This window comes from Pelodiscus sinensis, chromosome 26, assembly GCF_052426305.1.
Source record: "Pelodiscus sinensis isolate ZL-2025 chromosome 26, ASM5242630v1, whole genome shotgun sequence".
Lineage (NCBI taxonomy): Eukaryota > Metazoa > Chordata > Testudines > Trionychidae > Pelodiscus > Pelodiscus sinensis.
This window is the reverse complement of record NC_143077.1, coordinates 10,770,121-10,829,877: the sequence shown is the minus strand read 5'-3', so window position 1 is coordinate 10,829,877 and position 59,757 is coordinate 10,770,121. Positions and strand designations below refer to the sequence as shown.

The 59,757-nt window shown below is 43.9% G+C and overlaps 3 protein-coding genes and 1 long non-coding RNA gene across 4 annotated transcripts; 2 read left to right on the top strand and 2 right to left on the bottom strand.

The window, feature by feature from the left end:
• Nucleotides 1–1,187: 1,187 nt before the first annotated feature.
• LOC142819934 (uncharacterized) lies at nt 1,188–13,415 on the bottom strand. Its single transcript, XR_012897619.2, has 3 exons — nt 12,725–13,415; nt 2,790–2,852; nt 1,188–1,323 (listed from the first exon to the last, which is right to left on the bottom strand). It is a non-coding gene; the product is annotated as an uncharacterized LOC142819934 (long non-coding RNA).
• A 103-nt stretch (nt 13,416–13,518) lies between these two features.
• Nucleotides 13,519–35,478, top strand: GNL2 (G protein nucleolar 2). The gene is made up of 16 exons (XM_075908891.2): nt 13,519–13,734; nt 14,442–14,526; nt 15,459–15,553; nt 15,851–15,990; nt 18,968–19,152; nt 19,670–19,736; nt 22,936–23,094; nt 23,641–23,754; nt 24,685–24,813; nt 25,022–25,126; nt 25,675–25,833; nt 26,019–26,126; nt 28,917–29,332; nt 31,724–31,803; nt 32,501–32,595; nt 33,479–35,478. Exons 1-16 carry the CDS (start codon nt 13,671–13,673, stop codon nt 33,626–33,628), a joined length of 2,151 nt encoding a protein of 716 aa, XP_075765006.2. The 5' UTR covers nt 13,519–13,670; the 3' UTR covers nt 33,629–35,478.
• A 3,677-nt stretch (nt 35,479–39,155) lies between these two features.
• On the bottom strand, nt 39,156–46,887 carry DNALI1 (dynein axonemal light intermediate chain 1). Its single transcript, XM_075908896.2, has 6 exons — nt 46,393–46,887; nt 45,760–45,899; nt 44,538–44,707; nt 42,985–43,163; nt 42,426–42,590; nt 39,156–39,515 (listed from the first exon to the last, which is right to left on the bottom strand). Exons 1-6 carry the CDS (start codon nt 46,471–46,473, stop codon nt 39,480–39,482), a joined length of 771 nt encoding a protein of 256 aa, XP_075765011.1. The 5' UTR covers nt 46,474–46,887; the 3' UTR covers nt 39,156–39,479.
• A 36-nt stretch (nt 46,888–46,923) lies between these two features.
• SNIP1 (Smad nuclear interacting protein 1) lies at nt 46,924–55,696 on the top strand. The gene is made up of 4 exons (XM_075908892.2): nt 46,924–47,215; nt 47,821–47,923; nt 50,252–50,841; nt 52,037–55,696. The coding sequence occupies exons 1-4, from the start codon at nt 47,040–47,042 to the stop codon at nt 52,296–52,298; spliced, it is 1,131 nt and encodes a 376-aa protein (XP_075765007.1). The 5' UTR covers nt 46,924–47,039; the 3' UTR covers nt 52,299–55,696.
• Nucleotides 55,697–59,757: the final 4,061 nt, after the last annotated feature.

The window sequence follows — 59,757 nt, the reverse complement described above, 5'->3', positions numbered from 1 at the left end:
AGGTGTGTCTAAGCAGCTTCAACACTAAAGTTTTGTTTGGATCCACTTAAAGCTAGTCCAGACTTTTCAATTGCCTTTTTTTTCTCCGAAAACTTTGCAAAAGTATTTCATTTTGTGAAATTGTCTGGGTTTTTGTTTCTTCTTTCTCCTTATTTCCCTTTTTCAACAGCAAAATGAGAGAACCAATGGAAAAACACAAAACAAAAGCTTTGGATTTTGTAATTTTTCAATGAAAATGTGATTATTTAAAATCCATTCTTTTAGAAAATTTTGACTGGAGATTTTTTCAAAATTTTTAAAAACATGTTCATGACTTTTTTCTGATTTGTGGGTGTTTATTTCCACCTCCAGCTGATTGTGTTTGGGGATTTAAAAGCACATTGCTTTTAACCAACATGTTTCCAAGAAGAGGAGTAATGATTGAGCGGTGAGACTGGTCCCAATTTTGGAATTTATTAGAAGGGCTTCATTCTTCTCAGTTCAGTTGCATGTTGCACGCTTTCTTTCCTTTTACAACAAAACATCTAGGCCGTGTCCAGACTCAGGGGTTTTTTCGGGAAAAGTAGCCTTTTCCCGAAAAAACTTCCCCTGCGTCCAGACTCAAGCCGCGTTCTTTCGAAATTATTTCGAAAGAATGCGGCTTTTCTTTCGATGGCGGTAAACCTCGTTTCACGAGGAAGAACGCCTTCTTTCGAAAGTTCCTCTTTCGAAAGAAGGCGTTCTACAATGTAAAGAGGCCGTCTTCGAAAGAGAGCATCCAGACTCGCTGGGTGCTCTCTTTCGAAAAAGCGGATTTCCTCTATCGAAAGATCCGCCTGCTGTCTAGACGCGATCTTTCGAAAGAGCCTCTTTCGAAAGAAGCCTGCAGTCTAGACATAGCCCTACTGTGGTGTTCTCTATCTGCCATCCCCTAAAAACATGTTTTTAGCAAGTTTGGGTGCTGAGAATTTTTGTTCACTGTATTGTTCACAAAAATCAGTGTCTTAAACTAGTGGTTCAAAAATATATACAGAATGAAGAACAATGTCTCTTATATGCAGCAGTTTTTTCTCCACGATTCCAGATAGATTCAGGAATGGCTAGCTGGAGGAGTGTTTTGTGCAATTCAGATAGATTAGATTAGATTAGATTAGATTAGATTAGATAGAATCATGGACATTCTTGGACGCTCCCGTGGACAGAGATATGTTTGTTTATATTAGTGAAACAAAAACATTTTAAATCACATTTCAATTCAGTGGACAGATTACTTTTCAAAATCTGCATACAGCTTCCAGATTTTTCCGCTTTGCATTTGGGTAATTTTTCCCAGTTCTGCTACAACTGAAACAAAGGAAAAGGAACAGAATATCATCACTCTACAACCCTCAGTTTTGAAATTGTTTAATTTTTATCTCATTTGCTGAGATTTAGGTGCCGAAACAGACTTATCTCACTGAACACAGACTGGCTGTAAGTATTATGCTTTCACCCTTTGTGTTTAATGTAATTCTACATTTTCACCTGCCACAGCTAGGTTTAAAATGTGCATATACCAATTCTTCAAATAATAATTTACTAGCCTTTTACTCCCATAGAAATGGAGAGAATGTATACATGTTTTAGTGCATGTTTACATTAAAATGATGTTTCACTCTGAAGTCCTGGCTTTGATTAAAGGAAGGCTATTCGCATGGTGCACTGGGTGCTCTTGGATGCTGTTATCTGGGTTATATTTTCAAAGGAGATCTGAAGGAAGATTGGGTATATATTGACAGATTCTATTAAATCAATGGACCCCACAGAATGGGGCAGTAAACTGAACACTTTATTTCTTAAAAAATCTCCATTTAAATGACAAAAATCCCAACTTTATACAACCAGTCACACCAAATAAATCATTCTGATGGTATTTATATACAGGATAATATAGTGTGCCCAGTTAAATACTGCACTACCACCTTGCCAAGACCCCAGTCATATCTGAAGAGCAGCAGAGCTCTGTTGAGAACAAATAGTGGAGTGTGGGGATTGTAGGTAGATTATATAGAATTATTTACAACTAGTGCAAAGCAGATTGGCTAGATTCTTGGGTGTCATCCATCACACATGAAAAAATTGTATGCAAAATCATGGGATGTGGACTGCTAGAAGGTAAAATGCAGCATGTGATATGCATAGCTTTCTGGAGAATAAATCACATTTTATGCCTAATAAATTTAGGTCACAGAAGCTTGCTGTCTTACTTTATTTTTCAGAAGGAATATTTATGTGTAAACACTTTATATTCCAAATTCCTAACCATAGCCGGCCCACAACATTTTGGCACCTGAGGCGGGGAGCCCCCATGCCCCTTCACTTGGGCCAAAACTTTGAAAGGTCTCTTGTGCCCTCCTTCCTTCAGCACAGCTACTCCACCATCTCTGTGCATCTAGAGCAGAGAGAATAAATCTGCACCAGCAGCAGACACAATTTTCTACACCCTGGGTCCTAGTGGTGCCCCCTCCTCCCTGTCTGGCACCTGAGGCGGCCGCTTCAATTTGCCTCAGGATAGGTCTGGCCCTGTTCCTAATGAATACTTTATACATAAGACAGACATCACGGGCCTGATTCACAATGCTGCTGTAACTCCACAGTCTTCAATGGAATGATACAGAGGTAGTCAGGCCTTATAAATCTAAGTGACCTGCAGGGGGTTGAGTCTGACATAAGCCCTGCTTTCATAGGATTCAATCCTGCAAGGTATTGAGCAGCCCCAGGTGCCATTAAAGTCAGTCTGCTCATGCTCTTCATTCTCCCTATCTTCTTACCATCATCTCCTTTTTTCCCTCTTCTTCCTCCTGCTCTCTTTTCTTTGCTGTTTTCAGTTGCAGCTGAGGGAAGGGAAAATCAAAGGCAGTGAGATCTAGGGTCTTTCTTATTTCTCACTTAAGAAGTCACCAAACCTCCCTGTTGATCAGAACTAAGTTTAAAATAATTTCCCCTTGGTTTCTGAAACAAAAACTTGCTCCAATACATTCCAAGAACCTGTTGGAAATTCTGTTATTTGCCATATTACTTTTCCAACAGATGCCTGGGTAGTTAAAAGTCCCCCATACCTGCCAAGTCTTGTATTTTGAATACCCCCCTATCTAGATATCACTCATATTTGTTACCTCTATTAGCTTTATTCAGGGACTAGTCTGCCTCTCACCTCCTTCTGGACCTCAGAACAAGTGTTCATACTCTTAGGCTGTGTCTAGACTGGCATGATTTTCCGGAAATGCTTTTAACAGAAAAGTTTTCCGTTAAAAGCATTTGTGGAACAGAGAGTCTAGATTGGCATGGACGCTTTTCCGCAAAAGCACTTTTTGCAGAAAAGCGTCCGTGCAATCTAGACGTGCTTTTCCACAAAAAGGCGCCGATTGCCATTTTCGCGATCTGGGCTTTTTTGCGGAAAACAAATCTCAGCTGTCTACACTGGCCCTTTTGCGCAAAATCTTTGCGCAAAAGGGACTTTTGCCTGAACGGGAGCAGCATAGTATTTCCGCAAGAAGCACTGATTTCTTACAGTAGGAAGTCAGTGCTTTTGCAGAAATGCACTTACATGAGATCGTCAGTGCTATTCCGGAAATTCAAGCGGCCAGTGTAGACAGCTGGCAAGTTTTTCCGGAAAAGCGGCTGATTTTCCGGAAATACTGGCCAGTCTAGACAGTTAGGCTGTGTCTAGACTGGCAAGTTGAACTTTTCACTAGTTTGTCAAACTTGGGGTTACTCCCCCGACCTGCCAGTACTTTTCCTATGGGCTGTGACTAGACTGGCAAGGTTTTCCACAAAATCACCTGCTTTTGCGGAAAAACTTGCCAGCTGTCTACACTGGCCGCTTGAATTTCCGGAAAAGCACTGACGATCTCATGTAAGATTGTCAGTGCTTTCCCGGAAATACTATGCTGCTCCTGTTTGGGCAAAAGTCTTTTTCCGAAAGACTTTTGCCCAAAAGGGCCAGTGTAAACAGCACAGTAGTGTTTTCCGCAAAAAAGCCCCGATCGCAAAAATGGCGATCGGGGCTTTTTTGCGGAAAACCGCCTCTAGATTGGCCATGGACGCTTTTCCGCAAAAAGTGCTTTTGTGGAAAAGCATCCTGCCAATCTAGATGTGCTTTTCCGAAAATGCTTTTAATGGAAACTTTTCCATTAAAAGCATTTTCGGAAAATCATGCCAGTGTAGACATAGCCTTAATGTATAATATCAACACTTCTTCCCTTTTCATCCTGCTTTTCCTTCCTGAACAAGCAATTCTCATCTGCACCTGTATTCCAATCATACGACTTAACCCAACATATCTTTGTGGTGCCAATTCAATCATAATTTAGGTTATGTGCTAATACTTCCAGTTCTTCCTGTTTATTCCCCCTATTCCTTACATATGTAATTATGGGAATGAATCATTCTGCTAAAATCATATGGCCGTATTCATTGTGTGTGGTGGGGGTTAAAGCAATCAAACCATAACACAAAGAACTGAGCAAAATTCAAAATTACTAAACATCAGCAAAGGTCAGACCAATCTTGTCAATTAAATGAAAGGCTTTTGGCAGCTCTAACAGTCTGGCATGAAGGCTTGGCCTGCCTCTCCTGTTCTGGGAACGATGGTGGGCAACACACCACTCTAATTATTTGAAAAACAAGAGAGTGGGTTAGAAAAACAAAGTCAGTATGTATCAGTATTGAAATGAACAAGCTTGTGTTCTGCAGGGAAACAAGTATAAATGTCTGAATCACATATAATTAGATACATCAGCTCAGTAACCTTAGATGCTGGAATTCTTCCTGCCAGACTAAATTTGAGAATGAGTCTTTTCATAGCTGAAGAAATATGGCAGGCTACATACAGGTTGAACCTCTCTAGTCCAGCACTCTTGGTACCTTCTTGCCGAACCAGAGAATTTGCAAAACCACAGGAAGTCAATGTCATCTAGCAGCATCACCACCACTTCTACTGCTTACTGGGCTCTTAGAAAACATCGAGGGGTAAATTAGAGCTCAATAACAGCACAGATCACTGAGAGACAGGACTGGTGGCTGTAAACAAACTTTATGGGACTGTGGAAAAAACTTGGCCACACCCACGATAAGTAGACATCTGGCTCACTAAAATCATGCCAGATCACGGATGGTACCAGGCCAAAGAGTGCAAGTCTAGCAAGGTTCAATCTGTAGTCCCCTATGTGATATTTAGTCAATTTAGGGGAAATGCACAAGTACTCAGTTCAGAATGCTAAGGGTTCTGAAAAATCTTGGAATCCTTACAAATAACTTATGTCACTTTCTTTGAAAGAACAGAAAAAGGTAGTTTCAGAAATATATTTAATGTCATGAAAAACTAGAATAGATAAGATTAGATTGAATTAGATTATATTAGATACCAAAGTCAGTCTGACCTACTGCATAACATGGGCCAGAGAACTTCCCCAAACTTATTCCTAGACAAGTGTTGGATTTATGCACAAACTAAGTAAACTTCATTTTAGGGCCTCAGATTATGAAGGGCCTTTACATAAAAAAAAATTAGTTGAATCTTCACCAATGTACCAGTATATTATTATTATTTCTATTTTCATTGTTCTTTCTGTTAGAATAATACATAATTTTGGTAATGCTAGGAGGCCTTTAAACTTGCCCTATCTTAGTGCCTCAGCATGTCTCAATACGGCACAGTCCTAGGCCATATTCTATAGAAAAACATCCAATCTTAATCTAAAAATGTTCAGACATGAAGAATCTACCATAATCCTCGGTAAATTATTCCAATGTTTAATGACTCTCATCATCAAAACTTCACATCTAATTTCCAATCTGAATATGTCTGACTTCAACTTCCAGCCATTGGCCCATGCTAGATTGAAGTACCCATTGTTAAATACTCCTGTAAATACTTACTTAAGCCTTAAATTTCTCTTTGTTCAGATAAATAGATTGAGCTCCATGTGCATGTCTATACTTTCAAGAAGATCAATACTCCGGAAGTTGATCTTCTAGCATTAAATTTAGCGGTTCTAGTATAGACTCCTAAATCAGATGCTGAGGGCAGCCCCTGCCGGTGGCTGGTACTTCTCCTTCTGCAAGGAGTAAGGGAAGCTGATGGGACCGTTTGCTCCCATCGGCTTTCTGCTATGAGGACACCACCACGGCTCGGCTTAAGATAAGCTGACTCCAGCTACACATTTTGTATAGATGGAGTTGCGTACCTGAAGATGACCTGCCTGTTCTAATATACCAGGCCCCTGAGTCTATCATTAATAAGGCAGGTTTTCTTATCCTTTAATCATTCTCATGGCTCTTCTCTGAACCCTCTCCAGTTTATCAACTTTCTTCTTGAATTGTGTCTACCAGAACTAGACCCAGTGTTCTTGCGGTAGTTGCACCAATTCCAAATACAGAGATAAAATAACCTTTCTATTCATATCTGAGATTCCCTTGTTTATGCAGTCTAAGATTACATTAGTTGTTTTGGCTCGTGTTCATCTGGTTATCTACTGAGAGACTCCCAAATCTTTTTCAGTCATCCTGCAAGTATGGCCAACATTCTTTTTCCCAAAGGTATGCATTTATATTCAGCCTCATTAAAATGTGTGTTGTTTGCTTCCACCCAATTTACCAAGCAGTCCTGATCACTATCAATCAGTGACCTGGCCTTTTCATTATTTACCACCTGTCCCTCAAGTTTTATGTCATCTGCAAATTTTATGAATTATTACTTTATGATTTCTTCCAGGTCATTTGCTAAAAATATGAAATAGTGTAGGGCCAAGAACCAATCCCTACAGGGGATCCCATTGGAAATAGATTGGTAATTCTCCCTTACAGATACATTTTGAAAGCTATCAACGAGTTTTTAATCCAGGTGCGTGACATGTTAATTTTACATCATTCTAGTTTTTTAATAAAAAATGTTGTGCGGCACCATATCAAACAATTTACAGAAGTCTAAGTTTAAGACACCAACAATTTTGCCTTTTTCAGCCAAACTTGTAATCTCATCAAATAAAGATATTATATTGGCTTGACGGGATCTGTTTTCCAAAACCCATGCTGATTTGCATTAATGATATTAACTTCTTTTAATTCTTTAGTAATCAAGTCTCATATCAACCGCTCCATTATGTTGCCCAGTGGAGAGGCCTATAATTAGTAGAGGCCTATAATCAAGTGGAGAGGCCTAGAATTAACTGGTCATTCTGTTCACCCTTTTTAAAAATTGGCACAACACTAGCCTTCTTCCTCCCCAAAGCTCCATGATTTATCAAAAATCAATGTAACTGGTCCAATGCTCACTCCCTGGCCAGCTTTTTAAAAAATCTTGGATGCAAGTTAGCTGGATCTGCTGATTTAAAAATGTCTAAAGATGTTCAAAGATGTTGCATTTTGACAATGAAAGGAATGCACATTAATGTCAATAAACTCCCTGTATTTCACCCTTTGCTGCCCAGTGGAAGGATAAATGTGTGCAGTCCACTCAGAGCATATTTACACTGCAGGGCAAAAGTCCAATTAAGATACGTAATTTCAGATACCTCAATTGCGTAGCTGACCTCGAAATAGCTTAATTTGGCTTTTGGCGCTGTCTACACAGCAAGAAGTCAATGGAAGAACACTCTTCCTTTGACCTCCCTTAGTCCTCATGAAATGAGGGTTACAGTAGTCAGAGTAAGAAGTGCGCCATCTTGACATTATTTGGACATAACAGCTTGCTGTGTAGTCATACTCTTTAATATTTTGAAACAACATCAGTTATTCTGAAATAATTAGGGTTGCCAGGTGTCTGGTATTGGCCAGTTTGGGACATTCTTCCCCTGCCATGTTGGGTAGAGGCGGCGAGTGGGGGATTTAAAGATGCTGTGATTTTTATTTTATTTTTTTTTGGTGCAGGTTTTTTTTTTCAACAACTTTGGTCCCCGTCTTTTTTTTGCTCAAACAATTTTTTTCCCTGCCATGTTTGGTATTTTTTATGAAACTATCTCGCAATGCTAGAAATACAGGCAGTCCCCGGGTTACGTACAAGATAGGGACTATAGGTTTGTTCTTAAATTGAATTTGTATGTAAGTCGGAACTGGCGTCCAGATTCAGCTGCTGCCACTGAAACTGACCAGGGGCTGACTACAGGAAGCCGGAGGCAGAGTTGCTCTGCCCCCAGCTTCCTGGAATTAGCCTGATCAGTTTCAAGAGCTGCTGAATCTGGAGCCTGGGACAGAACAGCTGGGGCGCTGCCCAGTAGGTTCCCACAGGACCAACCTGGCAGCACCCCAGCTGCTCTACCCAAGGCATCCCGCAACAAAAGCCTGGTCTGCTGGGAGGGGCGCACTAGCTGTGCCCCCTCCCCCCCCAGCAGACCAGGGAGACCCGAGCAAAGCCGCACAGGCGGAGGGACCCCGCTCCCCGTGTGGCTTTGCTCCTGTCCTCCTGGTCTGCTGGGGGGGTCCAGCAAAGCTGCTGGAACCCCCCAGCAGACCAGGGACACCCGAGCAAAGCTGCCACCTGGGCGGCTTTGCTCGTTTGCCCGGGAGCAAAGCCGCCCAGGCAGAGGGACCCCCGCCGCCTGGGCGGCTTTGCTCCTGTCCCCCTGGTCTGGCTTTGCTCCTGTCCTCCTGGACCCCCCCAGCAGACCAGGGGGACAGGAGCAAAGCCGCCCAGGCGGCGGGGGTCCCGCTGCCTGGGCGGCTTTGCTCCCGGGCAAACGAGCAAAGCCGCCCAGGCGGCGGCTTTGCTCGGGTGTCCCTGGTCTGCTGGGGGGGGGGGGGTCCAGCGGCTTTGCTGGACCCCCCCAACAGACCAGGGAGACCGGGAAAAGCTTTTTTCGCCCCGGAGGACATGGGCGGCGACCCGCCGCCCGTGAGCTCCGGGGCGAGAAAAGCCCCATTCGTAAGTGCAGATCCGACATAAGTCGGATCCGCGTAAGTCGGGAACTGCCTGTAATACTGCTATTTAGATGTATCCTCAGAAGGTTTCTAATTTGAAGGACAGGATTTGAAGGACAGGACTTCCAGTTCTGAACCTAGGTAGATCAGCACTTTGGCCTCTGTGCCAACTCCTTTGAAAGGCAGAAATTTCCCCAGAAACCAATCCAAATGCCCTCAGGATTCATTGGGCATTTTATAACAGTTCTCCATAACACAAGCTACATTTATGAAACTGACTTTTTCTGCTCCTTCAAAGAAAGGAGCATTAATTTTCTGGAAGCATTCCAAGATTTTTAGTTAAGAAAAAAAGTGTTTTCCTAAGGAAAAGGGAGGGAAATGGGGGGAGGGGGAAAGGAGACAAGTATTACTCAACTATTTAGTCTAAGAGTTTGAAAATCAAAAGGATCATTTGACAGATTGATATCACCTCTAATAGAAAACACACCAGTCCTGGGAAAACTCTTCTGCATAAGCCTTAAGTCTGATAGCTTAAACAATTATCTACAATTTGGAATTAATTTTTATAATTCCCACATCAATGTGTGTTTTGTAAATGCTTAAGGCTCAGATAATTCCATGAAGAGAAAAACAGAAATTGTAGGCTTATCCAAAACAGACTGAAAAGTAGAGGCTGTTAACATCATCTTACAAATCACTTCTGAGCACTACAGAAATTAAATAAATACCCCAGACCACAGAGACTATACAATATCAAAAGCAGGTGACTGTGGTGCCCTCTCTTTAGGCCAGGAAGGACAACCCTGTTTAGACTATCTAGTAAACTGTGTACTGTATCAGCTGCTAGAAGTGGGCCTCATCCTCCTTGATTGGATCACCTCATCATCTCCAGCCTGATCCTGGCCTGCATATTTATTCCTGCCTCTGGAAATTTCCACTACATGCATCTGACGAAGTGGGTCTTTGCCCACGAAAGCTTATGCTCCAATACACTTCAGTTAGTCTATAAGGTGCCACAGGACTCCTCGTCGTTTGTGTACTGTATTGTCTCCAGCCCTGATGTGGGGAGGTCAGTCCCTGAATGTATGGGCGGCAGGTAACATTACCAAGGGAAGGCATTGCCTTCCCAGAGACACCCACCCCCGTGCTCCAGCTGGCCAGGAAGGCTGGGCCACAGTGCAGCTGCCTAGCTGCTCCTGGGACCAAAACTGGGGCTGGGCAGCTGCTCAGAGCTGGGGGGGAGGGGATGCACTAGCAGTGAGTGCTGGACCAGCCCCCATAACGGAGTGGATTGGGGGTGCAGGACAGGGCCAGTGACCTAGGGTTGCCAGGTGTCCGGTACTGCACTGGACAGTTTGGTATTTTTGCCTCCTGTCCAGTAAAAAATTCAAGAAATACTGGACACCTAAAATGTCTAGATTTTCTGATTTTTTCCTGGCCAGGAGGCGAAAATCCCAGGTGCTTACTGCTTTCCACAGGGGAGCTGTCCAGCCTGGCACAGGAAGGCAAAAAGCCTCAAAAGCAAAGCATTTCTTAAAGAGGCCACGCTGGGTTTTTTTTGGGGGGGGGGGGGGACGTTTGCTCAACAGCTCTCTGGGTCTTGGGGTCCTTTTTCTTTTTCTCAACAGAATTTTTTCCCATTTTTTTGGGGGGGGGGAGAGGAGGTTTCGGTATTTTTTGTTAAACCATCTGGCAACCCTACAGTGACAACAACAGGGGGCTGGGCTCTGGTGGGCACAAAAGGGACAGGTCTTGCCTCCCCAAACCAGGCCTTCACCTCCCCCTGACCATGCCTGAATGGTTCTCTGAGAGCAAATAGATTCCTGGGCTTTCCATCCCTTTTGCATGGAGAACTACAAACCTATGGATAATTCCATCTTGAAGTCGCTATTAAGGCCACATCTCCATAACCTTCAAAGAGCTGTTTTCCCTGAGCAAGGACTGAGGGTCCTGTTGAATGGTATTGGCCCCAAAATAGAGCAACCCTTTCCTGCAACAGAAATCATGTGTAGCCAAGTATTTTCACAAATAAATTCCATCATCTAGTGACACCATCTCCCCCTGAGGTGACTTCACATCTGGACTAGCACATGGCTCCTCCAAGGAAGAGAACGCAAAACCAGAGAAACAAATGAGGAGTCTATTCTCATTTTACATGACAAGAAAGAATGTGTTTCCATTTCAGTTGGCTTGGAAGATTGTTTTGTTCCTTTGTTTTGTCTGTTTAGAAAGCAGGTTATTCATAAAAATACTTGAAAGAAAATGCTGTGAGATTTATTTTGAGATCAGTAAATTAAAGATCAGCCATCTAGTAATCTAACTGGTTGTCTGATTCCATGAAGTATAATCAAAAGATTAATGGCTCTGATAGATATAAGTAAGAGTAAATGGCTCTGTTTTTTGGAACTAAAAGTAGACAGAACAATAGTATGCTAAACCCAGCAAGCTCAGGAAAATTTGAAAGAAACAATATACCACATCATATGGAAAAATTAAAAGATTTGGCTGGACTTTACATCAGCTCCATTCATAATGAAATTAGCCTCTGTTCTAAGATGGGATGATGAACTCACCCATTGATTTCTGCAATTGTTTTTGTTATTGGCCTTTACCAGTCTCCAGAGTTGGATACTCTTTTAAGACACTCTGTGTCTTCTTGTAATTCAATATTGTTATTATTATTAATAATAATAATAATAATAATAATTAATAATAAATGATTACCTTGAGCACCTAGGAGCCCTAGCCATAGACCAGAACTCAGCTGTGCCAGGTGCATTACAAACACAGAGCAAAGTCAACTTCGATCTCCTCAGGGGCGTAGCGAGGGGCGCAGGAGAACAGTTGCCTCTGGGCGCCATGCTAGGGGGGCACCAATTTAGTCTCCCTCTGCTCCCCCAGTCATCCCTGCTCCTCCTCCGCCTACTACTGCCAGCTGGAGCCTCCTCCCCACCTCTCCACTTCCAGCCCCACCCTCCTCTATCTCCGCCGGTGGGTTAGTGCGTGCGGGGGCCCGGCCCCAAACTGGAGGGGGCGGGGGAAGACGCCATACAACCTCCCCCCCCCCAGGGTCGGGTTCAGCCATGTGCCAGGTTCAGGGCCCCACTGTGCAGTGCGGGGGAGGGGAAAATTTTGCTTTTGCCCCCGGCTGCATAACACCCTGGCTACACCTCTGGGTCTCCTGCCCCAACGATACAATCTAGGTATAAGACAGATGGATATTGACAGTGAGAGGATCAAAAAATGGCACTATGGTTAAATAACAAGAAAAAGCATGCAGTTAGAGATGTTGAGAGCAAAGGCATATTTCGGCTTGATAGAAGCCTGCTGTGGATTTTTAGAGTCTGACTGGATGACTGGGGAACAAAATGGCAGATGAAACGCAGCATTGATAAATGCAAAATAATGCTCATTGGAAAATGTAATCCCAACCATATATCCAAAATGATGGGTTCTAAATTAGCTGTTAGTACTCAAGAGATCTTGGAATCATCATGGATAGTTCACTGAAAATGTCCACTTAATGTGCAGCAGTTGTCTAAAAACCTAACAGAATCTTAGACCCATTAGGAAAGGGCTAGATAATAAAACAGAAAATACCATGCAGCAACTATATAAATCCATTGTATGTCCACATCTTGAATATCGTGTGTAGTTCTGGCTGCCCCATCTCACTAAAGCTTTATTAGGATTGGAAAAAGTGCAGAAAAAGGCAATAAAAATAAGTAGGGATATGTAACAGTTTCCATATGAGAAGAGAGTACTGTAAAGAGAAGAGGCCAGGTCTACACTACCCGCTTATTCAGGGGCGTGAGAAATCCATGCTCTTAAGCAACGTATTTATACTGACCTTAATCCTTCATGTACACAGCACTAAGCTGATGTGAGAGTGTCTCCTGCCAACATGCCTACTGTCTCTTGTGGAGATGAAGTAACTAAGCCGATGGAAGAACTCTCCCTCCTTTTAGAGCTTCTTCATCAAAGAATGACAGCAGCACAACTTAAGGATGCCAACGCTGACTGAAGCTATCCCGGGATTTTTTTTAACCAACATGAGATAATGTCATTTTCTTAAACTAGCCTATTAAAATGACTTTTTCAAGAGTCGCCGGGAGATTGCTGCTGATTCCAGGTGACTCTCAGCCAATCCTGGAGGGTTGGCAACCCTAGTACAGTTGCATTGGTGGCGGGACTGTTCACCCTACAAAAGCCATGACTCAGGGAAGAATAGGATCAAGGTTGGTACAGCCAGGAATGGTGTGCGGAAAGTGAACAGGGAAGTGCTAGTTAGCACCTCCCATAGCACAAGAAATTAACAGGCAGCAGCTTTAAAACCACCATTAACAGGCCACCCAACCATCCGGTGATGTCATAGCATAACGATGTCATGACCCGGATTCAGCAGGCTTGTGATGACGTCACGGCACAGTGATTCTGGCATATGGTGATGTCATGACCCCAGGTTGCTAGTCACACAGTGAGGTCACGGGATGGCTCAACCTAGGCAGAGCACGGGGTGATGTCATGAGCCCGTGTGACCACGGCCCGTGGTGACGTCACGCTGCAGTATCCCGCCCCCCCGCGCTGTTCGGGGGCGCGGTTGCCAAGGTGACCGGGAGCCGAGGTTGGGCCTAAGAGCCGGCGGAAACACGTCCCGCTCGCCGCCGGAAGTGCTCGTGGGGCCGCTTCCGGCTTTGCCCGCGCGCGTGGGGCCGCCGGCGAGAGACGCGAGAGCGCCCGGCCCGAGACACCGCGCTCGTGCCCCTCCCTCGCCCCGGCCAGACACCGGCCTCAGGATGGTGAAGCCCCGCTACAAGGGCCGGAGCAGCATCAACCCGTCCCGCGCCAGCACCAACCCCGGTACCGCCCCCCCCGGCGGCGCCCCCGTCCCGTCTCCTCCCCCCCCCCCGGCGGCCCCCCCGCCCCCCCCCCCCCCCCGCCCCGTCCCCCCCTCCCCCCCCCCCCCCCCCCCCGGCGGCGCCCTCCGCCCCCGTCCCGTCCCCTCTCCCTCCCCCCCCCCCCCCGGCGGCGCCCTCCGCCCCCATCCCGTCCCCTCTTCCCCCCCCCCGGCGGCGCCCCCTCCCGCCCCCGTCCCGTCCCCTCCCGTCCCCCCCCCCCCCCCCCCCCCGGCGGCGCCCTCCGCCCCCGTCCCGTCCCCTCTCCCCCCCCCCCCGGCGGCGCCCTCCGCCCCCGTCCCGTCCCCTCCCCCCCCCCCGGTGGCTGCCCCCCTCCCCCGGCGCTGCCTCCTGTCGCGGTCTCCTCCCCTCCCCCCTGGCAGCGCCCTCCGCCCGTGTCCTGTCCTCTCCTCTCCCCCCCAGCTGTCGCCTCCACCCCTCCCCTTCTCCCCCCACACCACAACCCTCCCCCACAGTCCTCGCCCCTCCCTTCACGACAGCACTGCGACCCTCCCCCTTGCACGCCTCCCATAGTGCCACAACCCTCATCCGCCCCCCCCCCCCACTCTCCCATAGTGCTACCACCTTCTTTCCTCCCCCAGACCCTCACCCTGGCCCATTCCCCCCTAGTGAGACCTTTCACTCTCCACTGACTCTGCCCTGCTTCCCTAGATCGGGTGCTGGGCGCTGGGGGCCACAATGTGCGGGACAGGGCGACCATCCGGCGGCTGAACATGTACCGGCAGAAGGAGCGCAGGTGAGGCTGGCAGCTGTCCTGGTGGGCCAGCTGAGTATCTCCAGTGGGTGGAGCCAGGACAATGGGAATTCTAGCGTCCCCATCCTGCCTGTGCATTTGAACCCAGAATAAAAACTTTCGAGGTGGCAGCCTTGAGTCAAGACCCTCAGGTACACAGACAGACCTGTGCTCTGAAGAACCACCGCTTTCCTGCACCAGTGGAGCAGGAGTGACTCTCCAGCAGGTCTCTTAGGTGGTTCCCAACTCACCACCCTAACCTCATGGGGCTTGGCAGCACTTGTATATCTTGGCATGCCAATAAAGACTCATTGATAATTCTTATTCTTGTCTCCTGCCTGGGTAACCCAGACATCTCCTAATCTGATTATGAGCCATAGGCAGTTATTGTTTCCAGCTGTTCACTGGTATTGATAGACTTTATGTGGGAGGAAAGGTTCATTGCGGGAGCAAATGTTTGTGTGCGCTTGTTCCATTGACACTGGCACATGCTGCCAGACATAACGGCTCCCTCCAAATATGCCTTGTGCAGTAAAACTGGCTGCCCTAAAGCCAGAGGTCATATGTTTTCTCCATAAACTGAACAGATTTGGTCCTGCTCAGTACATGGATGGCAAACTGATATCCTGGTCTCACAGGGCCCTGTGGCATATTTGCAAGAATAACCCCGGCATCCTGGTGAAATTCCAGTCTGGGTGAGAACATGCTGGTTGACCTAAATTCTTCTGTTGTCTCAGTTATAAAGATTATTTTGCCATTCCAAACAGTACTGTTGCTGGCAAAAGTGCCCTTTTGTATACAGCATCTGTTTTCTTAGGGCCTTTCGTTCAGACAGACCATCACGTGGATATTGTATTGGAAGGCGTGAACTATGACCCTTGCTGTGTGGCTCTGCTGCTTATGTGTTTACACAAGCTCTCGTTTTTCATTCTTAGAAACAATCGTGGTAAAGTGATTAGGCCTCTGCAGTACCAGTCCACAGTGGCACCAGGCACGGTGGCAAGAGTGGAACCAAATATTAAATGGTTTGGTGAGTGTTTCTATCTCACAATTCAGCAAGGTTTAAATAATAGTAATTTAGGTATTCTAAGGATGATGTGGATAGTATGACCCTGTTACTTGGGGAACAAAATCCACTATCCAAAAGATTCTAATGTGGTGGTTGATTTTTGGGGGCCCAACATGAGATGCCTTAAAGAGGACTCGTTTTCAGAGCATGGGTTCCCAACTCTGACTCCTAAAAGAAGTCTAAAAACACTAGGTTTGCATGTGCTTTCTGCCCAATGTGGGAACATGTGAAGGTGCAAAGTTTATTTTTCCATACCAGGAAATACTCGTGTGATCAAGCAGTCATCCCTGCAGAAATTCCAAGAGGAAATGGAGACTGTTATGAAGGATCCATACAAAGTGGTCATGAAGCAAAGCAAGCTGCCGATGTCACTTCTCCATGATCGAATTACACCTCATGTGAGTATTGTGCATCTCCTCACACAAAAGACCTCTTAAGATGGTTCTGGGCAGGAGCCTTAATTCCTAGGTTTGTTTTCTGGAGTATTATCTATGAGTGGCCGTATTGCATTTGTTCAGTTGGTGCAGAGCTGTTTGGTGTCCTATGGTGGCAGACTTGTCTCCCCCAGTCTGTATCAAGGTCTCTTCTCTGGTGGAGGAAAGATGGATGCAGTTCTTTGGGTGCCTGCTGGTACCATTGTGTCAGCCTGAAGGAATCTCAGTGATCTGAGGTTTCCAAGCAGCTTACTCTCTCGGGCTGTCATAAGCTAAGCCAGGGATGGGAAACCTAAAACCTGGGGGCTGAATGCGGGGGCTCCCTCCTTCCCTCAGCATTGGGGAGCCCACGCTGGTGCTCCAGCCTTCCCACCATCCCCCCATGGGGGTGGAGCAGGCAAAAACTACTAGCCTGGGCCCCCCCAAGGCTCTGGTGTTCAAGGAGAATGTGGGAACTGTCTTTCTCCTTCTCAGTCAAGTGCCACATCAGTGAGGGTTTGGTTTTTTATTTTGTTGGTATGTTGTTGTTTTTTTTCACTTGTGTGCGGCTCCCGACTGATTTGTTTGTTTGTTTGTTTGGTTTTTTTTGTGGGTCAGCAGCCCAAAAAAGGTTCCCCACCCCTAAGCTAAGCAGTGTATCTTGCTATCAGTATTTGGGTGGGAAAGTACAGAGTGCTGCAGAAAGTGTTGATGTTGATTTCAGGTATGTCTGTACTTTGAGCTGAGGACGTGCCGCTCCCCAAGAATACTTGTTTCAGTGAGGCACCTCATTACCACCTGTTCTTAACGTGAGAGAGTCTTGTCTGCCTGCCGGGGTCAGCTCCCTGACTTCATCAGCCACAGCCTCTCAGTCTATTGCAAACCTGCAAAGAGATGTGCTCACATGTGTGCATAGATGTGCTCACGTTCTTGAGTCCTGTTGGTGTCCCTCTGGAGTTCCTAGCCCCTAATCTACTAACACTCGCAGAATTCCCAGATCCTCTGTTCCCAAAGGAACACTACTCTCTAGTTTACCAGTTACACTATAGCTCACAGCTCTGCTTAATACACTGCACTTGGCTTTTTGAACAGAGGAAAGCAAAATAAATGTATTTAACAGAATACAGATCTAGCATGTTCGAGGGTGTAAATTTTACTAACAAGATGCCCTCTTGTCTAATAAGGTATTGGTTACTCCAAGTCCTTATCACCACTTTTCTCAGAACTGGCTGTGCCATGCCACTTCTGATATTTACCAGCGAAATTGGTGGGGCACTTTTCACATGCCTTGGGGTATGTCTACAGTACCACCCTAGTTCAAACTAGGGTGGTTAATGTAGGCAACCGAAGTTGCAAATGAAGCCCGGGATACGAGGAGTAACGGTAGTTCGGATTAGAGAGCCTAATCCAAACTACCTACTCCGTTCCGCGTGTAGCCGCGGGCACGGAGTCCGAACTACCGGGGCTTTAAAAATGGCGGCGCCTGGTAAGATGCAAATGAATATTTAAATCCCGGGCTTCATTTGCAACTTCGGTTGCCTACATTAACCACCTTAGTTCGAACTAGGGTGGTACTGTAGACATACCCTCGCAGAGTAGTTACTAGTAGTGTTTCTGTTAGCAGAAACCAGACACACTAATCAAACAAGTTCAAATAACTTCCCTCCTAGCACAAAATAGACATTAAGGCACAGATATTGCCTCATATTCAGTCAGCAATAGAGAGTAAATCAATACCCCATATTCTGGATTTCAGGTTAAATGCAGCTCTGGGCTCCTGCTTATGAGCAGGCAAAGGTGGTTGTATTGCTGGGCTTCTTGGTTCGGTGATTGGTAAGAGTTTGGTTCCCTGTTCGACACGAGAAGGCCTGGGGCTAGGTTCTTGTTGGGCTGCTTCTTTGCCCTTGAATATTCTTGGTGGGTTGCAGTGCTGTGAACTCAGGCTGGTGCTAGCAGTACTTCGAGTGGGTTACTGCACTAGAATATTTCCTAGGGATTGGGAAGATTTGTACAATAAATATGAATGAAATGAAACAAGTGTATTAGCTGCTTGTAACCAATAAGAAGGTCTGTATTACCCATTGGGACTTATCTCTTTTGGAAGGAAATTTGCCTTAAAACAGTTAGTGTTAAAATGCCACAGGGTAGGATGGCTGTGGCAGCATGTTCCCATACTGTCTCTGGTTCTAGTGCTTGTGATGACAAAAGAGAATCTGAGGATGAGTTCTTGAGGGTGCTGGTCTCACCCTTCTTCCTCCTGTTGCATGTTAGAGCCTAACTCAAATTAGAGTCTTTTTATTCTGAGTCAAAAATTCTTGTGCATATAACTTTCTCTCAGGCACATCAAGTTTTAGTTAGGATTAAGTTTCTCTTATCCATTATTTTGGATTCTTGCTAGAGTTTTTCATATAAAGACTTTACATGTGCATCTAATAAAAATTTTTACCTAAATTAAGGGAAATGTTATCTGAAACTAAAATGCACATTGAAAATGAGTGATTCTTTTCAGCCATGAAGTAGATTCATTTCCAAGAAAATATTGGCATTTGTAGTTGGTCTAAAATAAAACTATGAATTTGAGCATGATTATTCTTGACAGAATCTGTGAATTTGGCGAGATTTGTGCACTTGTTAGAAAAACAAAGGACTGATCAAAGATAACAGTTTAATTTTCATCCTTGTAGTCTTAAACATATTTGACTAAGTTTATGATAAAAGAACTAAAACACAGTTCTTTGGCAAGTGTAACACAATTTGTTTGCTTTGCTTTTTATTAAAATATTTATTCTCGTATTTCTCAAAGGGAGTTAAGAAAAACTCAAGACTCACACGGAAAATGCATACAACTCTTGTTGTGACAGGCTCTTTGGAACGTAACTCAGCTGTAGTATGTTGTATGTTTTGAGCCATGGCAATGTTAAGGCATGTTTTTATTCCTTTTTGCCAACCTATCTTCCCTCAGAATTCCAAAGTCCACATTCTTGACACAGAAGCTTTTGAAACGACCTTTGGCCCCAAATCGCAAAGGAAAAGACCTAATCTTTCTGTAAATGATGTGCAGTCTCTGCTGGAGAATGCTGAGGCCTCTGTAGGGACCTACGACCAGGGCAAGGACCGAGACCTGGTGATGGAAGATACTGGAGTAAGGTAAAAAGGACAGAGCAACTTAGCTTTACCCTTGAAAGTGTCCACTGTGCTCCTAGTATTACACACTTTTTTGGAGGGGAGGGGCAGAAGCTACAGAATACAAGAGGCTGAGGAGAACTTAGACTATTTAAAGTGTCCATCATGGTCGATATTTGACTTGGATTTTTTCTCTTGTTGTCTCTTTGCTTGCATAGTTACCCTAGTGGTTGCTTTTGTGTGCATGTAACCATTCTACTTACAAGTATAATTTATGATGTAGCATCTTTGAATATCCACCAATGGTGTCGTGAGAGTAATAGGAGTCCAGTAAGTGCACAAATACAGGCACATAAAAAGGCATATCCGTTTGTAACCTCTTTAAAAGTATTCTTTCTGCATATTCCTAGGCTGATCAGGACAGTCTAAAACCCAAGTATTTTTCACTTTGGCCTCATCTCCTGCATGTGTAGATGATGTCAGAGAATGTATCATCCAGGTATTTCAGCTGCTGACGTATGTTTGATAATCCACTTCTTAGAGATGAAGCACGTGAGGAGATCTACAAGAAGGGACAGTCCAAAAGAATCTGGGGTGAGCTTTACAAAGTAAGTGTTGCCATGCAGAGGCTGAGACGGATGTTAAATTTGCTATCACCCAGCCCAGTGCAGCAGTACACATGCCTGCGCAAACTAGTAGCTCTACAGAACAGTGATTGGGATGGCTTTGTGAAGACCCTTTGTTGATGGAGCTGGATGGTAAAAACCAAGTATGGACTTCTTCATAGCATATGTACAACATGCCTCAGGTGGCATGTGGCCAGAATTAATCACCAAATTTGGTGTGCTGGGTGGATCATTAACTTCCCCAACCCAGGCACTGATGGGTAGGATGACATGAATGTTGCTGTACACCCCCTCCCACGTAGGGATGTTGACATGTAGTCAAATATATGATTAACCGATAAGCCTAGGCGTATCAGAGGCAGCAATGTGGAGAGTGGGGAAGCAGGAGCCAGTGCTGCCTCCCATCTCCTGTACTGCTGCCTCTTTCAGAGGCAGCAGCAGGGGGAACAGGGGCAGGGTAGGTGAGGCTGCCATGAAGCAGCCTCTGTCCAGCGGGCCTGAGCTTGCCGTAGAACAGAGGCTGCTCCACCTCCCAATGAACCTGGGCCTGCTGCAGATAGAGGCTGGTCCCTGGCAGCAGCCCCTGTCCATGGTGAGTCTGAGTTCCCCACAGACAGAGGCTGTTCCGTGGGAGGCAGAGCAGCCTCAGACGCAGGGAGCTTGGACCCCCCCCTGGACAGGGGCTGCTGCCACCCCTCGCTTCTGCCTCTGTATCAGAGGCAGCAGCAGCGCAGGGTGGCGGCGGCCTCTGTCTGCATGGAAGCTGTTTTTTCAAACTAGCTCTCCTTGCAGACCAGCTCCCACCTGGCACCCCATGCTGCTGCCTCTGATAGTCAAGTGACTGTGTGAATTCTATTCAATTACACAATACCTAACATCCCTACTTCCCTGGCATTCCCATGGTTGAAACTCACTGGAGCCATAACATAAGTGATCATTTCCCTTAGAAGGAAGGGTGGCAGATAAGTTGATTGTGTGCCTGCTCTCTCATCAGCCTGTTTCATTTGCAACATGACCCCTCTTAATCACGACATCTGGGACCGCTGTGCAACAGCAGCTAGAACCTGGGAAAAATGAGAGAGGATAGAGATCCCCACGGTCTTTATTTACTTGAATTCCTACCATAGAGAGACAGATCTCATAAGCACATAACCAAGTCAGGGGTAAGACGAAACCTTTCTTGAGTGTTCACCAAAGATAAACCATTCAGATGGTGTCAAGTTTGTTGAGGCTAAAACATCAAATTCCAGTGTTCTGGCAGAGTTTAGAAAGCTCTGCTCTTCAGCTCCCTCTGAATCCCACTAATCACACTGTAAGAGGAATGGGAAAGAGCCATGGCTACATCTATATCAGGACCAGATGTTTATCCTCTTAAAGTTATGTGTGGGACACTTCCAGTCCATTTAATTAGCCTCATTAAAACAGGTCCTAAAATTGACAGGTACTTCTGCTCTGTGCGTGTGTGTGTACATACATATATTTAAAAAAATCTTGATTTCTGTTATTTCTACTCCAATTCATCTGATGAAGTTCATAATTCTATATATTTTGGTTAGTCTCCAAGGGTATGTCTATACTACAGGGCAAAGTCGAGTTAAGATTTGCAACTTCAGCTACGTTAATTGCATTGCCGAAGTCAAAGTAACTTAACTCAGCGTTTGGCTCTGTCTACGCTGTAGGAAGTTGATGGAAGAACACTCTTCGTTAGACTTCCTTCACTCCTCGTCAAATAAGGGTTACCATAAGTCGGAATAAGAAGTCCTCCAGCTTGACATTATTTTGAAATAAAGGCTTGTAGTATAAATGCACACTGTTATTTTGGAATACTGTCCGTTGCTCCAAAACAATGCTGTTGTGTAGATGTACCCTTAGGTACCACAGGACTGCTCCTTGTTTTTAAGTTACAGACTAACACGGCTGCCCCTCTGAGATCTCCTAGTGACTGTTAAACTAATGTGACGTTGCTCATCTGCTTCTTGCTCTGAGGTTGTGAATGCAGCTTATAACTCATACAGCCTCCTCTCCTCAGAGAGATCTTGTAAAGGTGCTGAGACTGAAAAGGCAACCTGAACAGATTTCAATTAAATGGGTGCCAAAAATGCAAAAATAGGTGTGAGACAAGTTCACTTGGCCTGAATCAAGCCATAAAATTTCTGCTCCCTGCTGAAGGTAATTAGCTGACTTGACTGCAGGTTTCCACTTGTTTCTTGTGTGTTAATATTGATGCAAGAAATTTTATTCATTTATTTATTTATTGCATCATGTTCATCTATAAAATGGCAGCAGGGATTTTGAAATTTGCATTTGAACTGCATTTGTACTAGGGATGCGAGTGACTAGTTGACTATCCCATAAGTAAATGCTTATTCGATAGTCGACCCACCCCCTTTGCTGCCTTTATCAGACATGCTTCAAAGTGGCAGCGCTGTGAGGAGCCTGGGGCCAGACCCTGGGCTTCACACAGCATTGCTGCTTTGAAACACAACGTGCAGCACAGGGCCAGCTGCTTTGAAATGCCTCAGGGAGCATGGGGCCAGTGGGGGACTGCTTGACTTGCCCTGTACTCCCGCAACTCCTTCGCCTCGGGCTGTTGCTATCCTTGAAGACAGAGGCGCCCCCATCGACTGATTGAATAGTCGATGCAAATTGCATTGAATATTCGATTAGCCAATTAATCTAAATTTAACATCTCTAGTTTGTACTCCATTCAAGTTTTTACTAGTGCCTCTGCTGTTAAACGATTGCTCTTCAACTTGATTGATGAAAACAGTGCCAGAAAAAGGAACTTGATCGTATAGCCTATGTGCCACGCTTGAGTGTGAATTTTACAAAATCAAAGTGACTCTTCTAGTTTTATGCAGCATCATTTTGATTCTGTCTAATAAGGTAATTAATTAGAGCCTTTCCTTGAAGTGTTTGCAGCCAAACTGTCACAACATCATCCTTGTGCACAGGAAGCACATGGCAGTCTGTACATACAGAACAATTTCAATATCAGCCAAGGGTTCAGTGGGAAAAGTAAACACCTTGGATGTTAGTTTGACTAACCAAAGAGATCGTGTGAATTACACATGGAGCAAGGGAAATCATAAGGTTTTTAGCTTGGCCATTTCCCCCAAGTGCTGCATTAGCTTTCAGCCTGAAGGTCCAAACTTCTCTCTCTCTCTCCATGGATTTTCAGGTGATTGATTCGTCTGATGTTATTGTGCAAGTTCTTGATGCTAGAGATCCTGTAGGGACTCGTTCTCCACATGTCGAATCTTATCTCAAAAAGGAGAAACCATGGAAACATCTCATTTTTGTCTTGAACAAGTGTGACCTTGTCCCTACTTGGGCCACCGTAAGTACTGTCCTTCCTGCAGTGCCTTAGATTTTCTTTGGGGTTTTTTGTAGCCTATGCTCTCATTCATGTGCCGGTCCTTATGCTACTGTTGTCAAACCAGGTACGATGTAACTGGTCAGTGGGAGCTTCTCCTCTGGGACTTCCTGCCATGGAAGTAACAGTTACACTGCAAATACACCCAAGTTGTATTTAGCTGATCAAGTTACCAGCCACAAACTCCACTACCTCTAACTGGTTGTAACCGTTCTGTTTTTCCCCTCTCATGCTAAATGTTAGCCCTCTTAAGAGCTAGTTAATCAGCTAATTGGGTTTAGCTAGCAATGAAACATTTTTGGAGAATTGTCATGAATGTATAAAATGGAAGTTAAAGCATTTGCTGTAGGGTTTGAGAAAACAATTCAAAGATCTTTGAATTCCTAGAAGATTGTTTAAAACCCAGTTGTGTGATCAAGCTAAATCGCTGCACTTTACCACAAATAAGCTTGTTGTTTCTCTGGGTCTGTAGCACAAGCCTCCTCGCTCATCTGTGTGCTTTCTCTCTAGAAACGCTGGGTTGCAGTCCTCTCCCAGGATTACCCGACACTTGCTTTCCACGCTAGTCTCACAAATCCCTTTGGCAAAGGAGCCTTCATACAACTGTTACGGCAGTTTGGAAAGGTACGTAACAGGGTTTTGTATTTTTTTTTTTTTTTTTTTTTTCCCCTCTTGGCTTCAGGGTGGAAAACGTCTTTCTGTAGCAGCCTAGACACTGAGCTATCCATATCAGTAGGTGTCAAGAGCCCTCATTTGAGGAGTGATTGGAATGTGCGTGCTCTCTGTTAGGAATATTGAGAATTGTACAGCACAACCCAGGCAGGCTCAAAACCTTGTCTGACCCAGATACCTACTAGCCAGAGGGTGTTATCTCTAGGGCATTCAATAAACTCCCATTAATACTACTTAGCCAACATATTCATGTATTCCTATGTCTACACTGCCCCCGTTTTGCACAAAAAATAGGCAAATGAGGCAGAGTGTGGAATATCGCCGCACCTCATTTGCATAATTACTGAGGCTCCGTTTTGGCACAAAAACCCTTTCTTGCACAAGAGCCGTTCATCCACACTTTTTTTTTTTTCAGGAAGAACGGCTCTTGTGCAAAAATGGACCCTCATTAATTATGCAAATGATGCGTGGCAATATTCCATGCTTTACCTCATTTGCATATTTGCGCAAAACGGGCAGTGTAGACATAGCTGTTGAGGGGAAGAATATACTTGAGGCTCATTTATGCCTTGCAAATCAGTAACTTAAGACATCAGTGAGTAGCTTTTCAACAGCTGAAAATGCAAATGATTCATTTCTTACTCTTCAAGCAAGGGTTATGGACTGTTTCCTTGAAGTGAGTTCTTTGAAGGCCTGTTAGCTGTGATAAATTTCTCTTATTAGGGGGACCCTCTTCCTGGTCCTTGTGCTCAGGTCTGCTTTGGGACTGTATTTGCTTTCCATTTCTAAGAACAATTGTTGAGAATCCATGTTTTGGAATTTTAATAGCAACCAAGTTTTTCCTACACAAGGCGTTTGTAAATATGTGTACTTTCTTAACAGTTGCACATGGACAAGAAACAGATCAGTGTGGGCTTCATTGGCTACCCAAATGTTGGCAAGAGCTCAGTGATTAATACATTACGATCCAAGAAGGTCTGCAATGTGGCCCCCATTGCAGGTGAAACAAAGGTAGGACTTCCACATAGTGCGCAGCTTCCTGGGGATGAGCAATAGCAGGCCACGTGTCCTTAGCTGTGCATGTCTGTCCCTCAGGTGCATGAGCTGCACATACACAGCAGCTATGCCTGTTTTAAGGGAAGCTTCATACCTTGATAATGCAGAATTTGAGGCTGCTTGTGAAGGAGGGTAAAGCAGGAGAAGCTTTGATCTCTTTCAGGTCTGGCAGTACATCACTTTGATGCGGCGGATTTTCCTCATCGACTGCCCGGGTGTAGTTTACCCATCGGGAGACACAGAAACCGACATTGTGCTGAAGGGAGTGGTGAGTGTCTGCAGACAATGCTGGGAAGGCCTGTGTTATCCTGCTATTGATCCAGCTGAAAAGACGTGAATGCTGATTTCACTCACCCCAGGGGTAGCTTGCGATTTGTACACATAGCAGACTTCAGAAAGGGGATGAGGCAGGAACCATGCTGTTTGGTCCGACCGTAGGATGGCATAGAGTTCTAGGAGCTGAAGCAGTATGCACATGTGGTATCTTAGTTTATGTGCAGAGTAAAGAGCAGTTTTATGCATTTGAACCAGCGTGATACATCTGTGGCACGTGTTTGATCTTTCATTAGAATCTCTGCATTGCTTGGGACTTAGTAGAATTTCTGCAGTAATGGAGTGTAAAAAAGTGCCACTTTTCCTTTTAAAATCAAGCTCGAAGAGTTTCCACTGTAGATGGCAGGAGGAAGTTGGAGAGGAGCTACTGGGGCTGAAATTAGTTCACAATTGTGCTTGCCCAGAGCATCTGAGACTTTGAATTTGGTCTGACCTACAGGGATGCTCACAGGGGCTGGCCCTTTGTTTCTCCCTCGTTCTTAGGTTCAAGTTGAAAAAATAAGAAGCCCAGAAGACCATATTAGTGCAGTGCTTGAAAGAGCAAAGCCAGAGTACATCAGCAAGACATACAAAATTGATACCTGGAAAAATGCAGAGGATTTCCTTGAGAAACTAGCCTTCAGGACTGGAAAACTGTTAAAGGTGAGCCAGATTAAAACACTGAATCTTTACAGCTCTGTGTAACCATGTGTGAGTAGTGAGTGTTCATGTAAAATCCCATATTCTTCATTGGGAATTAAAGTAACTTGGTGATTTGGAGGTGATGTGGAAGAGGTTACCTTTTCCCATAGCGAGAGCAGACACAAATCATTTCTGTGCTGTTCCAGGGTGGAGAACCTGACATGCAGACCGTGAGCAAAATGGTCCTTAATGACTGGCAGAGAGGCCGTATACCATTCTTCGTTAAACCACCGAATGCAGAACCAGGTCCTCAGGTGAGAACACTTCTATTCCTGCAGACAAGGTAACCCATTTCCCTTTTGCATGCTGTTTCACACATACAGAATAAGAAGTGACTGTCTAGGAAGGAGTACTGATGAAAGGGATTTAGGGGTCATAGTGGACCAGAAGCTAAATATGAGACAAATGTGACACTGTTGCAAAAAAAGCAAACATGATTCTGGGATGCATTAACAGGAGTGTTGTGAACAAGACATGAGAAGTCTACTCTCACTGCTCTACTCTGCACTGATTAGGCCTCACTTGGAATATTGTGTCCAGTTCTGGGCACCACATTTCAAGAAAGATGTGGACAAACTGGAAAAGGTCCACAGAAGAGTAACAAAAATTATTAAAGGTCTAGAAAACATGATCTATGAGGGAAGACCGAAAGAATTGGGCTTGTTTAGTTTGGAAAAGAGAAGACTGAGAGGGGATATGATAGCAGTTTTCAAGTATCTAAAAGGGTATTACAAGGAGGAGGGAGAAAAATTGGCTTCTGAGGATAGGACAAGAAGCAATGGGCTTAAATTGCAGCAAGGAAGGTTTTGGTTGGACATTAGGAAAAACTTCCTAACTGTCAGAGTGGTTTAAACAAGGAATAAATTGCCTAGGGGGTTTGTGGAATCTCCATCACTTGAGGTATTTAAGAGCAAGGTACAGACATCTGTCAGGGATGATCTAGACATCTAATGCTTGGTCCTGCCGTAAGGGCAAGTGACTGGACTTGATGACCTTGAGGTCCCTTCCAGTTTTAGGATTCTATGATTCTATTCTTAGTAGCTTCACTAGCATAGCTAAGGATGGCTTTCCCTTAGTGTTTCAGGTAATGCTCCTTTGAATTCATAGACCTGAGAAAACGCATGTAGTAGGAATGTAGCAATGTCCTGACCCGTTTTTTGAGATGGTTTATATTGGTTAACATGCAGACATTTTGGTAACTTTCACAGCATTAACTGGTATTTAATATGGGTGGAAATAAATTCTCTTTTTCCAAAGAGATTATTGGAAATTTGTTTGTTTAAACTTGTGCATAGGATTAGAACTTTTGTAGTAATTAACCATTCAGGACAATTACCTCTTTGGCCATCACCTCTCTGACCTGGGGATCTGCATCTCTCCTTCCTCAGTAGGGTATTTCCAGGCTGTATTGTTCCCTTGCCTACATTGTCAATTCCCGGCCAAGTCACGCTGCCTAAGAAGGCCTGCTCTGCTTTTCTCTGCAGAGGCTATAAACAGCATAATTTATCACCGTTAAGTTACCACACAGTTCTTTCTAGATAAGCACACTATTTCTTAAGATAAAAGCACTAAAGAGAAAACACAAAAAATAATAAAATAACCTACACGCATGTGAAGAACCTTACCAGAGATCATGCGGGCTCTGGCAAGTAACTTGTCCTTCAACCCTCACCAAGGGGTTTGCTGTGGTCACAAGTTCTGAACAGGTATTAGCTTAGAACAGGCACCCCCGTGGGTCTGAGAGTCATTTCTTTATAAAGTAGCCCAGTGTCTGAGAGTCTGTAACGCCAAAATGCTGGCTGTTCCCTCTGGGTGGCCCATGCTGCATGGGGAGTGCGGGGCCGAAACGGCCACTTGCTCCCCCGCAGCGGCCTGGCTGAGCAGCGCAGAAGTCAGCCGAGTGCCACGGCGGGAGGCGCAGGGGGGGCGGGGCAGTGATGTGCAGCATGACAGCGGCTCCAGGCCCTGCCCCCTGGCTGTGAACGTCACTGCCCCGCCCCCCTTCACCTCCCGCTGTGATGCTCGGCTGACTTCTGCGCTGCTCAGCCAGGCTACCGCGTGGGAGCAACCATGTGGGCTCCGTGCCCCCCATGCAGCACAGGGAGTGCGGAGCCCAAACGGCCATTTGGGCTCCGCAGTCCCCCGAGTGAGAGGCAGGAGGGGGAGGAGAAGTGAAAGAGAGACAGAGAGAGAGGCAGGAGGCGGAGAATAGCTGAGAGAGAGGGGGAGGCAGGAGGCGGAGAATAGCTCTGAGAGATGGAGCGAGAGACTGGAGGCTCAGGAGAGAAGACGGATGTGGAGGAGAGACCTGAAAATCCTGTCTTATGACAGGCTAATTGGCTAGTTTCTTTATGAGAGTTGGAACATTGATCTGGGAATAGGTAATTGACAACGGGCTCCTCAGGATGAAGCTTCAAAAGGCTGAGTTCTTACCAATGAAATGTGCACAATCCACCTTGCCTTAGAGTTTTCCTCGGAAAACCATGTAATTTTGAAAGTTCACTGTATTTCAAATGGCCCTTTAAAGCCCTTATCTGAAGAATAGCCTATGAATTACTTATTCAGTAGTTCTTGGATTGCAGTGACTCTTGGATTGTTTCAAGTTTTTGCCAATCAGTAGCAACAGTAGATATTTTTACCACTAGCTGTTCTTTAGGGGGTTGCATATATAGTCAGTCACAGCATATAGACCTGAGACCCTTGATGGAGTTTCTGGAATTGTGCGCACTCTTTCAGGACTACTTGTTTTTTGAGGAATGTAGATTAATGTGAACTGCTATGATATGCAAAAGAGAGGGTACCGTCTATAGGACGTGGTAACTGAAGGCAAATTATCTGACTATACTAATTGTTTTTGAGTCAGTTTACTGCCCTAGCTTGTCCCTACCCAACAGCATGGCGGGAAGACAGGTCACATGAATGATCTGGTACAGAATGTTGGTGGTCAAAGTGCATTTGAATGTAATGAGGTCACGGCTGTTAAGATCTTGCCTGGAGGGTGAAATGCCTGGGGTGCAACTCACCTTCCTTTCTCTTGCTTATAGCCCTCATCTTTAGAAGTAGCTCCAGCGCCAAGGCAACCTGACAGTGATGAGCAGAGCTCGGAGCCTGTAGCTTTGAACATGGAAGCAGTAGAAGAGGAGAACAAAGCAGAGACAGAAATGAAGCAACTCATGTCTCGCGTCCGGCAGAACTTCGGGAAGATTAATGTGGCAACTGAGTTCTTGGAAGAAGACCTGGTTCCTGTAGATACCTCAGATATTGATAAAATGGACAGTGATCCTTCTGGGGGAGAGGAGGAGGAGGAGGAAGAGCAACAAAACTTAGAAGAGGACTCCAGTGCCCGTGGAGAAGGTGCCAGGGAGGGCGCCAAGGCAGTTATTAAAGTTTTGGATGAAAAAATTGCAAAATACAAAAAATTCCTGGACAAAGCCAAAGCCAAGAGATTCTCAGCAGTAAGGTAACGCATTCTGTTCAGTTTTGAGAAGAATTGTACCAGAGAAAACACCAGGCTGAATTCAGTCCTGTTACTGGGTTCACTCGGTCACATTTTATTCAGCTGCTTCTGTGTGTTTGGATTTCTGTTGTAGGGCAATCTATTCACCTTAATTGAATAATCTTTTCTCAGAACCAATCATTTACTTAGTTGAATTTCACAGGCAAAGGCTAATTTGCAGCAGCCTCCCCTATCTCCCCCACCTGCTTCTAATAGAGGCAGCAGGGGCTCTCCCCAGCACCATCTCCTGTTCTCTCTCCCCTCTCCCTCCCTCCCCCCGACCTGCACCCCCGCTGCCTCTTATACTCAGGCAGCAAGCAGGGGGAGTGAATAGTCGAGTGGTCAGCTATTCTCTAACATCCCTAGTTAACGCTGAAATCTTGTTTGATCTTTGATGTAGTAAGGACAGTGGTTGTAGCTTAATGTATCCCCTGGACCTGCATGCATCCCTGAGACATGGCTGGTAGATAATGCTGGCCCAGTTTTGGCATAACTAGGTCTGCAGGGATATCTGGAGGTCTCCCACCAACATTGTGCATGACAAAGGGGATGGGAGCAGGGTTGGCAATTGCCCAGAAAAACTGGTTTAGGACAGGGCTCTGGTTTCAACGCAGTTTAAACAAGGAAACTGGTAGGTGTTTAAAAAAAAAAAAGAGGGCTGGGGGTGGGTTTCAATATACTAATGACATTACTGAAAAACTACCCAGTTGCTAAATATTTTTTTGGAATGCATATGATATTGAAAACTGAAACAAACCCTGACATTTTCCTTGAGGAAAATACTGAATCAAATAGCACAGACATTTCTATGTTTAGTATGATCTACTATATATCTGAGAGAGTTTGTGAGCAAGCAAGCGAGTCTATTTGTCCATATGTCTGTCTGTCTGTGTGTCTCTCTCTCTCCTCCCCCCCCCCCTTCTAAAACTCCTAAATGGTAAGACCTGGGACCACTGAATTTGGTATTCAGCTTCCTCTTACCATAACTTGAAGCAAGGTAGGGATTTGTTTCGGGAGGGAGGGACTGCAGCTTCCTGCACTCCCATTCATACAGGAATATTGCTGGCTGCTGTGGTGAGAGAGGGCTGGGGTTGTCCTGGAGAAGCTTGCATACTGATCCTCTTGTCCTCAGCCCCCACCCAAGAGCAATGATTTAAATGAAGATAAACAAAAACTGAGTTAGGGACCCGAGTAATACCGGTAAATCTTCTAGTGTTACATATATCGTTATAACATCCATTGCAGTTTTACGCTTTATTTGTAAACCTTAAGTAATCTCTGAATCTGCCTTATGTAACCACCATTTCAGTGTGTAACTAAAACTAACTAATGCAGTATGCAGTTTAAAAAAAGTTTTTAAACCTGAAAATTCCTTAAACTGGGATTAACTAGTTTTTCCTGGGGCAGTAGACACCACCTATAATTCCTCTCTGGTGCCAGGGTTGATGTTTTCATTCTCCTTGCACTGTACAAGGTGACCAGCCCTGGAGACAAGATTGTTTGATCATCTGTTTCCTGAACATGGTTGAAGTTTATGGCTTTGCTGGTGTTTAGGCTGCTAGGATCTGTGGCGGAATTAACACAGTTCTCAGAAGTGCTAATGGAGTCCCTTCATAATATCCTGGTAATCCAGGACTGGAAGGCACCGCAATAGACCATCTAGTCCAGTCCCATGCACTAGGGCAGGATGAAGTTTTATCTAGAGTTCTAGACCATCTTTGACAGGTGTCTTGTCTAACCTGCTCTTAGAAACCTGACAGGGATTCCACAACCTGCCTAGGTAACTTGTCCAAGTGTTTAATTACCTGAAAGGAAATTTTTCCTAAAATCTAACCTAAATTTTTCTTGCTGCTGTGTAAGTACATTACTTGTTGTCCTGTACTCAGTTAAGAAGAACAATTGATCACCCTCTTTTAAAGCACCTAAAAGGTTGTTACAAACTGTTGTCCCCCTTAAGTTTCCTCTTCTCCAGCTTAAACACACCTCATATTTTCAATCTTTCCTCATGAACTATGTTTTCTAGAGCTTTAATAATTTTTGTTGCTCTCTTGTGCTACTTTCTTTGCTGTTTTCTTGCATGCAGATAAGTTTGGACAGGCTACGCTATCTGGCAGTAATGGACTTTGTGGGTCTTACCCAGAGGGCTGAGAATGCCGCAGCAAAACCATGACTTTGTACACAGTTTGGGTATCATGCAGCCTTGTTTGAATTGGTTATGAGACTGTTAATTTCAAAGTGGCTTTCTGCTGGGCACTATGGGCACTGTTTGTTTATAGGCGGGAGAGACCTATACCATGGTGCTGCATAGAACTAATACAATCCCATGAGAATGTCTCCCTGCTTTATCTGTTGCAGAATCCCCAGAGGGCTCAGTGAAAAGGTATTCAGAATATCTGAGCAGAAGTCAGAGGAAACCAAAGAACCAGAGACCACAGGTAATAAGAAAAGGTCTAGTGATACTCCCGGTCTTAGTGCAGGAACTACTTCTAGTCCCTAGTTTCCCTAAAACTATTTAAAACTTGCTGAGGAGTTAATGTGACTTGAGGGCTCCTTGCAGTGCTGTCAGCTCTCACTGGGTTTGTCCCGCTTGTGAATGTTCTGCCTCCTTTAGCCGTGTGAATGAGGGCTAAGGGCTGGTGGAAGAGTCTTGGTGTATTTCAGGCTTGGATGGAGTGATGAATGGCTCGCATAGCACTCCCTATGCTTGGCAATAGTCATGGTCTAGCAGTCTCCCTTCCCAGGGAAACATGGTGAGCCTTGAGCTGATGACTTCCAAGATCTTGTTTCCTTTGCAGTCGCCACTGAGAGAACTCTATTCAGGAGTCAGGGTTTCAAATCAACAGATGGCAATTTGACCCTGACATGTTATGGATGTGCATGAGGTGGTCCCATTAAATTGAATCTTGCACAGCTGCTTCAAAAGTCTGTCCTTTTAATAGCAGCTCTTATCATATCAAATGTCAAATAGATTGCTGACAGAACAGACCATATGTATTAAAATGTGGCTGGTTCAACACTGGCATTGTTCCACATGCTGAAAGGCAGGATTGGCATGGAACCAGATGCCTTGACCTATGCAAACAGAGATCATTGCTGGAAGGTGTTTCTAACTGTTTAAAATACTACTTTAAGGGTGCACAAAAAAGGGAAAGAAAAGGAAAATACAAGAGGAGGTTGACGATGCCCTGGAGGGTAAAAAGCCTTGCAAGAAGCTTACATCCAAAGAGGTTAGTGTCACCACCTCTAATCGGAGCTGCAGAGGGCAGGGAGTGGATGCTTTGGCTCCTTTCAGCTTCCTGAATGTTGAAGCTTTGGGGATGGTCTTGGGAAGTGGTGTTCAATTGGGGTGACCAATGCACAATGCTTGGTAATCTACATGGTCAGTCTACATGGCTAGCAGACAGTAAGAGTAGTGTTGTGCTCACAAGTGACCAGGCATCCTGGAAAGAGATGAGCAGCCTGCTTTACATCTGTGAGAAGGGGGTTGAAAGGGTGAAGTCTCCTTTCTGAATGGTCTGTCTTACTGATGTCAGTACAGGTGTCTGTGCGCTGAGAGAAGGGGGCTTGAATAGGCCTTCAGAAGGCAATAGGCGATGGATGTTCTATTGTGTGATCAGTCCTCACCGCCACACCTATAACTTCTAGAGCTGTTTTTTCCTGGGTATTGCAGTAAAGCCTGAAAGGACCATCCAGATTTAACATAAATATCAACCCCATTCATGCAATTCTAGGCCTTAAACACAGTTGTTTCAATGACTGATGTATCAAATCTCCCTTCAAGGCCTTGCTATGAGAAACAACCTGCTGCAGTTGATAGGGAATAAAACTGGGAGCCAGGTGATCTGATGTGGGCTCTGCCACAAGTTTACACAAGCCTGTTGGATCTCCAAGCCTCCATTTCTGCTGTTGTGTAATAGGGTGATCTTTTACCCATCTTTGCTGTGCACTTTGAGATCTGTGCAAGAAAAATCTATACGCAATATCTCATTCAAGCTCATGGTGAAGAATTTATTTCTGATCATTTCACCTGAAAATGAACAATATGATGAAAGCCAAACCAAAGAGCTCTGTGGAATGTGTTGGTTTTACTATGTGCCTGTCTCTTTGCAGAGGAGAAGAGCTGAGAGGCAGCAGCACACCAAGAAAGTTGGGGTCCGATACTATGAAACTCACAACGTGAAAAATAAAAACCGGAACAAGAAGAAAAGTGACTCAGAGGGACAGAGATCAAAGCACAAAAAATTTAAACATAAACAATAACTGGGGCTTTTATTAAATTTTACATAACCAGTGCCTTTAGTTCGCAGTTTTTTCTTCATGTACAACATGCAGTTCTAAACTTGAAGCCCAGCCATGGATCTTGGTTTGTTGGGAGAGAGCATCGCACTTGCGTCACATACTCATTTTAATGCTTTTTATGCGTAAACACACCTGGCTGACATTAGTTCATGCTGTGATCTAGCACTAAATTAAACCTAGAAACAAATTACAAAGTTGTTTTGGAGAAGGGGTGAATTGAGTTAAGAGCTGCAGTTCGTGGTGTAGTATCATAAAACTAGGAGAAACTCATGAGGTCACCAAGTGCAGTCCCCTCCACTCATGAAGGATACTTCACCGATGTGATTGTCCCTTTCAGATGATGAAGATTCCTGTATGTGCCTTAGTCAGTAAACAATATAGCATCAGACTAGTGGAAGTGATTGCTTGCATTCATGCCATAGGTTGAGCCTTCTTCCTCACTTAAGTTTAGCCATGTGTTCCTGATAAATAGCGTGTCATGCTTCATTAACTGCCTCTTACTCTGCAAGTCATATCTCTGTATCATGAAACAACCACACAATTAGGCAGTGTCCTGCACAACTGCTTATTAAGAGACCTGGGGGATTGGGAAGGGATATGGCAGATGGGGAGGCATTGGAAACATGTGCCTGGGGCAGGAGTACATTCACAGGACTTCCAGCCTATTAGCCATTATTAACCAGATGAATTTTATTTAATAAGAGCTATGTTCATTGTGGGATGTAAGTTACATTGTGTTCTAGTGCTGTTGCCAGAATAAGATGCTGCTTTCCAGAGTAACAAATTATCATGCCCCTGGAAATGGCAGTAATTGATCTTTATTGAGCATCAAAGACATGGTGTAAAGTTGCAGTGAAGCTGAAAATTCTCACTTCTGCATGTGCAAGGTTATCTTGGGAGTTCTAATAACTGTGAAAAGCAAACACTGGTCCATTTCTTGGGCCATTCAACCAGCCACAACTCTTGAGCATCATGCATGTGACATACCTTGGAAATGTTCTTGTGTCTTTGAAGCTATAGAATCAGTGGGTCCTGCTCTTACTTAAATTGAATCCCTTGTCTTAATTTCTTGCTGGAATGAGTAACCACACTGCAGCTTGTTAGGACTGCTGAGTCCCCAAGAGTGATTTTGGCAAAGGAATGAGCCTGGGATAAATTAAGTTTCAGGCTGAAAATGAGCAAGGAAAAACTGAAGCAATAACAGGAAATACTATTTAATTAGGTCATTCACAAAATGGAAGTCTCTGTAGGAGACTGAAGTCTTCAGTGTTGGACTTCTGCCACTATTCAATACACAGTTGGGTAGCAGGGACTAGACTAATCAAATTGGCCTTTCTTAGAATTTGGAGAGTGTCTGAGCAATGTTTAATGTCACACGGGCAATTTCAGGCTAAGGTTTTAAACATCCTTTTCAAAAACTTCTTGTACCATCATGGCAACAACAGACACAGCAGGATGAAAAACAAGCATTCTTCCTTGAACAGAACTGCCCAATGGGTGTGGAAGTGTGTGGCTGTAGTGAAATGAGGAGTACTTTAACTGAGGCTCTTCTTGCAGAACTATATTGAAGGCTGAAAGAGAATCAAATTGACTGAATGCAGCTTACAGAATCTCCTTGGCAAAGAAGAAAATACAAGTTGATGTAGAAACTGTGAGGGCTTATTGTGAAAATGTTGAAAGAGTGAAGATTTTGTGTTCTGAAACAAAGGTCTATAGTCTGAGACACCAAGCCCACCATCCCAAGAACAGGGTAACTTGCACTGATTTGTTCCCAGCACCTTTTGCTTGAAGAATGGATTGTGTGGATATTTTTTTTTTTTAAACTTACAAAATCTTTAATCCCTCACAATTTCCTCTTTCCTGGCTACTAGGCTGTCTCTAGACTGGCAAGTTTTTCCGCAGAATCAGATGATTTTGTGGAAAAACTTGCCAGCTGTCTACACTGGCTGCTGAATTTCCGGAAAAGCACTGACGATCTCATGTAAGATCGTCAGTGCTTTTCCGGAAATACTATGCTGCTCCCGTTTGGGCAAAAGTCTTTTTCCGGAAGACTTTTGCGCAAAAGGGCCAGTGTAAACAGCACAGTAGTGTTTTCTGCAAAAAAGCCCCGATCGCGAAAATGGCGATCAGGGCTTTTTTGTGGAAAACCGTGTCTAGATTGGCCACGGACGCTTTTCCACAAAAAGTGCTTTTGCGGAAAAGCATCCTGCCAATCTAGATGTGCTTTTCCGAAAATGCTTTTAATGGAAAACTTTTCCATTAAAAGCATTTTTGGAAAATTATGCCAGTGTAGAGGTAGCCCTAGACTCCAAGATAATGGAAAAAAGGATTTAACCCTTAATTGAGATCATTCGCAGCTTCTATTTTCACAGCACAGGGAAAGTTAACTTAAATGATTCCTTTTTGCAGCTACATTAAGTCCAAATTCCATTTGTTAGAATTCATGATAGGTGCACTTGATGTACCAATTTCTACTTTTAGAGGCTGTCGGTATGGCTAAACAGTAGCTTTCTCCTCTGAGCTCAAATTTCCTAATAAATGATTTCCTTTAGTGAACAATAAGACAAACCTATGCAACTGCCAGGAAAATGCTTTAAATTTTCTTTAGTGAAAAGTTATCTGGTTATTACATAGCAAAGACTGTTAAGTCTTTAGGAAGGACTTAAATCTACTATATTTGTTAGAGAGTTTGTTTGATCAGAACTCCTCCTAAATGGTATGAGCAAGGACCACCAAATTTGGCAAGCAGCTTCTTTTCATCCTAACTTAAAGCAAGGTCAGGGTTGGGTTTTCAGGAAAATGGGATGGGATTGTGTTTCATAAAATCAAACAGAAAAGAGACTATCACCAAATCAAGTACAGTCCTCAAAATTGACATAACTGAGCAAATGTGGAAAGACTGAACCATGATGAACCAAGAATAGGATTGCTTCTCAGTAAACCTAACAGAAGAGAGGTAAAACTGAGAAATTTGGAGTCATGCTCAGTTTTGGCACAGCTAAATCAATACTTTGTCTGAAAGCTAGAAGACAGGAAACCAAATTGACTATAGTCTTTAAGACATAGCAAGGGTTTATAGGATTGAAGAAAAAATAAACTTGATGGATTTCCCTTTTTTAAAATAATAAAATTAATAACAGCACGATTTTGAAAAATACAATAATTTCCAATTAAACATGTACATTTTCCTTTTATTTAAAAAAGTTAAGGAGTAATGTCAAGTAATCTGCTAGTATTACATAAAGTGAATTGGCTCTCTTGGGTTTGAGAGCAGAGCTGCTCTAGTTACAAGAGTGGGTTTCATCAAACTGAAATTAAAATAAAACTTGTTTTAACCATTACAGGCTGTAGGCAATGCAGATAAATACAACTGTTGCAATCTACAACATTTACAGTTGGGTACTTCTGGCATGCAGTCTCTGGGGTTTGTATCTTATATCATCCATCCTACAGCATCAAATTTCAAAGGGTGAACTGAGGCACTGAACTGTATGCCAGAGAGCACGTTCGAGATCTGTAGGCATTATTTGCATGATGGTAGTCTAGAGCAGGGGCGGGCGCAAACTTTTTGGCCCCAGGGCCAAATCTGGATAGAGCAATTGCATGGTGGGATATGAATGTAGGACTGGAATAAGGGGTTCAGAGTGTAAGAGTGGGTTCAGGGCTGGTGTGTGAGCTCCAGCTAGGTAGTGCTTACCTTGGGTGGCTCCCAGTCTGCAGCCTAGGGCTAAGGCAGGCTCTCCCCTGCATTGGTCCTATGTCGCTCCACGAAGCAGTCTTCATGTCCAGCAGCAGTTTCTAGGGGGAGGGGCAGGCAGCTTGGTGCACTGTACTCACCAACAGGACCCGCCCTACAGCTTCCCTTGGCTCCTCATTCCTGTCCAATGGGAGCAGTCAGGATGGCATCTGCTCATTAAGGCAGTGCACAGAGACCTTTGCCCCCACCCCCTTCCAGGGGCTGCAATGAAGTGCTGGTTGCTTCTAAGAGTTGCACAGGCCTAGGCAGTGGGGGAACCTGCCTTACCACGATTGTGCTGCCAGACTATAACACTGAAGATCAGATTAAAAGCCTTGACAGGCTGCTGTTTGACCACCCCTATTGTACAGGGGACTGCCCTGGTGGGCTGAGAGTCTCGTATGAATTGGGGTACTGATGCTGTGGAAGATCAATTTATAGAATTGCTGCTTACTGCAAACGGCTCCTTGCTGGCTGTTTCTCCTCATATACAGGTTGCATGTACTGAAGGTGCTGCTAATAGTTTCTAAGGCAGACATGCCATTGCAGTAGGCACTGAGATGAGAACACCCCCTTGGCTAAAAGGCTGGGGATTACAGTATGAAAAATAAGAAGGTGTAGGTGTTCTAGCTGAAGGGAAGTGAGGACACCTAGGTTATGTCTACACTCGCAGCCTCTTGTGCAAGTATGGCCATTCTTGCGCAAGAATCCACAGAGCGTCTGCACTGCCTGCTCGCTCTTGCACAAGGAAATTTACAGTACGGCATGGTAAGAGAGGGCTTCTTGCACAAGAGCTACGCTCTTTTTTTAACAGGTGTAAGCCCTCTTGCTCAAGAGGGCAGTGTGGACGCTTGGCAGGGATTTCTTGTGCAAGAAAGCCCTATGGCTAAAATTGCTGTCGGCGCTTTCTTGTGCAAGAGAGTGTCCACACTGCCATGGGCGCTCTTGCGCAAAAGCACAGCTCGCACATGGCAGTGTGGACATTTTCTTGCACAAGACTTCTTGCACAAGAACTCTTGTGCAAGATGTTCTTGTGCAAGAAGCTGCCAGTGTACACATAGCCCAAGTGACCCAACATTTGCTTGGATGGATAATGAGGTAACTATGCATAGTAATGAATGGTAAACCATAAAGATAACATATTGCTGGAACCAAGATGGGGTCTCGTGCAAAAAATGCACCAAAGACTATTCACAATGAAGGGCAAATCTTGTCCTCTAACTAAAACTGACACTTTAAATTGGCACAGTACTCCATGAACTGCCTGTTGAACACTGGAATCAAAGGTAACGGATTCCATTTTGTCCTGTTTTACAAATTCATACTCCAGGGTAGGTACAGTTGATGTATGCTAGGACTCAGCAGAAAGTGAAGTGTATCACAGAAGTGTACTGAAAATAGAGATGTGGGATTCATTTCACAGTAGCAATGAAGGTGCTGGGCCAGACAAGTGAATGTGAGGAAAGGCAGGAAGCCAAGCAGAAAGGATAATGATGTTAAAGCATGCTTGAAAGAGCTATTCCTTCCCCCACACAGCTCGGAAGACCAGAAAGCAGGCTGGCCCCTTACTGTTCATATCCAGTATTATTGGCAGCTGTATAGCTTAACAGAAAGTTTAGGAATGTGGACCTGCTCCCAGCCCAGAAACAAGATATTCATTCAGCTAAAATGCATGTATTTGAACAGTACCCTCCATTTGATATTAGTCCCATGCTTTGTGTACAACATTTAACAGATCAGTAAAAGCAGAGGTGCTAATGTAAAAAAGTTTATTAAAAATAGTATGACCTTAACAGTGATAGGTTAGAGAATCACAGGCAAATCCCAGACATGTTCAGCATACAAAGAGCTGGATGCTGAAAAGTGACTGAAAATGAGGTCACAGTAATTAGCAAAGGATTTTGATCTATTAGAATAAGAAAGGAGAGAAGGAATGCAATTCAAATATTTCTAGTTACTTTTAAATGTGGAAATCAGAATCACTTTATGAAGGAGACAGACCTGGGTCAGTAACTACAACCGCCTTGCTCAGAGAAAGATTTCATGAGTTCTTCCTGCAGGGCCCCACAAGGAAATCTACTTCTTTGGTGCAATGATGCCTTCAAGTTGAGCCTGAAAGACAAATAACTCATTAAGCCAGACTAAACTCAAACTAAACTCCACTCCCCATTGCTAAAAGGGGACAGTTATCCATTATTTTGAGAGCGAGGGTACTAGAAAGTTATTAGAATATTCCAAGGGAACCTGGCCAGATTCACCAGTGATTTTATTCTTTACCCCATGTTGCATAAATTAGTGTTTCATTCTAGGTACAGACGTGTTGCATTATGAAAAGAAAACTCAAAGCTGACCTTGGTTCTACACAGTGAAAGACACATTTTATAATGTAAAGTATTGAAAAGGAAATTTGAAAAAGTGGTTTGTTCTCCGACTTCAGGCTGTAATATGCTTGCTAAATTAAACATTTGGCTCTTGGGCTTTGGAATGCGAGCTCTGACTCAGAGACAAAAGTATCTGGAAACTGCAAATTTTTCAGTCACTGAGAAAACTTGACGCCCAAGTCCTGGATAAAGGAACTTTGCTACTAATGCACAGAGAGCTTGTACTGTATGAAACTTCCAGAACTTACATCAAAAAAATAAGTGGCAGCAATTGTAAGTGCACAGCTCTTCATAAATGCTTCTGGCTTAGGAAAGGAACATGGATTCGGTAGCAACAGATCTTTGGCCTAATGGCTACCTCTGGCCTAAGACACTGCCTGCTGGTCTGACCTTGTCAGATTATCTGATATGAAGTCTAGAGTGTTGATGTGATAAAGTCAGAGATAAGGAAAGTAACTCTAAATGTTAATAAAGAGATTGAGATCTGGCCAGGAAGGTTCTGGGTTGTTTTAATAGACATTTTTACCACAAGCATGAGGTAACTTTTCAACAGCAACTGAAATGTTATCCTGGGATCAGCTAACACAAACCCTGCTTTCATCAAATTAAATATTTTTGGCTTGGAGAACCATCTTAATTGCCAAAGCCAGGGTGCTTTGTTTTAGAATGAGAGTTCTTCCCTGTCTCAGAAAGAACTGCCATGATCCACACATATCAACCAGCCAAGGACAGCCATGGGAAGAGTTATTTTGACACATTCTGGCTCCAGGAGAGAGCACTAGCAGACAAATGGAGAACTACTACTACTTACAATACAGTAGTTAATGCTTTAATCTGAACCAAGCAAATGCTTCCTGCCTCAAGAACCCAGTTAGTAATGCATCCCTGACATTTACTATCCGTAATTCTGGTGTACAACATAGGGGAGAGACGAACTCGATTGCACTGAGGATTATGATCCCAATGCATTGAACGTGTTAGGAAAAGATTGAAAGTTCACAGACTCAGCCTATGTGACTCAAGTTTCTTCCAATTACTTGGGCGGCCAGTGGAAACACACTTTTTTTTACATTTGTAACAAAAGCTCCTATTCAAAAGCTCTTCAACCAAATCTCAGAGTTGCTTCTGACGCAAAATCAAGGTCTGAAGGTCAGCAGAGGATAGGGGGTAAGTAGTTATTGTGGTGGTCTATGTCAGACAGCACAGCTAGAATATGCTACAGCAAAGTTTACCAACTGTTTACATGAGGTCAGATAGGTGGCACTCCTGTGACATAAGCCAGAGGCCAAGAAAAAAGGAGGAGGAAACCACTTTTCTCTCCTCTCCTCCAGCCCCCACTACAAAGGTGAGACCAAACAAGAAGTCAGTAGGATCCATTTTGAAGATATAAGGCATAGACTAATATAAATGAATTTTTGTGCTTTTATACATTATCTCCCCAAAGCTAGGAAAGTTTATTGTGTGTGTCTTTATAGAAGGGGTTGCTCCTGATAGTCTGCATTGTTTATACACTGAAGGAAAAAGGTGAAATGATATGTTTTAATTTTTTTTATCTATCAAAGTCCCTTCTGAAGTAGTTTCTAACTTCAGGTACACTGCTTACCTCTCACTCCACTCCAGCAGTAAATGAGTATTTTACAACCTACCCCTTCATTGATGGATGAAATCCAATTACTATTACTCAAGTAAAACCCCAGACATGGATAGGGATGTGAATGACTAGTCGACTATCCGAAAACCAAACGCTTATCGCATAGTAAACACACTAGTCGACTAGTCACTTCCCTCTATCAGAAAGACAGCAAGTGGGGTGGGGGGGAAGAGGGTGCTTCAAAGCAGCAACACCATGTGGCGCCTGGGGCCAGAAATGCTGTGTGCAGTCTAAGAAATGCCGTGTGCTACACTTCAAAGGCGGAGGCGCCAGCATCAACTAATCAAATAGTTGATGCAAATTGCAGTGACTATTCAATTAGCCAATTAATCAAAATTTTACATCCCTAGACATGGATGGGAGAAATGCCCTCATTACACTGAAGCCCAAAGGAGTTTTGTCCCTTACTACAATAGTTCATTTTAAACTGCCCCTTGTCATAAAGGATAGGATTCTAGTATTTTTTGGCCAACAGCAAAAGAATAATTATGTGTTCCTTGTCTGCCTTATTTGGAGCATCCCGTTTTGTACGAATGAGGCTTTAAAAATAAAACACTTTCTCAGATTTTTTGTATCTTCTGCTGACAGCCAACTGTTCTAGAGTCGGGTCGACACAAAAAGTCAGTCCTTAAGCATCAGTCAGGTTTAAAACATTTTAAAAGTCCCCTAAATTCTGAAATCTAAAGTGCCTCAGTGCCTAGGAAACAACTGCAATTATGCATTCAATAACTGATCAGTGAACCAATATTAAAAGCTTTGGGGCCATTTGAACTACCTGTCCATTATGCATTCTATAGAGCTGCAGAGAGCTTTAAAAATTTGGAGAACGTGAAACATTACTGCAAATTAGCAAGGAACACAAACACATATGGCCTTTTCATTAAGAGAATAGCAATTAAAAGGAAAATTCATTTTCACGTTTCACTATTTACAAAGCAAATATTTCAGTTTTTTCCTACTAAGGCACTGCAGTCAGAGTTCTTTACTAACCTTCAATTGCTGATTAGTGCGCTTCAAGAACTGCACCTCTTCACCATGTTTCTTCTCCTCTACCTGCCGCCTTTCACTTTCACGTTTTTCAACAGCTTCACATTTAGCTTTCTGCTCATTGACTTGTCTTTCCAACTCTCGCTTTTCATCTTCTAATTCTAGAATCTTATAAAGAACATAGGTATGTCTGGTAGTCATTGTTATGTTTTTAAATACAATTAAAATATAAGATATAAATTTTACTATCTTTGAAGAAAAAAATGATAATCGACAATTTGTCCATTAAAGCAGCCTCAGGAAATCAGCAAGATGTGTTTTGATCTTTACTGCCACCCAGTGGAACTAGAAAACTTTTTTAAAAAGGTAAACAATATTTTGAAGCAGTTTATTGATCAAATCAGAAAATAGTGAAGGTTTTGTTTGTTGATTTTGTTTGCAAAAGAAATTGTCAGAGTGCTCTAATAATGTGAGAAAATCCCAATGAGCCAGGATGAGGAAGATGAGAAGCACATTTTTGAGCCAGATCATAGGTACACTATGAGTTTACAGCCTCACTTACTCTCTTTTCCATGTCAGATTTGCCCTGTTCAGCCTGTAATGCCTTCCTCATACCAAAGGCAACACTACTTTCATACAGTGTCTGATAAGCAGCGATGGTCATTCGGATTTCATCTCTGACTCGAAGCAGCAATAGTCCCCGCTCTGCACAGTTAATTGTAACCTCACGGATAAGTTCATCTTTAAATAAAAAAGTGTAACAGTAAACAGAGAGAGAGAACGTTTACACGGGTTTCAAGACAAACATTTTGACATGGGTCAGTGTGCTTGGCAACGTAATTATGGCCATGACATTTGTGGTGTTCAAGACAAGGTAGTGTAGACCTGAAGTTTCCTATGGCTAATGAATAACAAATTAATTATATTAATATATCTCTCTGACCCAGTGGCTGGTTTCCTCCTCCAGTCTCCAGGGTTGGTCTGTGACAGCAAGAAGAGTAACAAGGTGTAACCAAGATATTTAATTTATTTAACATGACAATCTAATTATTAGAGCATGAACTAAGTGTGGTTGAATGAATTTTTCCCTCCCATGCAAATATGCAACCCCAGCTTTCTATTCAATGCCCTGTTGCCACAGTGACACCTCCTCGGCATCAGCTTGTATATAGACATTTTTAAAAATATACTGTTCTGTAGACAAGCTAAAATTAAGAGGAAATACGCATGTGGCAACCATGCTTCATCTATATATGGTGGTGAGAGATGCAAGAGGGCTAATACAATATTTTTAGTAACAATGAAAGCTTTCCCACATGCACTTCCTTCTGCCAGTCTGTCTCAGCCCTGCACTGTAGGGGACTCATTAAAACCAAAAGAGGAAAATGCGTGTCCATTCTGACTGAGGGTTCTTTACTGAGACTTCATAAAGTAGCCTTCTTATGTTAATTCTGATGTGGATCTCTGCACCAAGAAATGAACTGAAATCAATAGGTCAGACAGACAGACATGGGATGGTAATGACCATAGTTCCTGCTAAGGTGTGCGCCTGTGTGGCCATGCACACAAAATTCTTCCCTCATCCCCCTCCTCTGGAGAGCTTCACAGCAGCACTCACACAGCAGGTGGCTGCTCCTGTGGGTGGGGCCGGCTGAGATGACATGGTGAGGGAGCCACTGGGGCAGAGGGCTGGGACCTGGCAGCTGGGGCCAGGAACAGGACCTGCCGCATGGGGAGAGGGCTGTCTGCGCCAGCAACTGGGAATACGATATGCTACATGGCGGGGGGAGGGGCGGGTTTCTGCTCTGAAGGTTGGGAACATGTGTGTTAATAACTTGGGTGCCATAGTGGCACACATCCAAACCAGCGCACATGACCTCAGTATTGGTGCACAAGCCAAAATTCACTCTGCTCATGGTTGGAAAATCTTAGTGAGAACACTAGTAACGACTCTTATTCCTTCCTGACCAAGGTGGACAAGAATCCATACACGTTAGATAGAAGTCTCCACTTCCCATTCCCCATGTCCTGAGCTATTCAGAAACTTCTAGTATTATAGTATCCTTCAAACAAGCCTTTTGCTATAGCATCTTGGACCTAGATGTATTCACTGACCAAAGCATTGTGAGTAGAGTTCCCTGCGGACAGGACAAATCCCAGTTTCTCGAGCCTGCCTTTGCTGTAATTTGAGATCCAGCTCTTCCTGCAGATGAACTACATCCATTCGGGTACTGGGAGTGGTGGACACCTGCTGAATCCATAACTGGTTGTCTTCCACCCATTCTCTGCATCACAAAAGCAGCACAGACTAAATCAGCATATGCTTGAGCACTCATTTCCACCACAAACTGAAGGAATCCCATATTTTGTACACAAAAGCATGCAATGCAAGCATGTTCTCCTGCTTCCATTGTCAGTAGAATCGAGAGATCAAGTCAGCACAGATTCTGTTGAATGTCCTGATCCCTAAACAAATGCTAACTTTACATCCTTCATTACCCCTACTGAACTGGTATTTCAACAACAGAGGAATTTGATAGCATTTTACATAGCAAGTAAAGAACTTTTAACTACAGGATACTTAGATAACAGTAAACATAGCTAACTGTTCAGAATGGCAGTGTTCAGATATCCAGGCATGCTACATGGGCATCAAGCAAGACACAAGACTTAAAAAGGCTTAGGGACTGCTGTTTTGTGGCTGATTCAGATTACTACATGCAGTAACAGCAGAAAACATTTCTAGATTATATTACTTTTGAAACGGATGTATAATTAATCAAGGCCACTCACTACCTCATAGGTATTGAGGAAATTAGAAAACATATTATGTAACTACCACTAATCAGTCAGCACCAACTATTAGATGAGCCACATGCACTGACGGGAACAAATATTTTATTTAGCTAGAAATCCATCTCCCAATCTCTCCCCAACGCTATTTTGTGACAGTCACTGAGGGCAGGTCTACACTACAAGGGACAGGTCAATCTAAACTACTCAATTTGAGTTACATTAGCAGCATAGCTCAAATTGACGTTTAGATCTACTTACCATAGGGTCCACAGTGTGGGGAGTCAACTCAAAAGTCTCCCATTGACTCCCCTTATTCATCTTGTTCTGCTAGAGTACCGGAGTCAACAGGAGAGTGATCAACAGTCAATATAGTGAATCTTTACTAGTGATGGATCGATGACTACCGTGTGGCTCCACCTTATAGTGACATGCCCTGACTCCTAACATTCAGAGCCCCTCACTGCCTGCCCCCAACCTTAAAATTTCACACTGATGACTTCTCCTGGGACCATGGTGAAAGGGTGCAAGAGCAGTTTCTTGCCTTGGTGGCAGGATTGCATTTAAGATTTCTTCTGCCTGTTTTGTTGGATCTACAGCTGTAGGAGTAGTCTTGGGTTTTGGAGGAGGCGGCACAGGTCCAGTTGACACTGGCTGCTGAGGACTCACTTTCAAAGGACGCGCCTGCAAACAAGAAACATACCAGGGCTATAAAGGCACGGCACATGTTTCAGCCAGGGTGCGTGGGGAAACCACACAGGCTCCCCATGCCCTCATCTCATGCAATTCCCTCTCCAACAGAATAACCCCTAGATTTCCCAGTTTAGGTCTCTCACATGCTCCATCACTTAAATTTCTCCCGGCCCCCCCCATAATCCCTCTTTCCCCATGAGCCCCCAGTTCAACCCGCCCCCCACCTCCAGCCCACCCTGCCCCCCCCGCTCATCCTTCTCCGCCCTCCACATAACACCAGCTCAATCCTGTCCCCGTGTACCGCTTCCCCATGCACCCCCACCCCCCCCCCCCCTCCCCCCCCCCCCCTCCCCATGCACCCCCACCCCCTCCCCCCTCCCCATGCACCCCCCCCCCTCCCGCACCCCCCCCCCACCCCACGCACCCCCATCAACCAGCCGCCCGATGCCCTCCCAGCTCGCTCGCCCCCCGGCAGCCCCTTTACCTTCGGGGAGCGCTTCTCCGGGTTGCGGCTCACCAGCACCGGGGTCTCGTAGCGGAGCAGCGAGTCCGCCGGGGGGATCATGGCGGCTCCGTGGCTCGCTCTCTCCCCGCAAGCCGTGTACCGTCACCATGGCAACAACGGGGCCGCGTTCCGCCGTGTCACGTCGTCACGAGGCGCCCCCGCCCGCCAGCGCTCGACCCAGGCTGCGAGAAAAGTGGACCGCGCACGCGCCGTGCCGGCTGTGGCGAGGAAAACGGGTCCAGCTGCGCATGCGTAGAGTGTAAAAAGCGAACTCAGGGCTGGCGAGGCCGGGCCACTCCCTCAGCCCAGCCAAGGCTGAGAGGAGCCAGATCGGCTGAGGAAGGCGCCGCGCGCCCAAGGCCACCTCACACAGCGCGTTGGTTTCCACAACGCCCGGGTTATTCACGCGAGGCCTCCCACGTCACCTGCTTCCCCCCCCCCGCGCACACCCCTCAGGCCTGCCTGGCACGAGTGCTTCCGGGGCGCCGGGCACAGATGCCCCGGAAGCGGAAGTACTAGGCTTCTCGCTTACTCTTTGTGAGCGGAAGGGCCTTGCGCAGCCGCCGCTTTTCCGCTTGCCGGGGACGTGCGGCCGCAGCCCGGCTCGTGGGGTCCCGGCGGTAGCCATGGAGGAGGCCGAGCCCGAGCGACGGCGGCGGAAGCGGCGGCGACAGGAGCAGGAAGACGGGGGGGAGAAGCGGAGCCCCCGGCGCTCCCGCTCCGCCCGGGGTAGCCAGTCCCCGCCTGCCGAGCGGAAGCAGGGCCCGGCCCGGCCGCATCAAGCAGCCCAAGGCCGCAGCAGGTATCAGCCGCCTGCGCTCACCCCGCTATGGCGGGAGTGGAGAGCCTCGCTCGCTGTCTCGTGCGGTCCTTGCGGCTCCGCTGGACGCTGTGTGGGAGACTCAGGGCGCGCGGGGGAGAGCCCCCCCTTCCCCGGCCCCCCTCGGAGATTCCCCACTCCCGCTCAAAGGTTTCTCCCAGCGTTTCCTTCTCCTCCCCCACTTCTTCCCTTCAGACCGGTTGGTGTCCACCGCCCCCAGATACATAGAGCGGGGCAATGGCCCAATTGTTTTTCCTTCCGTGTGTAGGACAACATTTTGTGTGCATCGGAGCGTGTGCAGATGTGCACTGCTACATTGTGGGTAGCTGTGGGCCCTCTGCCAATCAGCTGGGTGGTATTTGAATCCTCTGTGCTGCAGCCCAAGCTCACAGCTTAAAGGGAACACTGCAACTGGGAGACCCTTCCCCACCACCTCATCCTTCTATGATACAATACAGGACAGTAGTAGTTACAGATTAAGGTTAAATTGTCAGGTGTGTTTTGCACAAGCCTTTTCCTTTCCTTTCTTCCTTGGGGCAAGAGTGGGTTGTGGACCCAAAACATGATTTTTTTTTGAATATTTAAAGGTCACCAGCAAAAAGAAAGAACAAGTCATCTGCTAAAAGAGGCAAGTCTCCAAGAAGTAAAAGAAGTAAAAGCCCTCATCATATTGTAGTCAAAGTAAAACAGGTAATTTGCTGGATATTAAGCACTAATGTCCTAGCACTGAAAATTATGCTATATGACTGAGGCATGACTTGAAATCAGTGGGCATCTGTTGAAACCAGTTGTCTGTCTGCTTAGAATAACGTGGGAACGCGATCTAAATAGGATGGTATGACTAATTTATCACTTGATTACCCTATTTTTTTATTATTTGATTATTTTTATCGTTTATTATAATTTGGACATTTAGGAACTTCCACCAACGGAGTGCTGTGCACACTACTAAGGCCAGAAAAAGTTCTGTCACTCAAGGGGATGGCATTTTTTTCCACACCAGTTATACTGTAGACTATGGATGTTAGTATGTAGCCATTTCCACAAATAACCAAGTTAATCCTGACAACTACACTTGTGCACACACCCCTTTTCTGCCTCTGTATCAGAGGCAGAGAGGGGGGAAGGTGGGAGCTGGTGCCTGGGGATCCACCTGCCCTCCTCACCCCTGCTGCTTCCCACAGCGGCTGGTATGCAGGCAGAGAGAGAGACAGGTGTGTAAACATGTAACCACTAAGAAATCTAGTGGTTACACATTTACACAAATAAACATTAGTTAACATCCCTAGTGTAGACATGACCTAAATCATAAAATTGAGTTATTGTTGGGGATTATTGTCCCAACTTGAGTGTTGAAGAACACTATACAACAGTGTTACTCATGCACAGGGCTCGCCAAGCGGCGGTGAGCCCTGCTCGCCAGCCGCGCGGTTCTGCGAGCTGCGGATGCGCAGATCTCATGGTGCTGGCTGTGCCAGCTTGTAATCTACTCACTGGGGGTGAGTAGATTACATGATTTGTCGAGACCTGCTCATGCATGTAGTCCGTGATACCTTTCTTGGTGAAATTGTGCAAACAAAGATGTTGGGAAGTGAGATGAAACCGTGAGAGTAACCTTTTACAAAGTGGGTTCCATAATGGAATGTCTAGAAAACAGTGGCTATTGAGTTCAGCTACATAGTAAGATTTTATGCATGTGTTGAAACATGCAGAAGACTGAATAACCAAAATACACTATAATTTCTGTGCTCGGGGTGTTTCTAATTCAGCAACACCCATAATATGATATGGACCCTGGCAGGTGGAGGCAGAAATAGCTCTGTTGTACCCCCTCCTTCCCAGCTAGGGGAAACAGCAGTACAGGGATGCATTCTGCTGAAGGCTTTTTCCTGTTGCTCCCATGGGAGTGCCAGGTAACAACCCTGCTCCCATCTTCCGCATTCTTTCCTTGAGCTGACAAAATCTTTAATCCAGCAAAACCTGTTTCCTAGGGTTGCCATATTAAAGTGGTTTGAGTGTAGATTGAACCTCTAAAATCCTCATCAACAATCTTGGTTCGACCAGACCACAGATATTGCTGGACCAAAGAGTCCCAGCGGCTGGAAGCAAGAGGCCAGCCAGGGTCAGGAGCTCAGTTCTGGCCAGGGCCAGCCGCAGTAGGGCCAATGTGGCTGGGAATGCAACTCTAGCTGGGACTGACAGCACTGGGGCCAGCATGGTGGGAAACAGCCTAACAGCCAGGGCTGACACCCAGTAGAAGGGCCGAAGTGGAGCTGACAGTGGGGAGGGGAGCCTTGATCTCCCCTGGTCTGGCAAACTCTCTGGTTCAGGACCACTCAGATGCCTGAGGGTGTGGACCAAGGAGGTCAAACCTGTATTAGGAAAATTTATTCTAAACATTGGTCTGTAATATCAGCAGTAGTTTAGAAACTTGGTTTAAGATGGTATTTTTCCATGTAAGGAAATGACCAAATTGTTAAGAGCATAGCAAATATTTTAATTTAATTTTTAGATTTTAAACTTTCCTGGCCAACAGTTATTTTTCTGTCTGTACAGAACCCAGCATAATCCTCAGTGGGGAGTTCAGGGTTCTACCCTAATATCAGTGGTAATATATAATTTAAAATAAGCCAAGCACTAGTAAATTATATGTAAGCCAAGAACCTTTGCTTTTTAAAAGAAAGTAACTGAAAACTGATTCTACTTATGTTTATTTTACAAAATGTGTTCATGGTCACACATTCCATGAACAGTCAGTCATCTCATCAACTCCTAATTCAGTGCAAGGATTGCAGATCTGTGTTCTGTTCTGGAGTGAATTTCTACTGTAATTCGGAGACCTAAACATGGGTCTTAGCAGGCAAATGAGGAAATTGTTTTCATCCACTTTTTAAAAACTTGTATACTTCATGATTGAGTTTTTCTATAGGCTTGTATTAAATTGAAATTTTAAAGACTTCAAAAACAATTTTCATCTTTAATTCTAAATAGATCACTAAGAATGTTTCTTTGTTACAGGAGCGAGATGACCATTCCCGGAGAGGACACGAGGAACAACAGCACAGAGATCAGTCAGAGCAAGAACATAGACGAGAGAGAAATGGTGACAGAGAGAGACACAGAGATCATTCCAAGAGAAGAAAAAATCTTCATGAAAGGCCAGGAGGTCGAGGCCATGAGAGAGAAAGGGATGCCCAAAATCTCCGTGAGCAGCAAGTGGAGAGGGAGTTTTATAATGAGAGAAGACGTGAACATCGCCAGAAGAATGAAGCAAGCAGCGGTGATGAGACTCTGGACCTTGGTAAACCTGATGATGAAAATAAAGTTAAAGATCCAACAAATAAAGAGAAACCAAGTTTTGAGCTGTCTGGTGCTCTCCTAGAGGATTCAAACACCTTCCGCGGTGTTGTGATTAAATACAGTGAGCCCCCAGAAGCTCGGATTCCAAAGAAACGATGGCGTCTCTACCCTTTTAAGAATGATGAGGTTCTCCCAGTCATGTACATTCACAGACAAAGCGCTTACCTGCTAGGTAGGCACCGAAGAATTGCAGATATTCCTATTGACCACCCATCTTGCTCCAAACAGCATGCTGTGTTTCAGTATCGGTAAGTATTATTCACTGTTCCTGCCTAGGAAATAGGGATGCAGCATGTATAACCACTAGGATTTTTAACAGTTAAATTTTTAACAGATTTTTTTTTTAATCATCCCTACTAGGAAACTGGATTGTAGAGGAGTGAAAGGCAGGTTGAGTGCTCAAGAGTCTCTGCAAATCATTAAATCTATAAACATGTCTTCTATTACATAAAATATGGCTAATTCTGAAACAGCTGCATATCATTTTAGCAGTAATCAAAATTACCTTTGATTCCTCACATCTAACTATAAGAAGCTTTTAATTAAGGCAAAGAATATAGCGGTAGCAAAAATAGAATTACATATGTACGAACTGGAGTAACATTTGTGGTGATGTAATATAGATTAAAAAAGTGAAAAGGAACACAGAGTGCCAGCTTTTCTTTGAAGCAGCAGGGATTGCCAACTGCTGGAGGCAGAGTTGTTGATGGAAACAATTAACAATTTGTATATTACTGCAGGCAACCCTTCCCATCCCCTGCACTTACGACCTAATTGGTTCCTGGAGAACCGTCGTAAGTCAAGCCGTTGTAGGTCGAACCCTTATTTTCCATAGGCACAATGTTATAAATGGCGGTTCTGTTCCTGGAAATCCATTTCATGCCCAAAAAATACCAACATTGACAACAGAAATGCAGAAAAACTAAACTAAATAGTTCAAATAATGCACAAAAATAACTAAAAAGTGAAGACCAATGTGGTGGAGACACGTATAGTTCAAGCAGCAGCTGCAGACTGGCAAATCTGACCTTGTGCGTTTCCTGTTGTGGGATAACGTGTGGCGTCTGCATCGTACACTGTTGCAAATGCAAGCTGTGGATGTAAATTGTGAGGTTTTAGGAGCTATCTTGCATGAAAAAAAGGTCATAAATGTGAGGGGTCATAAGTCAGGCAGTCATAAGTCGGTTGCCTGTAATCTTCATCTTTTTAATGTTTAAAACATGGCACAGGCTTTCATTTAACTTCCTCTTGTTTATATGGAAGGAATTTTTTAGGCACGCTAAATACCTGGTATCTTTTCAGAGACTTAACTTTCTGTATTTAACAATATTTTGCAAATTGAGAATTTACTCTGAAAGATCCATCATGCTTTTTATTAACAGCATAAAGTGGCTAGTTATACTTCTTTCATTCTGGTTTAGAAGTTGTTTTTGTTTTCACCAGGCTTGTAGAGTACACCCGTGCTGATGGTACAGTTGGCCGCAGAGTCAAGCCTTACATCATTGACCTTGGCTCTGGCAATGGTACTTTCCTAAATAACCAACGGATTGAACCTCAACGTTACTATGAATTGAAAGAAAAGGATGTGCTGAAGTTTGGGTTCAGCAGCAGGGAATATGTCCTTCTCCATGAATCTTCAGATACATCTGAGGTGGACAAGAAATCGGAGGAGGAGGAGGAGGAAGAGGAAGTATCTGACAGTTAACAGATCAGAAAAAGACTTCCAAGATCATCTTTCCAGTAGAACTTGAATCTGGATGTGAACATTGGAGCATCATAGCACTGATGCCTCTTATTGCCTTAAAATCTTTCCTCTGTTGCTGATCAGTTCTCACTGCAGCTTATTTTGGGAAACTTCTGACATACTCATCTCTTTTGTAATTTTGAAACTCATGAGAAAATAGTTTTTGCTTTAAGAGGATTCTCCATAATAAATAAGGGGTAAAAAAGCACCTGAAAGTGAGAGTTCCAATGCGAACTATTCATCAGACATAAAAATAAATATGTAAGGTTGTACATAAAGCACATAGAATAAAATAGACTTTTTTAAAATAAACTGTTTGTGCAAATTTTGTCAACAATCCTTTGAAATTGCTCCTTTATTCTTAATTAGAATCTTAGTTTTAGTGAACGTGAAGTTTTGTAGCATCCAGTTATTTGATGTGATTTGCTGAATTGTACACATACAGCAAATCTCACTAAGCAGAGGAATTGACCAGGTTTGCGTCATTTAAAAAGGCAGATATACTGCAAAACATTTTTTATTCCTATGATTTTGGTGGCCAATTTGCATTGAAATATTTTTCAGGAAAGAACATTTCACCAGAATACACTACCTATATTAAAAAAAACCAAGGTATTTTGAAATTAAAGGAAATGCTTCATGGAACTTAGTTTATGATAGCGTGGCTTGCTGTTGTTGAAGGTTGTGTGCACACACTGTGTTGCAAATTTTTGCTCAAATTTCCTCTGGATACTGGTTTTTGTCCATATTTGAAGATAGTTTTTTTTTTTTATTCCTTTGACACCATCTTACTCATGATGCCATTGAAAAGAGCGATATCAAGCGTGTTAACCATAATTTGCACTATTTTTTAATTTTACTGTGTGAAAAATGTATACTGTCATATCTGGCATACTTTCACCTGCATGTCACAGAAAACAGTCAATACTTTGTAATTATGTAAAGTTTGTTTCAGAGAAACATTTTCAAAACATGGAACTTTAGATTTGCATAAATTCAAACATCTTTCTCCTGAGTTTTATCTTGCGTTTTAAGAAATTTAACTTATTTCACTTTGATCACAAATGTGAGGGAAAATTAGTAATCTATGGGCACGTCTTCATGTATTATGTGTATATACTTCTGTGTATATACATAAGTTGTATATTATACACACAAATGCAAGTATATTGTGTAAATACGGGGTATAAATGCAGGTTTTCAAGCAGTAGGCATAAGAAGAATGTGCTATGGATAGCAGACTTTCCTATAAATGTACTCGGGTTTTTAAATAAATAATTTGTAAATTTAGCCCTAGCTGCCTTTTAGGTGTAATGTTTTTCTAGTGTCCAATTTGGTTTTGCTTTATATTCTTGGAAATAAATTCTATATAATATATATTTTTAGTAAAAACCCATACATATGGGGGAAATTATAATTGTGAAGACATAAATTGTTGAGAATGCTGTAATACATTCAGCAATGAAAGGCCAAGATAGGTGAAACATAAATGCTAATTCTAGAATTGTAGTAGATAATTAATTACATTTTTATACTATATTACTACTTTATTTTTTCCCACAAACAGTACCAGTCATAGGATGAAATCCCTCATCTACAAAATGTGGTTTCTTGGCCGAGTGGCACATCTGAATGGGAACTTTTGAAGGTTATGTTGTGTGTTTGCTATAAAAATCAGAGTGGTCACCATATAACACACACCAGCACTGAGTGTGTTTCTCACAGAGCTGAGCATTCGCTCACTTCTGGCTGAATCCAAATCATTCTTATTTCTGGTGTCTGTGTGCCACCTGTCCTGTTGCAAATTTATTTTGTAATCTGCATATAGCCTTTAGGTACTGAAGTCACCAAAGACTCCCAGCTATGTGACTTTTATTTTCTACTCTGGCAAATTCATTGTACATTCTTAAATGCAGTGAGATTGTTTTGAGAGGGGTGCATGCGACTCAGATCAAAACTGTGTGGGCATTTGCAGTTTCTGGGCAATGCCTGAAACCCTTGTATGGCTGAACAGTATAACCAAGTTTAGTGTGGGTGATTTCCAGTTTTGCTAGGTGGGTATCTTCTGGAATGTGGACATGTATCCATTTAATGTGTACTGAGATTACCAAACATGTTATATATGACCTAGAATTTGATCAATATTATGAAAGATGGGGTAGTATGTCCTAAATATTTACTTTTTTTAAAAAAAAATGGATTATTTAAAAAAACTAAATTAGGCAAAACTAGCTCAACAAGTTTAACCTAGTTAGGCAAAACAATATGTAAGGCCTAATAAAGTGCAATACTACTTTTTAATAAATATGACAATACCCCATTAGAATGGATCTTCCTTCCACAAAGATAAAGATTCATAGCTGTGATTGTAAAGGGGAGATTAAAAAACAAATAGAACACTTTCTCAGATTTGTTCACTATTTGTACACTTCCTAAATGTTGCTGATTCTTGACCTTTTTGAACCGCCTGAAGCAAATCCTCAGATCGGAAGTCATGCTCATTCATGAGTCTGAAAATGATAAAAATGTCTAATAAAATTCCTAAATAGTGTACTGTGATAATTTATGAATTACCCATTTCAGATTTGATTATACTGTGTACATGTACACAATTTTTTTTGTTTTGTTTTGCTATACTGCATCAGGTTTTTTTATACTAACCAAACAGGTTTCTTGTGATAGAATCCAACAACTGAAGTACACCAACATGGACTGGTGGTGAAAACCAAAGAAAACCCCCTTTCTAAATACAGCATCTTAAATTATATGCAAGTAATTTCTTGCTGCTTTTTTTAAATTTCCTGTAAGGACTCCTTGTATCAGGCCATAAGAATCTACAGATATACATGTGTGTAAATTTAGAATTATTAATATTATGCTACTGATGCACTTAAGTGTTTGCAGGATTGGGCCTAAACATTTTCCTATTTGGACAATGTAAGATTTTCTTTTCATCCTCTAGCCTGTGTTAGCTGGAAACTTATTTGTCCCAATATCACATTGCATTGGTGGTTATTGTTGGTGATGGAAGTATTAGTTCAAATTTTCCTTAAAATTATTTTAAAGCCCATATCTCTTAAAAAATCTTCAGATCATTCACACTAGCTGCCATTTGTTCAGCATCAGAGAGGTTTACATTTTGTAACCTCTTTCTATTTGGAACTGAGTTTTACCTATGGAAAAACTGTTGTAGTACGTTATGTGGAAATGTCTCAGTTGTATCTCTTTTGAATGGTTGCCTACACATTGTTATAAATGGCACAGTATTTACCATGCAGTATGTTCAAAAATGTTAAGTTTGCATTGTCAAATGTGTAAAATCAATTTTAAATTAAAATTCTAGAATTTCTTCAAACCTGGTTTTTAGATGTTATGGTGAATGTGTTTTTAATAGAGTGCCAATGTGAGAGTTGTACTATATTTATTGCTACTGCAAAACAAAAAAGGCAGTCATGTAGCACTTTAAAGACTCAAGATAATTTATTAGGTGATGAGCTTTCGTGGGGCAGACACACTTCTTCAAGAAAGCTCATCACCTAATAAACTATCTTGTTAGTCTTTAAAGTGCTACATGACTGCTTTTTTTTTTTATTTTGCCAAGATCAGACTAACACGGCTACCTCTCTGTGACTATTGCTACTGCAGTAACACAGAGACTTTACTTAAGGGCAGTTCTATAGTATAAGGGGAGATCAATCTAAGTTCTGCATTTTCAGCTACCTGAATAGCATAGCTGAAGTCGACATACTTAGATTTGCCACAGTAAGTAGAGCTATGGGAGATGCTCTCCTGTTGTTTCCGGTTGCACTTCTCATTCTGAGTCACTGGAATGTGACTCTAGTTGATTTTATTGCACATATGCTAGATGTGATAAATCTACCACCACTGAATCAATTGCTGCAGTCCAGAGTGAAGACGTACTCTTGGGATTGTAGCTTCATTGTGGATGTTGCTGCACAAACATACAAATGTCTCTGCTGGGGAGTGGATCAATGCTGTGGTGATCCACCGGCGATTAATTTAGCAGGTCTAGTGAAGACCTGCTAAGTCGGGGGGTGGAAGGGAACCTATTTTGGGTCAGGGACTGCTGACCCACAGAAAAATCAGTGAGGGGTGCCACACAAGTGAAAAGCAAAAAAAAAAAAAAAAAAAAAAACCCAAATCCTCACTGATGTGGCCCCTAAGGCTCCATCTAGACTACGCTGAAGTTTCGAAAGAGGATTCTGCAGGAATTTGGATATCTTCCGCTCTCTTTTTCAAAAGTGCAATCCCCCCCCCATTTTCGAAAAGCCGCTCTTCCTCAAAAAATGAGGTGTACGTGGCTTTTTGAAAAGGGGGGGAGGGTTGCCGAAAAAACCACAGCCTGACTACTTTTACTTTTGAAAACTCTGCTTTTGAAAGTGAGATATGCAAATTCTTGTGGAATCTTCCAATCTTCTTTCGAAACTTCAGTATAGTCTAGACGAGCCCTAATTGAGAAGGAGGAAGACACTTCCCCCTATTCCCCTCTGGAGCCTGGGGGGGCCTAGCCTTGTAGATTTTGTGTACTCCAGCCCCACAGGGAGTAGCAGAAGGCCTGGAGTGCCAGTGCAGGCTCCCCAATGCTGGGGAGGGAGTATAGCCCTGGGAGCTGAAGCCAGGAGCCATATCCAGCCTGTGGGCCTTGAGTTCCCCATTCCTGTGCTAAGCTGACTGCTGATCACTCTCTTATTGACTCCACTACCCCACCAGAATGAGATGAGTAAGGGGAGTTGACAGGAGAGTTTTCTGTCCACCCAGCGCAGCATAGCCCTTGCAGTAAGTAGCTCTAAGCTATGTCAATTTGAGTTATGTTACTAACATAACGAATTGCATATCTGAGATCAGCCTGCCCAACAGAGTCAAGCTTACAGCCTAAGAAAAGTAACACATCAAGAGTGGGGAAGGGAAGATGCATCAATATACAGCAGAGGGTGGGAACCTTTTTTGGGCCGGGGATGCTGACCCACAGAAAAATCAGTCAAGAGGACACACACACACACACACACACCCACCCCCAAAACAACCAATCCTCACTGATCGGGCTTGTGACTGAGAAGGAGAAAGACACTTCCCACATTTCCCTTACACACCAGAGCCTAGGGGTTCCAGGTTAGTAGATTCTGTGTGCCTTGGCCCCATTGGGAGGTGGTGTGGGGTGAGAGGTGGAGCACCAGTGCAGGCTTCCCAATGCTGGGGGGGAGCCTTGAGGCTGGATCCAGGCAAACCAGGGGACTGCATCTGGCCCCCAAAGCCTTAGGTTCCCTACCACTGATATACAGGTTTTCCCCTGTAATAAATAAAACCTTCATATACCCTTCAAGCTAGCCATCATTAACTGACTGGTTAGAAGAGTTGAATCTTGGGAGGGATGTGGAGCAGGACAGTAATCGCCTAGAAACTGCTGAGATTACAAAGAGAACAGATGAGAAACTGATGCTGTAGATCAGTGTTTCTCAACCAGTAGTACAAGTACCCTTAGGGGTACTTTAGAGAAGTCTGGGGGATACATCAATACAACTAAAATTTGGAGAAAACTTGATTTTTTGTTTTAAGTTTTACAGCCCTTTATTGTTTTTGTACTTTATACACTGAAAAATGTCATCACCCGCCCGGCTACGATTAAGTTGTTTAAAAAATGTGTTGGAATGGTAGAAAAAAATTCTGTCTCTGAAAACTGTAGGTACCGAGAGTCCTTTTTTTTTAAGGGGGTACTTAATTTTTTTTAAAGGGGTATTTTATTAAAAAAAAGGTTGAGAAACACTGCTGTAGATTACTAGATCCAATGGTTATCTTCTGAGGAAGTGGGTCTGGCCCACAAAAGCTCATCACCTAATAAACCATCTCGTTAGTCTTTAAAGTGCTACATAGTCCTGTCTTTTGTTTCAACTAGACCAGACTAATATGGCTGCATCTCTATCACTATTCTAATGACCCTGATTGATCTATGTAACAGGACAAGCTATGAAAGAAGTCATTGACCGGTCTACTGACAGTTGTACTGATGTAACTATGTTGGGTGGGGATGTGATTTATTTTTAAATGTTAACTGTTATACTAGTGCAAACTGTGGATGCAGTTATTCCCCTTCCTGTAGAAATAACTAAATAGAGATTCAGAGGGGTAGCTGAGCTAGTCTTTAACAGGAAAAACTTAAAAAACAACAAATAGTCTAGTAGCACCTTAAAGACTAACTAAACATGTAGATGGTATCATGAGCGTTCGTGGGCAAAATTCACTTCAGTATAACAAGTCCTCCGGTCATCTGAAGAAGTGGGTTTTGCCCACGAAAACTCATGATACCATCGACATGTTTTGTTAGTCTTTAAGGTGCTATCAGACTATTTGTTGTTTTTTAAGTTTATATAAAGATTGTTCATCTTTACAATCACAATTGCATCCAGACTAGAGGGGTGTACTGATTTTATCGCTTCAGTACTAGGCAATTTACTTGGCGTTGCCCGGGTCCTTACCTCAATTAATTTTTGTTTTTTTGGAAAATAAAATTGAAATGTGTGTGCTTCATTTAAATCATCGCTCTGGCATGGGGCTGGGGACGAGGGGTTCAGTACGCAGATGGCCCTAGGAGAGCGAGGAATATCCTAGCCCTTTCTCACTGCAGCTGCTTGGAGCTGGGTAAGATGGCCACTGCAGCTCCAGTGAATAGAGCTGGGAGAGGGGTGCAGGTCTTCCCCCTGGGGCAGGTCCAGGTTCATCTGCCCCCTGTACTCTCCAGCCAGAGTGAGGAATATAGCAGACTATGCACTTTCCTCTGGTTATCTGACAAATGGAAATGACCAGCAATGTCCCTGTATAAAAGAGGTAGGGGTGGAGAGCTTCGCCCCCTCACCCACCCTACCTGAAGGGCACCTGGGAGATGGAAGACTTGGGGCTGAGGCAGACCTGCTGGGTGGGGAGGTGGAAGGGGTGCAAGTCCCCCCATCCAGCCCCTTTCACCTTCCTGGTGATTGTCTCTCTCCTGTATGGTTTTATGAGAAGCAATCCCATTCCAGGCACATCCCATTTTTCTGGCACAAGAGGAAGCTGTATACCAAATTTGGTGGTCCTAGCTCTTACCTTTTAGGAGGACTTCTTGAACAAACAGACAAACTCTCTCAAATATATAGTAGATTAGAAGACTTACCCAGTGTTGCCCAAGTCCTTCAGGGCAGGAGGCCTGAAGTCTGCAGAATATAGGAAGGTCGCCAGGGACTCTCCCTCCCCTGTGGCGAGGTGGCCTGCCAGGGGCTCCCTCCTCCCGGGGCTTGCCCTTCCCCCTCTCCCTTCCTGGGGCAAAAAGGGGCTGGCAGGGACTGTCTTCTGTGCATGGGGGCCCCATTTACCCCGTTGGGTGGTAGGCAAGATGGTGACCCCTTTTCTCACTGGCCGCTCTCGAGGTGAT

Coding starts and splice junctions, on each gene's coding strand:
- GNL2 (XM_075908891.2), top strand. CDS start 13,671: ATGGTGAAGCCCCGCTACAAGGGCCGGAGCAGCATCAACCCGTCCCGC. Junction 23,755..24,684: donor TGTTACGGCAGTTTGGAAAG/GTACGTAACAGG, acceptor CTTTCTTAACAG/TTGCACATGGACAAGAAACA. Junction 32,596..33,478: donor AGAAGCTTACATCCAAAGAG/GTTAGTGTCACC, acceptor GTCTCTTTGCAG/AGGAGAAGAGCTGAGAGGCA.
- DNALI1 (XM_075908896.2), bottom strand. CDS start 46,473: ATGATCCCCCCGGCGGACTCGCTGCTCCGCTACGAGACCCCGGTGCTG. Junction 44,708..45,759: donor AATGCAATCCTGCCACCAAG/GCAAGAAACTGC, acceptor TTTGTGATGCAG/AGAATGGGTGGAAGACAACC. Junction 39,516..42,425: donor GCACTAATCAGCAATTGAAG/GTTAGTAAAGAA, acceptor TTTGTCTTTCAG/GCTCAACTTGAAGGCATCAT.
- SNIP1 (XM_075908892.2), top strand. CDS start 47,040: ATGGAGGAGGCCGAGCCCGAGCGACGGCGGCGGAAGCGGCGGCGACAG. Junction 47,216..47,820: donor GCAGCCCAAGGCCGCAGCAG/GTATCAGCCGCC, acceptor GAATATTTAAAG/GTCACCAGCAAAAAGAAAGA. Junction 47,924..50,251: donor TTGTAGTCAAAGTAAAACAG/GTAATTTGCTGG, acceptor TCTTTGTTACAG/GAGCGAGATGACCATTCCCG.